General features: G+C 45.9%; 1 protein-coding gene and 3 long non-coding RNA genes across 12 annotated transcripts; 2 read left to right on the plus strand and 2 right to left on the minus strand.

The window, feature by feature from the left end:
• Positions 1-5,251: 5,251 nt before the first annotated feature.
• On the minus strand, positions 5,252-24,315 carry LOC123149449 (uncharacterized). Of its 6 annotated transcripts, XR_006474664.1 has the most exons (14): positions 24,140-24,315; positions 22,595-22,938; positions 22,003-22,511; positions 21,606-21,663; positions 20,115-20,280; positions 19,909-19,988; positions 19,366-19,468; positions 15,414-16,303; positions 7,923-9,132; positions 7,685-7,732; positions 6,960-7,539; positions 6,709-6,778; positions 6,480-6,593; positions 5,252-5,615 (listed from the first exon to the last, which is right to left on the minus strand). It is a non-coding gene; the product is annotated as an uncharacterized lncRNA (long non-coding RNA). The 6 variants fall into 6 exon arrangements; XR_006474663.1 differs by lacking the exons at positions 5,252-5,615; positions 6,480-6,593; positions 6,709-6,778; ... (2 more) ...; positions 7,923-9,132; positions 15,414-16,303 and adding exons at positions 18,979-19,248; positions 21,757-21,899 and having other exon boundaries at positions 24,140-24,292; XR_006474666.1 differs by lacking the exons at positions 5,252-5,615; positions 6,480-6,593; positions 6,709-6,778; ... (2 more) ...; positions 7,923-9,132; positions 15,414-16,303 and adding exons at positions 18,979-19,248; positions 21,830-21,899 and having other exon boundaries at positions 24,140-24,291.
• Positions 24,316-24,862: 547 nt separating this feature from the next.
• On the minus strand, positions 24,863-31,573 carry LOC123149450 (uncharacterized). 4 transcript variants are annotated; one of them, XR_006474671.1, is made up of 11 exons: positions 31,434-31,573; positions 30,535-30,639; positions 30,287-30,360; positions 29,009-29,247; positions 28,770-28,918; positions 27,782-28,069; positions 27,542-27,676; positions 26,826-27,012; positions 25,836-25,906; positions 25,606-25,742; positions 24,863-25,232 (listed from the first exon to the last, which is right to left on the minus strand). It is a non-coding gene; the product is annotated as an uncharacterized lncRNA (long non-coding RNA). The 4 variants fall into 4 exon arrangements; XR_006474669.1 differs by having other exon boundaries at positions 24,863-25,002; positions 27,542-28,069; XR_006474668.1 differs by having other exon boundaries at positions 27,542-28,069.
• A 2,723-nt stretch (positions 31,574-34,296) lies between these two features.
• Positions 34,297-36,194, plus strand: LOC123154713 (uncharacterized). The gene is made up of 3 exons (XR_006477002.1): positions 34,297-35,041; positions 35,125-35,707; positions 35,796-36,194. It is a non-coding gene; the product is annotated as an uncharacterized lncRNA (long non-coding RNA).
• Positions 36,195-65,854: 29,660 nt separating this feature from the next.
• LOC123149996 (UDP-glycosyltransferase 83A1) lies at positions 65,855-67,935 on the plus strand. Its single transcript, XM_044569792.1, has 3 exons — positions 65,855-66,599; positions 66,777-67,312; positions 67,395-67,935. Exons 1-3 carry the CDS (start codon positions 66,128-66,130, stop codon positions 67,743-67,745), a joined length of 1,359 nt encoding a protein of 452 aa, XP_044425727.1. The 5' UTR covers positions 65,855-66,127; the 3' UTR covers positions 67,746-67,935.
• The last annotated feature ends 4,154 nt before the right edge of the window (positions 67,936-72,089 follow it).

A 72,089-nucleotide genomic window follows, 5' to 3' on the forward strand; every position in this document is an offset into this window, starting at 1 on the left:
GCATTAGAACAAAATTTACCTTTTTTGGGTGTGTGCTCGGGAACGCTAAGGAGCACACGTGTGCTCCCTAGTCGCGTCCTTATTTTATTTAGGCTGTTGTACTTGCAATATTAGTAGGCGAAGTATCAAGTGAAAACGCTTGATTAGTAAAAACTGAAAACTATCATCCTAGCCCATCGGATCTAAGACGTACAACAGAGATCGGAGGTGGGAATATGGCCATTTACTTAACAATTCTTTTGCACATAACCCCCCGTGCTTATGTTCTGTCTTGTGAAACATTTAGCGAACTAGAAAAAAAAAAGCAAAACGAATCTCGACCCAGGCGGCGGCGACTGGACTGCGACTTGGCGGCCGCCATGAAGCCTCGTCATGTGCAGAACGCCATGTGCCCTAGCTCTCCAATGGATCAGTCCTTGAGCCCTCTTCCTCATCCTCCATCAGCCATGTACAACTGTGCTAGTCCTCCGTCGGCACCGCCCAGCAGCGTGAGCGCTCCGCCGCCCGTGATCGTCAGCCCACTACCGGCCCTATCCAGTAGCGTGAGCGCTCCGGCGGCCATGATCCCCCGTCCTTCGTTGGCCCCGTCCAGCAGCACGAGCGCTACGGCGGCCATGATCCCCCGTCCTCCGTTGGCACTGTCCAGCAACGCGAGCGCTCCGGCTGCCATGATCCCCCGTCATCCGTTGGCCCCGTCCAGTAGCGCGATCACTCCATCGGCCGTGATTCCACACCCTCTAGCGGTGCCGTCCAGCAGCGCGAGTCCTGTGCCGGCCTTCGCGGTAAGCAATGATTTTTTGATGGTTTATTTTCTTCCTCCATTGATACGAACTGATCATGCTAATGCCATGGTTACTTTTGTTAGCTTGGTGGTGATTTGGTTTTTCAAAACCATAATTGCGATGAAGGAGTACGCCATGACATTGAAATACATCCTCCTCCCATCAATTTGGATAGCTTCCGGACACCCAAAAAAAGAGCCACGGACGTCCCAGTTTGTGTGAGTGTCATACAACTTAGTTCAAATGCCTCTAACAATTACTAACTTGTATGACTAATGGGTGTTGTAATTTTTAGAGTTCATCATGTACACCCCAAATGCGATGAGAACTTGAAGCCAGCTGTAGGAATGACATTTGATAGTATGGAAGCAATCGAGGAGTTTTACAAGGCTTATGCCCACAATGTTGGATTTTCAGTTCGAATTGGACAGAAGAAGACTATAGATAATGTGATAGTCTGGAGGCGTTTCCTTTGTTCAAAATCAGGATTCCGAACAGAGAAGGTGGATGAACCCAGGACGAATCTGAACGGAGAGAATAAAAGAACACATGCAAGAAAGATCACTAGATGTGGTTGTGAGGCCATGATAACTGTGAAGCATATAAAGGATGGCAAATACTCAGTATCAGATTTTCATGAAGAACACACCCATGATTTTGTCACACCTAGGAAGCAACATTTAATCAAGTCTAACAGAAAAGTCAGCGAGAAGGCCAAGGGCACACTATTCACATGTCACGCAGCTAGCATTGGTACATCTGGGGCGTTTCGGTTGCTTCGTGTTGGTGAGGGTGGATTTGAGTTCGTGGGGTGCACAAAAAGAGACCTGCTAAATTATCATCGTGACATGAGAAGTACTTTCAAGGATTCAGATGCTCAAATGTTCATTGACAACCTCAGGAAGAGGAAGAAAATCAACCCGGGGTTCTTCTTTGAGTATGTTCTTGATGATAAAAACTGTCTGGCACATGTTTTTTGGGCTGATGCTTTTTGTAGAAAGAATTATGCTTTGTTTGGAGAAATGGTGTCCTTTGACTCTACATATAGCACCAACCAGTACAACATGATTTTTTGCCCATTCACAGGAATAAACCACCACATGGGATCTGTTTTTTATGGTGCCGCTTTGATTGTAGATGAGAAGATAGAGTCATATGAATGGGTATTTGAAACGTTCTTGAAAGCAATGGATGGGGCAGCACCAAGGCTTATAGTAACCGATGAAGACCAAAGCATGAAGGCTGCAATTGAACATATAATGCCAAACAGTATCCATAGGTTATGCATGTGGCACATAATGAGAAAGCTTCCAGAAAAGTTTGTCCCTCCATTGAGAGAGGATGAACATTTCTATAGTACAATTAACTCATGTGTATGGGGCTCTGAAAACCCAGCTGAATTTGAGGCAAAATGGTCTTCATTGATTTTTGAATTTGGGCTTGAGGAAAACACATGGTTTGCCAGGAGATACGAACTTCGTGAATCATGGATACCAGCCTACTTCAGAGGTGTTTTTTGGGGTGAGACTCTAAGAACCACTTCAAGGTCAGAGAGTGCTAACTCATTCTTCAATTACTGTATTGGCTACAAACATGCTTTGGTGGAGTTTTGGATTAGGATTGGTACAGCCCTAGAAGAACAACGTCAGAATGAACTCAAGGCTGACCATGAGTGCCTCAATTCTATGCCTCCATTGATTACATCTTGGGAGATTGAGAAGCATGCTAGTCTGGTCTTCACCCATGAGGTTTTCAAATATTTTCAGAAGGAGGTGCGTGCAGCTAGAGATCATTGCTTGATTGAAAGCATATCACAGGAAGGTGATGCGAGAACCACGGTTATAGGTGGTGACCGCTCTTCGAAGTCTCGAGAAGTTCAATTCAACACAACATCCATGAGTGGTCATTGCTCTTGCATGTTATTTCAGACACGTGGAATTCCATGCCGACATATCATTGTTGTTTTGAGAGGTGCAAAGATGAATGAGCTACCTAGCCATTTTATTCTAAATAGGTGGAATAAAACGGTTAACAGGAGGGTACTATATGATAGCTACGGCAACTTGCTTGAAGAGAATGAAAGTAGTTCCTCTGATTTGGCAAAGCGAAAAATGGTTTCTGAGATACACCAAGCAGTGGATGATACAATTAGGTTGGCTGAACACTTTCCTGAAGAATTGGAAGCAATAAGAAACATTCTCATCGACATGAAAAGAAATGTTTCTGAAAGGGTTGTTGCCAATCATCCTAGTAGACAAGATGAGTTTGAGGCATATATTGGTTGTACTATGCCTAATCAAGTTGAAATTCATCCACCAACAGATGTCCATACAAAAGGGAGATGCAAAAGAATTAAGGGGCACTTAGACAAGGGTGGGCATCAAAATAAGGATGTAGAAGGGAAGCAAAATAAGGATGGAGAGAGGAAGAAAAATATTGGTGGACAAAAAAAGAAAGTGCCTAGAACGTGCAAGAAGTGTAAGCAAGTTGGCTTCCATGATAGCCGTAATTGCCCTAACAATAACTAAGAAAACTACTGGTACTTTTCATGACCATACAATTTGTTTTTCTTTCAAAAATGTATACACAGACACAAACTTATCTGTTTATGTCAAACTGCAGGTCTTGTTCCAACTCCATGATGCATTTCGAAACGACAACTTTGCATTGAAGCTCATGTGTTGGATGGATTTTACATGAACTTTCCGCTTATATTTCCTATGAGATTATTATTTTATTTCCAAATATTGTAGTTCTATTGAATATTTATGTCTAAATATTGTATTTTTGAATATTTATGTCTGAAGATTCATCAAAATGGCCAGAGAGGAATTTTGTTTCGCGATGCAAGAATAATTTTTCGCACGGCAAGTTGTTTGCTCCAGTTTACTGTGTACAAGTGATGTCGAAATCATCGCCTGCTTATGTCAAGTGTGGGAAAGGTTTGTAGATAACAGAGGGCATTGAGCTTACCAGGATTCCCCTGCCTACTCCTCCTGCTGCTATCTTTTGGCTGGCAACTATTCGCTTTTACTAAAAAGGGTTAGACTTAGACAGGATAATAAGGCACAAGAGGTTCATTGGTTAATGTTGCGTCCTGTTGGTTTTAGCACATGTGGCTTACGGAATTCTGAAATTAGCAAGACAAAAGAATATTTCTGCAACCAATTCACATTCATTCTGTAAATCTGCAAATTAAGTATGTACAGCAGTAGCAAAAGAGCAAATATTTCTTGTATATATACAAATTAATTCAAGTGTTTTTTGAAGTTGTTGTTTGTACATCCAAATATTTCAGTATGTAGTAACATGTTCATACTTGAATGTACATCCAAATCGACGTGGATAGCAAAACAACAGGAGTAGCAAGAGAAAATGTTTCTGTATGTACATCGACTCACGTGTTTTTTGAATACCCACTTTCACTTTCACTTCAGGTGAAGTAAAACAACAAAGATTTATCTTATCTGTACATCACTATTCAGTCAGCTACAGCAAGAACACCAACGATTTTAATCTACAGCAAAACAACAGCTCCAAGAGGGCAAGCAAGTTGCCGGGTCACTGTCGCATGAAGGCAGCGCCGCCGCCACTGGGTCTCCCTCGCCTGGGCTAGCGCCATGTCGCTGGGTCGTGGATGTCGCCTTGGCCAGGGTCATCTCAGTGGTCGTCTCGTCGCCGTTGGGTGGGGATACCGCCAGCGCACGCCAAATCGCCTGGGGGCATCGCGGTCGCGTCATTGCTCCACCGTGGCCTCCGAGTCGCCATCGCTAGGGGTGCGGCGCCGGCCTCCAAGTCACAGTCCAGTATCCGCCGCCAAGTCTCGCCCTGGCCTGGGTCAAGATTCGTTTTGCTTTTTTTTCTAGTTCGCTAAATCTTTCACAAGACAGAACGTAAGCACGGGGGGTTATGTGCAAAAGAATTGTTAAGTGAATGGCCATATTCCCACCTCCGATCTCTGCTGTACATCCTCGATCCGATGGGCTAGGATGATAGTTTTCAATTTTTACTTATCAAGTGTTTTCACTTGATACTTCGCCTAGTAGTATAACAACGTAAGCTTATATATCTCTTTCGGAATCGATAACTCCCGAACTGCCATGTTCTGGAGTCTCGTCCCGAACGCCCTTTCCACCATAGGATTTCAACACGAATCTTAAAGCACGCCAGAATTGCCACGTCATTTATTTTTTTTCGTTCGAGAAAATCAAGGGCCGCCGCGAACATTTTCCTCCACTCACACGCGTGCCCACTACTCTATCCACTAGTGGTTGGGGCACCACCCGGTAGCGCCGCCTGAGAAAAAGTTGGGCGGTGCCAGATAGGAGGCGCCCCTTTCACTTTCCTAGCATAAAATTAATAATGCACATTACAGAGGTGGTTTAGCAAGCTCTTCCCCTCAGAGCAGACCCAAAAGGGGAAAACAACAGCCCAAAACACCCTACAGGCCTTCACAGCGAGCAACAACAAGAACAAGTGCATTGTGCTGTCATTAGAGTTGATCTTCCCCAACAGGTCATGTATAAACAGAAGGGGGCTTATACATCAGTGGCCTGAATACTCTCTCTTTCATGATCTAGAGCATCAACAACTCCAAGGTTGACAAGGGCACCCTGCTTGATCGCCACGGCCTGCTCGTCATCGAGCCTGAAGATTTCTCGGAGCGCGACAATGTCTTGCAGCTTCAGCTACTCCTTCAACTGGTTGGCAAGAGCATCCAAGGCAGCCTCAGTGACGTCCTTGCCATTTTTTATGACGCCCAGGCCACGGCAAGCCAAATGTGCATTAATCTTGAATGGTTATTGTTCCTTGAGGTTGCTGGCTCTTACTCAGCTTTGACATATGTCCATGTAAAAATGATCATTCAGAACTCATAACGATTCATAAACATATATGTGATTTCAAATCTAACGCTCCTTGACATTGTAGGCACCATAGTGGACTAAGAAAGTAGGACTCTCTTACTTATGAACTAAAGCTAACTAAAGATCTGACTATATATCTCTCCAAGCTTGCGAAGCTATGCAAGTGCCGCACTTTATTCCCACGGTTTCTTTACTACATATGCACCTACTTTTTTCTATGCTTACCTATAGCTCGATTAATATATACAAATTACACATGTTGAAAAGAGAATGTTCAAATGTTTTATGAAAATTTAGTTATGTACTGAATATATTCTCCATGGTATATAATACTCAAAAAAGTAATTGCATGGATAAAAGTGAATTGCAGAACTGATTGCTTACCATCACATGCAATGCTCCAATTGCTCAACATTATGAAGATGTGTGAGCAGCCAAAAAGAAATAGCATACCAATGTTACTATGACTGAATTAATTAGGGGAGGACAACCTAAAGACACATTGTTCTACCCCGAAATTTTTGACATGAGTCACTAATCTTTGGTATTGAAATTAGGTACTTCTCATCATAATCAAGTAACGGTTGGCCACCTGAAATTGGAAGGAGGCCGAAGCACAAAAATAGACAAACCACTTTTTTGCACCACATGATTATAGTAGCATGCGTCAGTATACTGAGTACTGACCTACAAAGCATACAAGTGAAAAACCAAAACTAATCTGACTTTATAAAGCACAAATAAAGATCTCTTCGGGTAACACTAAATCAGATTTCATTTTTATTAACATCACCTCATGGTTAATAAAACGACCAAAGAAAGGGAGCCCCACCTCATGGTCGCAGCAACTGCTGCTCAGAGAGCATCTCCATCTTGCCTGTCGTCAGGTAGTTGGCCCACTCCAATGCCCAGACGCGCTGAACGACCAGCATGATTCGCAAGAACCCTACAAAATGAACAAGTTCAGGCACAGGGGCGTGCTAGTGTACAATCAGTGAATGTGAATACAAGATTTATAATTTGCAGAAGCATATAAATATATTCTGATTACAAAAACATACCTAAACCACAGGCTTCTTCAGACTTCCCAATATCCAAGGGCGACAGTGCAAGATCTAGTTGTACAGGGTTCTTAATCATAAGTGACATAGCAAGAAATACTTCAGATTCACAGCATAAGGAAAGATGAGATCTAAAACAGAATTAATTCCTTGCTCCAGCTCCAAAAACAGAGCAGATAATGCAAACTGTCTGTTGAAAGTGGATTGGAAAATGAACAGGATGAAGATGTACTTTCATTGAAACGACATACCTAATGAGAGCAGGACAATGGACAATTATGTTCGTTCTAATCAACAATCATGAGCAAATCCTAAGCAAACAACTTTGCAATTCCTCCCAGTGGGAGGCCAATTTCCAGAACTTTAATCGATACTTCACCTCCATCTCAGCAAGACAAGCGAGCTATAAAAATTAGATAAGAATAGACCTGGTAATGTAACCAGTATGGATTGAAATCTGGAAGGCATTACAGTGTGTAGGGTTCATGAAGACATGGGATCATAATGACAAAAGCCAATGATAATACACCGAGTAGTGGGATACAGTTTTGCTGAAAAATTATCAAGACGACAGTACCATCCTTGAAGATTTGATTATTGTAGCTGAACTTTGAACAGAGTTAGTGCTTGAATCTAATACTCGGAAAATTAGTATATAAACCGTCTGATTACAATGATCTAAGAGGTGTTCCGCGCCAAGGAACTAATTAATAAATTTCAACACTATAAGAGCACATTTAAACTGAAATACTTACTGTTCCATGTCATTCTCCTCTGTAAACTTGTCCAAATGATCCTGAAACACCAAAGATTGTAGAACATGTGACATCCCTGGAAAGCAGGACCAGGTTATGACTTTAGAAGGGTAGTAAGTGAAGAAGAAGAAAGCAAGAAGACCATATCTCATAATAGTACAAACTGAAGAAGAAAATAAAAATTCTCAGATGTAGCAGGAAAAATTGGTATGGGTGCTTACTGCATACAGAAGATTACCATTTGTCTTCTCGCATCCAGTTATGCCAGCCTGTTCATATGCAAATCTATAGTCAAAAGGGGCAAAACATTGTAGGGCCTGAAATAGATAAGTGGCGCTGATTACGTCAGGTAAACTAGTGCAATTTGCACCGCAGACGAATAGAAATCAAACCCTAGCAGCAGGGACAGCACTAATCAAAATGAAGACTACAAATGTAAGGATAGAAGGCGTTGTTTACCTTGGCTACGGCTGCGGCTAGGTTGGCGGTGACTTTGCTGTTGCAGATGTTAGTGATGAGGTGGTCGTGGATAAACTCATTATAACGCGATGCATATCAGAAAGAAATTGAAATCAATCAGATGGCTAGAAACAGAGACATGAAAGATGCTTATTGCACTGATAAGCACATATGAACACATAGGCAACAGGTTTATATTATAGATACTTTAGTTGATTCAGAAGCAATGACACTGTCCAATAGTATAGTCTCAGCGATGAAGGACATTTCTTCACCGGATCTCTGAAAACATCAATTTTTACAGAGAGGTAATTATATAAACAATATGGATGTATTTTTCGATAAAGAACAGGAACACAAACCAAATAAATAGTATACAGGTCAAAAAAATATCTGAGAAACAAAGGTGCATTGTTACAAGGTCGCTGACGTGTGTTTGGCTAGCTAGATGGTGATCCTGACTTTGTGCTCAGTTTGGTAGCTGGAGACGATATTGCTGGTCGTAGCGGTTAATGGAATAGAATGTACTCAATCTAAAAAACGCACATTTATACCCTGAGTCCCTGATGCAGGAGCATTGCTCACTGATGTTTATATTTCAGATTTACATGTTAATATTTTGATCTTATATAACCTTCACATATTTTTTAAGCTACTTTTCTTAATGGAAACAAGTAAACAGATACTTAGCTTGTAATTAAGTATAAGTAAAGTGATACGAAGTCAAAAGGGCATAATCTGGTGCACATGAATATATAATTAGCAACCATTACAAGTTACCTGCTTAACACAAACAAAAAGGAATAGCATGGCTTTAGGATAATTAGCAAGATACCTTAGAAAGAGGTAAACTAATCCACAGATGAATCAATCACTAGTTCACTACAGCACCGCATACTTGAAAAGCAGGATACCTCAAAAAGGGGCAAACCAATGATCGATCAGTAAATGCTACGAAATGGTGTAATCTAACCTTACATCATAACAACCTTGAATTGTACAGTTTAGAAATAAATAGTAGCTCACATCTCAGAAGACTACTATCAAGTACAACACGCGGGTGATTTACCTTAATAAGCTTATACTCTTTGCATGAATGATTTTTTGCGTCTTCTGTTGTTCTTATTGTTTCTTTCAGTTCTTCAACCTTCTGATACCTCGCCCTCTCCTGATCTATTCCTCTTGATGACACAGATTCAAGTTTCGTCACCTGGTTGTGCAAGGCAAATTAAGTCTGATGATAGGATTTGGATATGAAGCAAAGCATTAGTGTAATCAATAAATGCATTGTGAATAGAAGCTGGATCCTGCGAGACACATGCACATGGCCACCGATGGTGGAGAGGAATGGGGATTAGATCCGTGGTGGCGGCATCCTCCCATTGATCGAAACCACCACCGGCACCTTCTCCTCCCACCTGCTCCTCCGTCGGCTCCTTGCCACTGCTACTCAGGGTAAGACCGGAGGATCAGAACATAAATTTATACCCAAAAACAAACATGTCATCGTTCTTTTATTAGTCTCAACTACGTACAGACTACTGCACAAGATTTCCATTGCCCCGAACATTAGTACAACAGCCCGAAATGCAAACAAAGGACCTATATGGTCCAAAGGTACAACAGAAATCTGATTTGCTCATATTAGCATGTAAGAAATGTAAAGGATGCATGTTGGAGCTGGATCAGTGTCAAACTAAAAAAGCTCAAATCAAATGTATGTGTCTGAAACATCAAAATTGTCTCCAAATCATGCAAAAATTGAATTGTTTCATGTGAAATTCCTTAAGAAAAACTCATTACCCTACAATTAGTGTTGCACTTGAGTTCTTTTGAGTCAACCAGATACCTGGTTCCCTAGTACTACAAGGCTATCACAATCATTGGACGAGTGCAAGGAACAGAAGTGTAAGAATGTGTGAATCCACACGTTTATTTAATTTAGCACATCCCAAGTTGCAGATCTAACAACCTGGTGTCCTACACTCCTACTATGTAGTATGAGCTGCAAAGCGCTATTCATTGACCACATTTCGTAGAACATCTTGCAGGCACAGAAACAAAGACGACAAAATCTAGAGAGAGATGGTAGTCTGTATTGTAAAGCAGGAATGGGAGAGGTGTGGCATCTCGTCTTGCCATGGAATGTGGAATAAGTAGATGATGTGCCGCTACTATCTTTTTGGCTCATGAATTCAGATTTATATTAAGAGAGGCCAAAGAAATATTTGCGCACTATAGGGTGGACGCTGGCCGTCCTCCCATAGAGGCAATCCTCTTTGATCAAGAGGAAATAATGCGTTTTCAATCTCTAGACTATGTTGCTTTTAATGAGAACCTTAGGAAAAAGGTTCCTACCCATGTTCTAGTTGATAGAATTTCGGAACTTAATAATGACTTTGTTATCCTAAATAATGAGCTAGGATATTCTCTCAAGTACAGGCTCATGAAGTTTTGTCAAAAGAACGCTTATAATGATGAATTGGTTGTGCAATATGAAGGGCCAAAGGAGGAACCTATACCTCCCAAAATTGATCTTGGGGACTTCTGCTCATTAAATTTAGCCCTTTTGATTACTTTTTCTTGCCTCAAAGAAAACTTGCTGCCGAACATAGAGAATATGAGATGAGTTTCCGTGATCTATCCTATTATTATGGCAATACCTAGATCTACCTCCGCTTTTATGCCTAGCTAGGGGCGTTAAACGATAGCGCTTGTTGGGAGGCAACCCAATTTTATTTTTATTCCTTGCTTTTTGCTCCTGTTTAGTAATAAATGATTTATCTAGCCTCTGTGTTTGGTTGTGTTTTTTGAGTCTAATTAGTGTTTGTGCCAAGTAGAACCGTTGGGAAAACTTGGGGGAAGTCTTTTTGATCTTGCCGTAAAAAATAGAAACTTAAGCGCTCACGAGAATTGCTGCCATTTTTATTTGGAATGTGCTATTTAGGTAATTCTTTTTGAAGATGATTAATAGATAAATTCCTCATGTCCAGCAATTTATTTTAGAATTTTGGGGGTTCCAGAACTTGCGTTAGCTACAGATTACAACAGACTGTTCTGTTTTTGACAGATTCTGTTTTTCTTGTGTTGATTGCTTATTTTGATGAATCTATGGCTAGTAAAAGAGTTTATAAACCATAGAGAAGTTGGAATACAGTAGGTTTAACACAAATATAAATAAAGAATGAGTTCATTAAAGTACCTTGAAGTGGTGTTTTATTTTCTTTCGCTAACGGAGCTCACGAGATTTTCTATTTTGAGTTTTGTGTTGTGAAGTTTTCAAGTTTTGGGTAAAGATTTGATGGATTATGGAACAAGGAGTGGCAAGAGCCTAAGCTTGGGGATGACCATGGCACCCCAAGGTAAATTCAAGGACACCAAAAAGCCTAAGCTTGGGGATGCCTTCCGTCTTTCGTCTTCGTCTATCGGTAACTTTACTTGGAGCTATATTTTTATTCACCACATGATATGTGTTTTGCTTGGAGCGTCTTGTATGATTTGAGTCTTTGCCTTTTAGTTTACCACAATCATCCTTAATGTACACACCTTTTGAGAGAGACTCACATGATTGGGAATTTATTAGAATACTCTATGTGCTTCACTTATATCTTTTGAGCTATATAGTTTTTGCTCTAGTGCTTCACTTATATCTTTTAGAGCACGGCGGTGGTTTTATTTTATAAAAACTATTGTTCTCTCATGCTTCACTTATATTATTTTGAGAGTCCTTTAGAACAACATGGCAATAATAAAAACTTTCATACAAGTGCATTGAATACGATGAGAAGTTTGATACTTGATAATTGTTTTGAGATATGGAGACGGTGATATTAGAGTCATGCTAGTTGAGTAGTTGTGAATTTGAGAAATACTTGTGTTGAAGTTGGTGATTCCCGTAGCATGCACGCATGGTGAACCATTATGTGACGAAGTCGGAGTATGATTTATTTATTGATTGTCTTCCTTATGAGTGGCGGTCGGGGACGAGCGATGGTCTTTTCCTACCAATCTACCCCCCTAGGAGCATGCGTGTAATACTTTGTTTTGATAACTTGTAGAATTTTGTAATAAGTATGTGAGTTCTTTATGACTAATGTTGAGTCCATGGATTATACGCACTCTCACCCTTCCACCATTGCTAGCCTCTCTAATACCGCGCACTTTTCGCCGGTATCATAAACACACCATATACCTTCCTCAAAACAGCCACCATACCTACCTATTATGGCATTTTCATAGCCATTCCGAGATATATTGCCATGCAACTTTCCATTCTTCCGTTATTATGACACGCTTCATCATTGTCATATTGCTTGCATGATCATGTAGTTGACATCGTATTTGTGGCAAAGTCACCGTTCATAATTCTTCATACATGTCACTAATGCATCATTGCACATCCCGGTACACCGCCGGAGGCATTCACATAGAGTCATATCTTGTTCTAAGTATCGAGTTGTAATTCTTGAGTTGTAAGTAAATAAAGTGTGATGATCATCATTATTAGAGCATTGTCCCAGTGAGGAAAGGATGATGGAGACAATGATTCCCCCACAAGTCGGGATGAGACTCCGGACGGAAAAAAAAAGAGAAAGGCCATAAAAAAGGGGAAGGCCCAAAAAATGAGAGAAAAAGAGAGAAGTGACAATGTTACTATCCTTTTTCCACACTTGTGCTTCAAAGTAGCACCATGATCTTCATGATAGAGAGTCTCATATGATATCACTTTCATATACTAGTGGGAATTTTTCATTATATAACTTGGCTTGTATATTCCAATGATGGGCTTCCTCAAATTGCCCTAGGTCTTCGTGAGCAAGCAAGTTGGATGCACACCCACTTAGTTTTTTTTGTTGAGCTTTCATACACTTATAGCTTTAGTGCATCTGTTGCATGGCAATCCCTACTCACTCACATTGATATCTATTAATGGGCATCTCCATAGCCCGTTGATACACCTAATTGATGTGAGACTATCTTCTCCTTTTTTTGTCTTCTCCACAACCACCATTCTATTCCACCATAGTGCTATATCCATGTCTCACGCTCATATATTGCGTGAAGATTGAAAAAGTTTGAGAACACCAAAAGTATAAAACAATTGCTTGGCTTGTCATCGGGGTTGTGCAAGATTTAAATATATTTGTGTGGTGAAGATGGAGCATAGCCAGACTATATGATTTTGTAGGGATAACTTTCTTTGGCCATGTTATTTTGAGAAGACATAATTGCTTAGTTAGTATGCTTGAAGTATTATTATTTTTATGTCAATATTAAACTTTTATCTTGAATCTTATGGATCTGAACATTCATGCCACAATAAAGAAAAATTACATTGAGACATATGTTAGAAAGCATTCCACATCAAAAATTATTCTTTTTTATCATTTACCTACTTGAGGACGAGCAGGAATTAAGCTTGGGGATGCTGATACGTCTCCAACGTATCTATAATTTTTGATTACTCCATGCTATTATATTATCTATTTTGGATGTTAATGGGCTTTATTTTACACTTTTATATCATTTTTGGGACTAACCTACTAACCGGAGGCCCTACCCAAATTGTTGTTGTTTTTTTGCCTATTTTAGGGTTTCGAAGAAAAGGAATATCAAACGGAGTCCAAACGGAATGAAATCTTCGGGGACATGATTTTCTCAACAAACGCGATCCAGGAGACTTGGAGTGGCCGTCAAGAAACAACGGAGGAAGGCACGAGGCAGGGGAGCACGCCTACCCCCCTAGGCGCGCCCTCCACCCTCGTGGGCCCTCCGTTGCTCCACCGACGTACTTCTTCCTCCTACATATATCCACGTACCCCCAAACATTTAGGAGCACCACGAAAACCTAATTCCACCGCCGCAACCTTTTGTACTCGAGAGATCCCATCTCCGGGTCTTTTCCGGAGCTCCACCGGAGGGGGCATTGATCACGGAGGGCCTCTACATCAACTCCATGGCCTCTCCGGTGATGTGTGAGTAGTTTACTTCAGACCTTCGGGTCCATAGTTATTAGTTAGATGGCTTCTTCTCTCTCTTTGGATCTCAATACAAAGTTCTCCTAGATTCTCTTGGAGATGTATTCGATGTAATCTTCTTTTGCGGTGTGTTTGTCGAGATCCGATGAATTGTGGGTTTATGATCCAGATTATCTATGAACAATATTTGATTCTCCTCTGAATTCTTTCATGTATGATTGGTTTATCTTTGTGAGTCTTTTCGAATTATCAGTTTGGTTTGGCCTACTAGATTGATATTTCTTGTAATGGGAGAAGTGCTTAGCTTTGGGTTCAATCTTGCGGTGTTCGATCCCAGTGACAGAAAGGGAACCGATACGTATTGTATTGTTGCCATCGAGGATAAAAAGATGGGGTTTATATCATATTGCATGAGTTTATCCCTCTACATCATGTCATCTTCCTTAAAGCATTACTCTGTTCTCTTGAACTTAATACTCTAGATGCATGCTAGATAGCGGTCGATGTGTGAAGTAATAGTAGTAGATGCAGAATTGTTTCGGTCTACTTGTCTCGGACGTGATGCCTATATACATGATCATACCTAGATATTCTCATAAATATGCTCAATTCTATCAATTGCTCGACAGTAATTCGTTTACCCACCGTAATACTTATGCTCTTGAGAGAAGCCACTAGTGAAATCTATGGCCCTCGGGTCTATCTTCCATCATATTAATCTTATAATACTTAGTTATTTCTATTACCTTTTATTTCACTTTGCATCTTTTATTTCTCTTTATCATAAAAATACCAAAAATATTATCTTATCATATCTATCTGATCTCACTCTCGTAAGTGACCATGAAGGGATTGACAACCCCTTTTTCGCGTTGATTGCGAGGTTCTTATTTTTTTGTGTAGGTGCGTGGGACTTGAGCGTGATCTCCTACTGGATTGATACCTTGGTTCTCAAAAACTGAGGGAAATACTTACGCTACTTTACTGAATCACCCTTTCGTCTTCAAGGGAAAACCAACACAGTGCTCAAGAGGTAGCAGCAAGCAAGATGAAACAAACGGTCCATAGGATAACACTCTTCATGCATTAGTATCTCCTGAATATCATGGTTTAACCCTCCCCAAAATCTATCCATAAAATCATCTTCAGTTTCCTTTAAAAATGAGTGCAACAAGGTAGTTTGTAAATCATCATAATATTTTGTTACGGTGTCACTATCTTGTTCTAAATGTTATAGTTTTTTAATCATGCCACGACTATAATATACATCAACAAATCTATCTCTCATGACAAGTTTTAAATCATCCCAAGTATTAGGTACATAATCAGGGTATAACCGACAATGTTTACTCCACCAAACAGTAGCAAAACCAGTGAATGTACCAACCGCGAGCTTAACTTTTTAACATTCAGGAAAATTATGGGAATCAAATATAGCATTTATTTCGAACTCTCATTCAATATATAAATCAGGCTTAAAACGACCATTAAAAGGTGGCATGGAAACAAGAACCTGTTTGTGCGTATTCTGACGTCTTTGTACCTCTTGTGATGGTGGCTGTATTGTCTGAGGTGATGGCACGTCTCCCACAATCGATGAAGCCCAATCGATTCCGGAACCTGCCATGATTAGTAGAAACAGGAAACAAAATCCGTTCCTATGAACTACTGGGATGTGGTGATAAAACGCTCACAGTAGAGAAAAAATCAAAGTCTGGCAAATTCTTACCATGCAGCAGGAGGTGATCGGCAACCAGCGGTGTCAAATAACTCCAAAAGTTGGGTAAAGCGATCGCCAGGTGAACGTATATATGCACGGTGTAGAAATATGTGGAGCTAGGTTGGATTTATATGTGTGAAAAAATGCTACAACCACGTTAATTAATGCAAGCTGAATATTGCGAATATGCATGAAGTATTGATAAAAGTGGGGTTTCATAAGCGGTCTTGGTCTGGTCATTGGACACAAACGAAGTACACGAAGTTGCAGCGATGGATAACTTTTAACTAAATAAAACCCAAGTCTAAACGATGCCTTAAGGGCTATATTTATAGGGGAAAAGAGGGGATTTCGTCCACCCTTGGCAAGGTGGGACTAAAATACCTCCCGGTTCGTTTCCCCTATAATATGGACTCTAAAAACAGCCTATGAAGTAGTATTTGAAAATTACATGGACATGGCCCAAAAAATAAGGTGGCGCAATACAAATAATAAGCTATGGACGAAATTTATAAAATGCCATGTTGTATATTTCATCCATCTTCTTATATGACATCATGGTGGCTTCAAAGTGCGGAAATCTCCACTACAAACTCTGTTCTTGTTCTCTTCGCGTGCACCTTCATCTTCATGCTTGATAATACTACAATGTTGTTCCTTCTTGTCCAAGCTAGGCTCTTCAACTATAAGCAACAAAAATGTATCGAAGTTAGGCAGCATCATATTCTCATGAACTTCAGAAACATTATCAAGAAACGAAAGTACCTGATAATATAACTGGCATGCGCAATCTATACTAATCGATCCAATAGGTATAGTAGTAGGGGCTATGGGTGTAACTATGGCCTCCATGTCCTCATCAAGCGAGCCTCATAAACTTGGAATCGAAGATCGCCCACGCTGGCGTTCCCCTGGGATAATGAGTGACATCTCTCCGGAGAATCAGACCACGCGCCAGCGTCGTCACCCAGGTTTCATGGCCTGTCCTCATTCGGACCCCTAGTCCATCCCTCCCGAGAGAAACACGAATGCCACCAAGTTTTGCCCAGCAATCAAACATGATCCGATCACTCGGAAAAACCTTTAGTCCAGAATTCGCAGTGGTTTCGCCCAGGTCACGATAGGTAACCACTTGGCAACGGATCCCGGGTGCTCCCGAAGCACTCAGACCAAGCCAATGATTCAACCCATTCGTCCTACCAAACCTCAGCCGATTCGGGGGCTAATGATGGGGTCACCTACTACTGGTAGGGTCAAGGACCTGGCATCTAAGGCCCGCCTAGGGTCTCACACCATCATTGGAAGGTCCTTGGACCACAAGCGCATTCGGATGCGCATCCCTAGAAATCCACTCAGATATTCCATCAGCACTCAAACGTCTTCCCACCAGCCGGCCTCGCCAGCATCACTCGGATAGCGGAGGCGTGGAGGCGATGTGGGAACCGCTAAGGTCAGGTGCCTTAATCCCAGACTTCAAGTATAGTTATAGCTGTCGTTACCAGTAACTGTTGTAGTTATGCTCATTTAACCCCTTGTAACATGACATTAATGGGTTGAGGCGCACTCTATATAAGCCTCCCCTCAACTCCATGGTAAGGGTTCAACACCCATTGTAGTCATACACCCCAAGAGAAAACACAAGCCTCCGAGTACGAGACGTAGGGCTGTTATTTCTCCGAGAGGGGCTCGGACTCGCTAAATCTGAGTGAGACACTTGCGCCGTAGGTAGGTTCCGCCCTTAGTTCGTACTCCTAGTACTCATTATCAGGTTCTTTACCTCGACAATAGCCGCAACCATCCTTCTCCGATCCCTTTCTCCTCTCTGCGGCACGCCATGGCCTCCTCGCACTCCAAAGTCCTCTGGGTCACCCTCTCCTCGGAGCAGAAGAAGGAGATGGCCGCCATTACTGCCGGCTAGCAGGTCGGCCAACAAACAAAGGCCGACGACGCCCCAATGGAGGATGAGGCGGCGCCACCCTCCTCGCTGGTGCGTGCGGGCCTCACCGATGGTGAGGCCCGTGTGCACTACACAGACATGCCGCAGGAGGAGGAGGAGGATGCCAAGTTTCGGCAGGCGCTGGTCGACCAGGCCTACAACCTCCGCCTCCTCGAGGAGCACCACGAGGCGGAGGAGTTGCTCGTCGCCAGCACATCCATCGTGTTGTACATGGAGGTGCCTGAGTAAGAGGTGTTGCTCGAGTCCTACCACTCCGCCCGCGAGATCGGCGACGACCGTTGGTGGTTCCGCCAACACCAGGCAGAGTTAGAAGCCGCCTACAAGGAGTCTGACGAGGCGACGGATGAGGTGTAGGGCAAGAGCAACGAGAAGGAGGATATCACCAGCTCCGCCCCGGCCGCGCCCCGCCACCACGGCCACGAAGCCGAGACGTTCACCGGCGCCGCCGGTAGCGAGGAAGAGTAGTGCATGGTAGGACACGACCGCTTGGGTACCAAGAAGGCCACTGCTCCTCCCCTCCCATTGAAGGCAAGCTTGTGGGCTGAACATCGTCGGTCGATTAGCTGCTTGTTGGTGGCGTGGAGGTGGATAGTTTCACTTCCGGGGGCTCCGGAGGCAAAGCTGGAGAGCATCGAGATGAAATTGGAGAAGGCGAAGCTTCAATTCTCGGGGCTCATGGCCGGACATGGGGAACAGGCGCCGACAATCATTTAGTTTAGGTTTAGAGTAGGGTTTACTATGGTTTATATGAAAAATATAATGAATTCGTCCCGTTTATATGAAAAATGTTCAAAATGTAATGAATACCGTCCGATTTATATGAAATCCACCGTGTTTGCACGAATTTCATCATGTTAGTTCAAACAGTGATGGAAATGTATGCGGGCAACGTTGGATAGCCGCCTTCAGCATCAGCGTCCGTGGCCTGGTCCCTCCTCAGTGGACGGATGTCGGAGCAAATCTATGGGGAGAGCGTTGGAGATGCCCTTAGTTGGATTTGGGGTCGGCGCTGCAAAGCAACGGCGCGACGCTATTCCTGGTGCTCCCCAGTCCACCAAGGTTCAAGTCCTGATGCTCGCATTATTCCTGAATTTATTTCAGGATTTCTGATGATGCATTTTCAGTGGGAGGAGACTATCCCGTCGATGACGAGGCGCCTACGGTGACTTCGTAAAACTGAAGATGATATGCCGTCCCAGTCTCTCGAAGGTGCTCATAGGGGTAGGATGTGCATGTGTACATTCATAGAGGTGAGTGTATGTGTATATGTACTAGAGGCTGGGGCGCCATCTGGTGGTGCCTCCTGAGGCGGGCATGTCCGCACTCATCTTGTCTTCGCACATTAAATTCCCATACTCGGTCCTCGCTCTCACTCATATACATCAATATAGACGTATGCTATAGCATTTAAGATCTCTTCCTGTTGTGGATGTAACCATATAAAATATATTCATTACAACAATTCCTTGATGGGTTTGCCAACTGAAGAGGGGAGCGGGAAAATAGCTTAATTTAATATTAACTATTTGTTGGTTTGAAGCCAAACTTTAACCATACAAATGAAGAGAAAAGATGAGAAACATAAGACATTCCAGATTTTATTAGTGAGCATTTTCTGGACATAAAAGCTCAGTCGCTCACATTGATAGCCATCATCTTATCTAGAACAGTCTACAAAAGCATATATTAAGATGCAGTTAGAAGAAAACAATCATAAGTATGTCCAAACCCAGAAAATCAATGGAATATCTTTTAGCGAAACTATATCAAGACTATGCCCAATCTCACCTTTTATGGCATTTTATCTAGATTCTTATGGAGGCACTTGGTGTGTAGTACAACCTAATCAACTTTGCCTAACATAAGCCTTGTTTCTTTCTACAACTTGTCGCTGGCCACCAGGTTCATAAAGGAAAATAATAGAAGAAAAGAAATCAGCAGTCAAGTCAACACAGCTTATGAACTGCAACTAATAGGTGTAATCGCAACAAGAATTAAAATGTGATTTATAGTTTTATCAATGTTTTGTGACCGAAAATAACTTTGAGCATTGATTTTACCAACAAAATGTGAGTTATACGCCACAAAGAGTATGCCATTGGATGCATATTTCAATGAACTTTCCAATGATATATTTTTGATGACGTATAACTCATATATTGTTGACCAATAAGTCAAAGTTTCACACAAAAGACACATCAATACAATGTATGCAATCTTCTCAAAATGTACAGACCAGGAAAGACAGAATGGAGTAACAGATATCCACCGCCCGTTCTTCAACTGGAAAGAAAAAATTATGAGACTGAAACCACCAACGAGTGCACGCACCTGAGTCCATTGACACAACCTCGCTCTTCTTGGTGGCGGCCTCCTTATAGAATGAGGTGTCTATAATTCTGAAGACAACACTAAAATACATAGAATGAGGTGTCAATAATCGGCGAACTGACACACACACCTCCAAAATGGTATAATCGTCTAAAAGTATGAACTTTCAACTTGTAGAGTTCGTAAAATGTTTCAGCTAGATTTACCTGAATGGGTGAAACATGATTCTTAAACAGGGGCGAAGGGAGATCAATCAGGAGGATACAGGGTTTGAACTGTATCTTGCTGAGTAGTAGTGTCCACTGTATTCGTCCTCCTGATCCTCTTCTTGGTCCAGATCCCGTTGGCAGCGTGAAAGATGCTTTTCATTCTCTACAATGAAAAGGGGAGCAAGGAAATAATAAACTTAAAATAAGCTAGCAGAAGAAGTTTCTGACTTGCATCTAAATGCCTCCCATCCTCCATTCACATGTCTTGTTAAATGTGAATTACTAAAAATCAGAGAATTTTGCCTTGGAACTAAAAGAATAAACAAAATAGGTCTCAATGGAAACAAAAGGACATAGTAATATATATGTGAGTAATGAGGATTCTCGTTTTTATTATTGCGGTATCTCTATGCCAATATCCCTACTAAAGAATAACATATAGGACATTTAGTAGCAGTGCAAAAGTCTGCAACACCAACAATGCATGAAGTGCCTAAACCATAGTTCAAAAAAGCGCTAGGCGTTAATTGTGCGTTTTGCAACCTATGCGCAGTTATGCACAGATTAAGCGTAGTTATGCGCAATGCGTTTTGTCAACGCCTAGAGCCTAGGCGCGCTTAAGCGCTCGCTTAGGCGCGCCTTTTTTAACTATGGACTAAACCATCCCCCGCCCCAACAAAAAAAGTTTATCAAGTATTTATGCTTTATCTCTCCACTTCCATTTGCTAATTATAATATAGCCAACAGAAAGTCCAGGATCAGTTTAGCAGCAAGCACAACCCCACGAATTTGAACCCTAACTTGGGTTTCAACACTTTTGGCATGCTTGTCTAAATAAATTGGAATTACATAGGACCAGAAGTATGCACATTCTTCAGAACTAAAACTGATCCACATTTCCATGTCTAGGAATGCAACAATTCAGTTTAGACATCCAATCGCAGTTAGGTTCAGGTTCATGCTATTTTACATGGCCAGCAACAGCAAATGGAAGGCCTTCGCCTTAGGGAACTACTTGTACGTATGTATGTCCTCTGACTAAACTGAATAAAATCACCACGTCGCTATAATATGGTGTCCCATTCTCATCCTTGTATGACCTTTCTCCTCCCAAAATTAAATATTTCTGAACCAAAACAGAAAGAAATTCGTTTCATTTACTTTTAGCAACATGTAACAAAAATAAATTGATAACATAAAGCCTACTAAATCTTCCTTTGGTGGAATCTGCACTTTCATCTACCCAAAAGGGAACAATTTTGCACAATAAAGCACACATGCGGCAAGGACTAATACACATGAAGTGAGATCTCCCCCCCTCAAAAAAAGTGAAATTAACCTATCATACATATCTGTCCCTTAGTAGAAGTATCTACTAATGCCGAACAGTACAGTTCTTGGAAAAATGAAGGGAAAAGGGAACAAATTTAGAACTGAAGCATATTTGAAACATATTGATAAGAAATAATTTTTGAATTTTTTTATGACCTGATGCATGGTCATGGACTTGTTGGTGGATGGATGACGGCGCAAGGGAAGCTGCTCGCTGTATAAAACACACAATAAGCAAAATCAACCTACACATACTTATACAATAGCAGGGGTAAATCAAAAGGCACAAATTTAAAGGAAAGCTCACAGTGATGTTAAATAATCAGTCAAAATTCTATTTTTCTACTATGACATTGTGTACTTGGCTACTTGCACATTACTCTGTTATGATAGTGTGCATTTTCAGGCCTACAGGAATTTGCAATAAAATTCCTTTGACAAATCATCAACCTGTCAATTGATATATAAAACTACGAATATCAGATACTGTGATGACTATTGGTTAGCAAACATTTTTAATATTGACGGGATACTGGAAGAAGAAAATGCTGACCTGTATAACATTAACAAGTTTGTAGCTGCTCCATGCCTTGTGTGAGTATTTTCTCTGTTCCTAATACCCCTATGGTGAACAACGCCTTGTCCTTGTTGAGCCCAACTGCCAATGACTCAATGTTGTACTACCCCGGCAATCCGATTGATCATCCCACTCTCATCCACAACAAAGGCTGATATCCTGTGGCGCTTGACTACCCTATACGTACACGTTATTAAAGGGGAAAAGGAATCACAATAGATCAATGGTGAAGTGCATCCCATTTGTTCCAATCTTCACCCTGTTCAGCTGATTGCCTGATTTTGAACACCCACAGCTCTTGATCGGCCGAGACAGACACCAAAAACTTCTAGCTAGAATCAACATCCATCGACCATATCTTGATGTGATGGACACCTTACAATTTGAAGGCAGTGTTGTGTGTTGAGGTCCCAAACCCAGATAACCTTGTCCTTGGAGCAGGTCACTAGCTTCTTACCCGAATCCAGGAACACAAAATCAATTACCTGCAGCAAGCAATCCCCAAATTAGAGTTATTGGGCCACGACGATGAATGGGGTCATAAAGAGGCATGAAACCATATCCAAACCTGATCACGGTGGCCACGGGGTCGGAAGAGGCCAGCATGTGCAATGACGTCCAAGAGGTCCTTTTTGTCGGAGCTGAGGATGGCACCGGAGGGAGTGAAGTGTAGGGCGGAAGCAGCAGAGCGGTGGCGGTGGAGTGTCACCTCGCAGGACACGAGGCAGACCCTTGGTTTCGCCGAGATGGACACGGACAAACGAGGCGGGCTGGTGGTGATGGCGGGATCCAGTCCGGACAGCCGCCTAGCCGCCATGCCAACTTCGCTCTGCTCTGCCCGTGACAGCTGCCGTGTCTGCTCCCATGACACGCCGATCTGCCGTTGGCCGCCGCTGCTCCTCCACTGCCGGTCTAACAGATAAATTAGTGAGTTTATAATAGAACATATTGGTAGAAGTTTATACAAAAATTTAATCAACAACCATGTACACGGCAGACCCTATCACCATATCAACAAGTTCAATTCTGTGTAAATCAATAACAAAGTTGACCTAACCAACCTTTATACGCATGCTCTGTTTACTCTCTGCAATGTATTTCAACTACTCCCTCCGTCCCAAAATAAGTGTCGTGGCTTTAGTTTAAATTTTAATAAATTTGAACTAAAGACACGACACTTATTTTAGGACGGAGGGAGCATTACTTAAGGTAACCAGTACCCAAGCAAGATCTAAATCAACATAGCAGAAGCCATGCTAGTTGCCACATTACCAATTTTAGAAAAATAAAACAATCACATCCTCTCTGCTTTCCTAATAGAAGTAGGCACATCACACACTAACTTCGATGGCGTATGGGTATTCGACCTTTGAAACAGAACATAAGATGACACACACGAGCAATCTTGATCAAGTTGATGGTTATATAATCTTAGCTAAGGTAAAATCAGGGCTGTAGAAAAATCATATGATCTTTCTTTGATGGGTGATTGACAAATAGTAGACATTGACATCCACACACCCGAAAGTGCAAGGCATTATAAGAAGGCACGACTACACTTAATTGCATGCATAACACGAGACACAAAATGATACTACAAATAGGGGATATGCAAATGTCAATGATCTGAACATAAGCTCTAAGTAAATAAAGGAACATTAATTCTTGTTTTGCCTCCAGCTCCTTAGACCAATACTCAGTTTTATGTGAGTACAATTTGTTAACACGTGAGAATCATTTGACCAAAATGTTGACTACATAAATAAAATTAAACAAGAGCAGTGAGTTTTCCATGATGGCATCAGTAGTGCACACTCGATGTTCTCATTTTCTTTAAATTCTGGTTGTTGGCGAACTGGAGGTGAGCATGCTTGGATGTTGCTGAACTTTCATCAAACACCTTCTAGGCATAGACAAAAAAGAATTTGTGCAAATAAATAGAGGAGCTGAAGAGAGAGGGTAGGAGGCAAGGGGGGAGAGATTAGACTGTACGACAGGTAGGGTGCGGCACCGCACCTTGGGGTCCGCAGCTGCCCTCTGAGAGAGAGAGAGAGAGAGAGAGAGAGAGAGAGAGAGAGAGAGAGAGAGATCATGGATTGGATCGGGGACTCACCGACGACGGCGCCGGCGCGGTGGACCATCGTTGCGGCTTGAGCTCCTCCCGGGGTCGCTGCTGCACGCGTGGAGATGCGCCGTGGAATAAGCCACCACTCCCTTTGCTGCTAGGGCTCGGTGGTGGTGGCTAGCACCACATCGGCGGAGGCTCACGTTTTCCTTTCTTTTTACTAGAGGACCAGTTGCGCCAATGGCGCAAAGGCCAAAAGCAAGCCATGTATTGAGAGAGTGTACATTAATATTTTTTAGACACATTTTGAAGTGATAAATATTAGACAAAGTCATCGCTGCATGTTTGACCATGGCGCAAAAAGCGAAAGCGAGCCAAGCATACAAAGCATATGTATGAGATTGATTTAGAATCAACTTAAAGATACTTATATTCCATTATATGAAAGTTCATGTTTAAAAGAAAATATTCAGATCACTTGGTAATAGCATACATTGGTTTTAAAAAACAGGCTATATTAGCATAGATGGATGGTGTATATAGTGCTTGTCCATTAACCATTGATTGAGTCTTGTATCTGCCGTCGGCAGGAAGAAAAGAACCTACGACCTAGGTGGACGAACAACCTAGCCACACACTGCAGACAGGATCAGAGGCCTATAGAGGAACAAAAAGAATCAAGCAACTGTGTATAAAACAATAATCAGATGGTACACTTTTCTAGCTATGTATAAAATACTTGATGTGTAAAATTTTGCTAACGAACCAAAGAAAATCTGATTCATCTCTTTATTTATTACTGTAAAACAAAGCAACACAATAGTAGGACGATACAAATTCACACACATGCATGATGGAATGCGTCGTTTGTCTCTGCTCTGCCTTCCTCCTCTCAAACCATCCACCGTGACCTGAACTTGAGAGTATAGTCAGCGGTGAAAAAGGTCTAAACTTGAAACAACAAATGTCAGCAAGACCCCAAGGCTTGAAGTTTTGCATGTAATAAAAAACCAATTCCCAACTATTTTTGCCCAATCATCCCAAACAATCACCATGTATTTTAAAGAGAAATTCAGTCCAAGCAGCTTCATCAATCCTTCAGGTGCATAATCAATCACTGTAGTGTTCTAGCCTTAAGAAACTGAAAAAGAAACAATCAAAAACAAAAGTAAAAGTAAAATCATGTGTAGCAGCAGGAAAAGCAAAACTAATCACATTCTGTCATTCTGACCTATCATCTTTTAAATCAAACTACACAAGAATAAAATTATCTAACAGAACATGAACACCATGTGTCCTATTCAGAGCGGTACCAAAAAGGAGAGACATCTTCACTGCATATATATGCTAGATAATCAAAAATCTGAAAGCATCTTAGAGGAAGCCCTCACTAAGAACCTTGGCAGACGTTCATGAAGCTGCGCCTACATTAGCTACATGACCGACAATTACTCAAATTTGTCGTAGTACACAAATAACACAGTTGAACAACAGATAAATAGGAAGAGACATACACGAATTGCAGTCAGATTTACATGCCTGCTGCTCCTCGACACTGCAACCCTTCCTCAAGGGCCGTCATGATTTGGTCTGCTTGTTTTGTTTACTCCGGCTATTCATTGTTGGTGCTGGATTTTTATTGTCTGCATTGCTGCATAAGATGAATATTTGCAACCGTAAATATTTCAAGGGAAAAATTGATTTGTGAGATTATTTTCTATAGGATGTGAGAAGCAATACTTACTCTTGCTTTTGTCTTTTGGGAGGAGTACAGTCCTATTCCTTTTTTTGCGGGAAACGTTCCTATTCCTGGAGCTGCATTCAAAAATATTGTACATACGTACTGCTACTGCATGAGTGGATATAGAAGAATAGATAAAAAATCAACAAAAACAATACAGAGAACTAACAAAAATTGCAGGAAAACTAATTATGCCTGCCTTCTTTTAGATAATATAAGATAGTTTAGGGGCTAAACCAACTAATCAATAAAAAGGAGAGCATGTATATAGTTCATCTAGTTATTATGAAACATGTGCTTTATAAGCATATGAGTGTTGTGATATCTGTCAGATTTTTCAGATTAGAAGGCAGTGTTGCATAGCAATGAAGCAAAATTTTGCAACAAAACATTGTTGAATACGTGTTGCTTTATAAGGGGTATCTTTGTAGTGCCGCTTAAAAACTGCAACATGTATTAAAAACCGCAACAAGGTTCTTTTAAATGCTTAACCAGTTCTACTTTCAGTTCAGCATACAAAAGGAACGAATAGGAAGTGGAGTAAACTAAAACAAATTTTGATAAAAAATGATGCTAGTGGTTGCTTTGGTAGTTCAACTGCTTCACAGAACTGATTAAATCTGAGAAAGTTATTGGTTGCAACGGAAATGTGACATTATCCTACACACCTATATTAAACATCAAGTTAGCATGGCATATATTTACACAGAAACAACACAACATCCTAATTGATAATTTCTTTCTTCCTTATAGTTCTAATTTTGAACATGGCACAATGGTTTATTCCCCATTTTAATTTTATACTCGAATTCAAATTCAATCTGTGACACGCATGTTTATACGCCCAATCTAAAATCTGAGAAGAGCGGAAAAAGTGAGGAAGTTCCCTCAGTTATCCCAAGTTTCTAGCTAAATGGAAGGTACATGAAAAAAATGCATTGCTGGAGTCAGAAGCATGAAATTTAGCACAATCCCAGAATACAAAGTTCATACCATGGTCGTCTTGTTTAGTACTCGCCATTGTAACCCCAGAATGCAAAAATGCATTACTATCTTGCAAGGGCTTGATCGACCATAGTGTTGCCTGCTCATAAACAGCCAAACAGGCTCAACCCCAGAAAAACCTCTGCTCTGACAAATGGTAAAAATCATTTCATAGGTGACTCAAGTTTTACCCCGCCTGCAAGAACTGAACCTCCTCAGCAACATCACAAATGTAGGACAAGGCATGTAAGTGACATTATTTTGAGGATGAAAAAAATGTATATATATATATATATATATACATCAGTTGAGAACTGATTATATGCCTTTAGATTCAATAACTCAATAATCCTATAAAGATATTAAGCCTAGGAGCCCTTTGTAGCAGAAGAAAGCTTCACATACATGATAGCCTATTTGTAAATCAATATAGCAAATGCAACGAGTAGTACACGTGTGAGGTCAGTGTTGCTTGCTGGCAAGAAAATGGAAGCGGAAACATGTGAATAAACATTAACTGTATACATGTGGCATTACTAATATTTTTTGCCTTGGGCAAACCTGTGATATGGAATTTAATCGTTGGAACCATATATGAACTGAACAATGTGCATTGTCTAAAGCTAGCACAACATCTCTTCCTATGATATGGTTCATATGTATTCAACCAATTCAAGCACTCGAGAAATTAACTAAGCACTGGACCCTGATCATAGAGATCTTACTTGCGTATGTCATCGATGAGACCAATAACTCCCTCAAACTGAGATCATCATCCAAATGCATCCAGGCATGCTTAATGACCTATACTTGGAGATGCAGTTGCTTCTGATACTCAATGGCCCATCAAGAATTGATGCCTAACCCCGCAGACCAACGCAAACATGAACCCATTAATTTCATCACAAACATAAACGCAGCAGCACCAAATTCAGGGACAAAGAAAGAAGGAAAAATGGAGTGACCTTGTTGGAATTGGGTAGCAGGCTCTGCAACACCTTCAGTCTTCCAGCCGATCGACCCAGGCAACGATCAACCCCGACAAGCAATTAATAATTAGCACCTCAAGCAGGCAATAAGAGAATGGCAAGATGGGTCATCAACTTCTCGGAATGGTTGTGCACCTCAGCGGTGCTGACCCGCTTACTGTCGCAACCCCCATATAAATAACTACATTCAGATTTCCACAATGAAGTCTATGCAATTCTTGTTGGGTAGGCGGCGCTAGACTCGAGTTACATGTTCTGATGGCCCTGTAAATAATTAAGCATGGTAGTGAGAATGCAATATATAGAAAACAACACAAAATTAATCTAAAAATACTACAGGGCAACGACATTTTCTCTTCAGTTAGTCAGAGGTTTATGTACCGTGGGAAAAATGTAGCAAGGAAACGAAGCAGATCGTACAATCTTGCATATAAGGGGAGGGAGAGGTAGCAGGAGCAGAGGGAAACAAGGTCTGTAAGAAGCTCACATTGGCGTATTAGTATTAGCTGCACTCGCCACTGCCCGACACACGATGAGAAACATAGAAAACACAACAACCCCGACGAATCAGGCACTGAACTAATGGAAGACCAAATGGGCTAAAACTGCTTGCTGGGTTTAGCAGGAAAAACATGTGTCAAGCATAGCTAACAAGCATGATGTAGTAGCAAAAATAAGCACTATTATTATAATAGTATAGCATGACCAAAAGAAGCATTTCCATGCCTAAAAGAAAAGGCATCAAATAGGTAAAATTAATGGTTCAACAGTGCGGGAAAAAGATAAAACATCTCTCTATAACAATTGGTCACATCAGGCGAGACTATGGAGCATTAATGCATTATGAGTACAGGAACACATCCTACTCATTACATTTGATTTTATTTTCCAGTTGAAGTATGCCCTTTTGTTGAGCCCTACAGAATTCACAAATTAATCTACAACTATGCGAAGAGGTGGCTACCTGGTGGCGTCGACTGGCCGTGATGGTGGTTCTGGTGGGTCCCCGATCTGGCTCGGACGGACGGCTGCTCCACGGGTGGTGAACGGTCAACACGGAGAGCACAACATACCACATACACCACCCGATCAATCTAGAGCCTGAAAGAGCATCTGAGAACGCGAAAGAAAAATTGCAAGTGAGGAGAGGAGACCATCAAATTGCAAGTGAGGAAAGGAGGAACAAAGTTGGTAGATGCTCACCAATGCCGGCGCTCCTCCACAAATTTGCAGCTTTCCTCGAGCTCTCGTCTGTGGGTAAGTCGCTCAACTGCATCGTCATTGCCCGCATCAGTCGAGCCGGCAAAAGCTGAAAATGAGGAACTAAGCACCTCCCACATTGTCACCGGCAACGTCCTCCTTGCTCTTCTTGTTCCTCTTCTTCCTCTTTCATTTCTTCTCACCCTTCTCACCCTCCTCTTTGATCTCAGGTACCAAAGTGCCTGCACAATCACTACCATCAATAAAACTGTACTACAACCACCCATAAACAAGCGAGTATGAATTAGAACTAAAAAGAGGAAGGTATATTTACCCTATTAAACCCCAACCACTTCACGTAAGTACCAAAATCTGTTAGCCTAATTAACCTAATAGCCTAACATTAAGCCCTCAACTTGGCAAATAGTTGAACATTTACCGCAACCATGTAGATCTAATAGCAGCAGTCCTAACCAATGCCAATAAATAAACTACCACTATTTTCTCCCGTAAATAAACCACAAACAATTAACATAAGCATGAAATCCGTCACCCTAATTAACCAAATAGCCTAACACCTGATGTTTACCACGGCGATAAAAAGTACGATGCCAACAGCCAGCGAGGCGAATCGAGCGTGCAGGATCATTTTGAAGCCGCGAGGGCGCTGGATGGGCGGGTACTCTAGCGGCTTTTATATGTTAGATCTATTATCATCTGATGCATGCAAAATATTCTTTGATTACACAAGCAATACCTGTATTTTTCCTCAACAATTGTTTGAGATATCCATTGACCATAAACTCAGCAACAGTTGCTAAGCTTCCATCAGGATCACCACAAACAACGCCATAAAATGGAACTACATTTGGATGGTGAAATGAGTCGAGGATCTGAGCGTCTTCCCAGAAATCCGCTATTTGCAAATAGATCACAACTAAAATCCAAACTCTTTTCACTGCTTCTTAAATAAAAAACTAAAAATGAAGCTCATCTCATTTGCTCCTCTCACAAAGAGTACTCAGTTTCACAAATAACCGAATAAGGAAGCAACCAGCAGCAGGTAGTAGCACATGGCAGCAGCACAAGCAACAGCAGCAGCCAGTAGCACATCACGGCAGCACAAGCAGCAGCAGAACCAGAACAAAAGAGCACTGAAGACTGAGCACATATATAACAAGCAGCACACACATCTAGGCATCTAGCAGCATAAGTAGTAGTCGTAGCCCACAAAGCGACAACACAAGCACACGACATTAAGCGAACAAGGGAAAAACTCACCCTCTTCTTTTCAAAGAAGTCGCAATCCAAATAAGCGAACAACCATGGGGTCTCCTTATTAGTTATTTTACAGCCTGCAGAATCAAATTGAAACGACGAGCGTTGCATTAAAGGAAAAAATCAACAACGGTTCATGGGTTAATGAGTCACCTCCATGGTAGGCTATTTAAAAGCAAAATCAATCATTTACTGTTATCAACGAAGGGAGAACAACTACAGATCTGGATCGTTATAGATTTGAGAAATACCTGCTCAGGTAGATTGTTAGTAGCAGATGTTGGAGCTGGGGAAAGTTGGTCATATAGTTCTTCATTATCCATTGACCCGAGCAGCACCCTTGGAAATCATAGAAACTGCGAAACAAAAAAGAAAGAAACCGGTTAGAGCTAAAAAAATAGCCTATCCCAACTTCACTGGATATGTAGATTCCAAAGGGAAAATACAGCTGGATAGCAAGATCCTCATGAGAGATTTGTAAACTAAAACACTAAAACAAAATAATAGTCTATTAAAAAACAACTGCAGACAACTCAACATCAAGATGATCAAGACAAACAAACTACTAACCAGACCATGTATGATTGCGCAGCTAATTAGACATCTATATAAAACAGATCAATGCAGACAATTTCTATTTCATACATCTCAAGTTCTACTTATTATGCTATTTCTTTGAAGCTGTAAGTATGTTTTGTTTTAGCTCTTTACTTATGTATTCTCACTATATCACTCTCTTCTCTGCATCATTTCATGTTCTTGTACTTCTGCTTGTCTGTACAAGGCTACAACGTATGGTTTATCATGTCTAGAACTGATTGTGTCTTGCTTTCTCTCTATCTACTCTCAGCTAGAAAGTGTAGGATTCATACTCTTTTAACTCTGCAAATCTTCTCTCTATTCTAATTTCTTAGTTACTCTCTCATTCTTTTTACTCTTAAAACTATGAATTGTTGTTCTATTCTATTCTTCGCTGCTGCTCTCTCTTCTAAACAAGTTTAATCTCTCTTATTACTTCGTATTTCAATAGTCAAATAAGGAGCGTGTCCTGAGATCCTCTCTTCCTCCTGCAGGTCTACTTCCTCATCCTAACACAGAGCAAATCATGGCACAAGCAATCATGGCAGGAGGGGGTTAAACGGGATCTGACCTAGATCGGGGAGAGAGAAAGAGGAACTCATCGCGGTGGCCGGCCTCCCTCGCACCATTCGCCGCTGGGCCGTCGTTGCCGGGGAGTACCCCAAGTGCCAGTCCACCCCTGGTGGGGATCTGCTGCATCTTCGAGCTCCGCGATGCCCATGAGCGCCGCCGCCATTGCCGGGAAGCTCATCTCCGCACCCGGGGCGGACGAGATGCGAGGGGAGGGGCAGAGGAGGAGGGGACGGGGTGGGAGGAGGAGGGGGCGGCGATGGGAGGAGAAGGAGGGGGCGACGAGGAGGGGGAGGCGAGTGGGACGGGAGGCGGCAACGAGGGTTTCTCAGCGTGGTCGGCTGTGATTTATACCCCTGCATGTAAAAAGACTAAAATGCCCCTGGCGGGGCACGGAATTTACAGGCGGTGGCACGAGTACTGTTCATGGCGATTTAAAGGCGACGTGGCCACCTTCGCTGTGACTACCTACCCCTTCATCCTTTATAAGTTAGATTATTCACCTCCAAGGTTATAATTCATTCACCTTACCAATGTTTTGTTAGTATCTGTTCGAAAAACGAGTGATAAGCATTTCTTTGCCTCTAATTTATGAGCTCATATATTAGTTGATCTTTGACCGAATATCTATGAAATATCCAGATGGATTTCCCTGAATTATGAATCATTGCTCCTATGATATAAGCACGAGCACCTGACGGGCGCTAACTCATGCACACAATAAAACCAACCAAACGAACAAGAACAAGAAACCACAACCATAGATGTTCACATCAGGAGACATACCTTAACGCGATTGTAACGTCATGCCTCAACAAAAGAAGATGACCAAAAAGAACCTATCCAGCAATGATGAACAACTGTGTGATCACTTCACACCCACCTGCAAGAACGGGTCACATTATGTCAGAAGGAAGAGGAACAACAAGAAGGTCGCTCAGTAGAAAGAATTTCATTGCAGCGACAATTACCTCCATTGGCACCATGAAACCGAGAGCAGACAATCACCTCCATTGGCGGTGAAAGCTCGGCGGTGCCAGGTAGGTAAGCGCCCCTTTCACTTTCTTGTCTGTACTACATGATGTTAGTTCGTCAGATTCAGAGTACAACAATATGAAGCATTGGTACGTGCAAGTTCATAGTACATTAGTACTGTTGTGGTTTAATAAGAAGGAATGAGGTAAAACTGAAAAATACTTAGTATCTTGTATGAACTGCACGAAACACAGGATTCACTACTGATGCAAATAAAAGAAGCTCCAGCACTATAAATGCAACTAAGCTCAATACAAATAAAAAGGAGTATATATATTTGTACACGGCAGGACAAAGATTTGCACCCAGAAAAACTGATACACACTGCTAACTACCACAGAAGCTGCAATTTTATTTTCAACTTTAGATGGTTAAAGTTTCCAAAGTCTACAGGATACTATTTATATAAGATACAACATCCTGCTTAGGTGCATTAATCACCGAATAATGGAGAGAGAGAGAGAGAGAGGATGGGTTGGATTGAACTCACCAGCGAGCTGAACTCGGCCGATCACCGTCGGCGATGTAGCCACACGACAAGGAGTTGTTGATTGATCTGTACGTGCCCACCTTGCTTCACTTCCCATTGCACGGCTGGAGCTTGCCGCCGCTAGAACCAAGCCGGTCGGACCCGAGGGGAGGGCGACTCGATGGGTCGATGAGGGATGCAGAGCACGCCGTCGACGGTGGTGGTGATTGAGGGTACCGTCCCCATCCACATGGTGGCGAAGAGGAGATGAAAGGAGAGGGCGGCAGTGGAGCTCGAAGCGTGGGGTAATGAAGGACCACGAGGGAGGCCGGCGTCATGAAGACATGGGCGGCCAATCTGGCTAGAGCTAATGTCTCTTCTTCCCAATCCCTGCCCTGCACGGCCTCACCCAGATGGCCGGCTTTGTGGGCCTGGGCACAGCACTCAGGCGCGGGGTCCTTCACAACTGGCCGTAGAGCTCGAGGTCGCGTGGTGTATGGGAGAGGTCAGAGGCGAAAGAAAAGAGAAGAGGTCGCGTGCGTGGAGGAGAAACAGAGTAGGAAAGTTTTACCAGCGCAGGTACTATCTCGGGACGGTAGATACCCTTTCTCTTGCTTCTTCCTTTTCTTTTTAATCTTGCCACAGTAAGAATCGCCAGGTGGAGAGAGAGAGGATGGGTTGGATTGAACTCACCAGCGAGCTGAACTCGGCCGACCACCGCCGGCGATGTAGCCACACGACATGGAGTTGCTGATTGATCTGTACGTGCCCACCTTGCTTCACTTCCCATTGCACGGCTGGAGCTTGCGCCGCCGCTAGAACCAAGCCGGTCGGACCCGAGGGGAGGGTGACTCGATGGGTCGATGAGGGATGCAGAGCACGCCGTCGACGGTGGTGGTGATTGAGGGTTCCGTCCCCATCCACGTGGTGGCGAAGAGGAGATGAAAGGAGAGGGCGGCAGTGGAGCTCGAAGCGTGGGGTAATGAAGGACCACGAGGGAGGTCGGCGTCATGAATACATGGGCGGCCGATCTGGCTAGAGCTAATGTCTCTCCTTCCCAATCCCTGCCCTGCACGGCCTCACCCAGATGGACGGCTTTGTGGGCCTGGGCGCAGCACTCTGGCGCGAGGTCCTTCACAGCTGGCCATAAAGCTCGAGGTCGCGTGGTGTATGGGAGAGGTCAGAGGTGAAAGAAAGAGAAGAGGTCACGTGCGTGGAGGAGAAACAAAGTAGAAAAGTTTTACCAGGGCAGGTACTATCTCGGTAGATACCCTTTCTCTTGCTTCTTTTTTTTCTTTTTAATCTTGCCACAATAAGAATCGCCAGGTGGATAGACTCAAATAGCTCCCTTGATGCACATCTTATTGTTTTGGATTTCCCTCTCCCTCCACCGCCCCCACCCACTCTCCTCGCTGCAGGATAGAAGAGAGAAGCGACCAAGCGCCGGCGACGAGGCGGGCATGCGTCAGCGACGAGGCGGGCTCCTCTGTCCTGCCGGAATCATGGCGCGACGGAGATGAGGTGGCTGGCAGCGGGGAGGAGCTCCTCCGCGACCCAGCATCGGGACGTGGCGCGCCGGCGACGAGCCGGGCTGATCTGTCTTGGCCAGAATCGCGGCGCGACGGAGATGAGGCAGGCGGCGACGGGGGGAAGTTTCACCGGTGGTGCAGGGGCCGGATCTGGCCGAAGGCGGGGAAGAGGCAGATGCTCGCCGGACGAGCTCGGTGTCAGCACCAGCACGCTCGTCGGGGAGTGCGGCGAGCAGCAGCCGGCTCGATGGAGAAGGGCGGTGTGCAGAGGAGAGGCGGAGGCTCACCACCAGCACGCTCGCCGGAGAGTTCGGCGAGCAGCAACCCACCACCAGCAGGCTCGCTCGGTGGCGCTGCGGATCCTGGGTTGGCGCGGCGAGGCCTCCTCCCCCTCGTCCCAGCCGTAGGAGGACACACAGTTCAAGTCTTCATGGCAAGTTTTTGCTGCACTGCACTGTGAGGCTGTTTGCTGCATCTGCTATTTTTTTTCAAGTCTAATCTCATTGCTGTTATAAAGGAAGATGCCTACTACGACCGTGTTCGTAGTCTCGTTGATCAGCTCCGGCCATGGCTCCGGTGAGATAACGTGCTCTGCTAATTCTGCATTTTTTAACTAAGAAGCATATACTGTGTGTGACTCAGATTTTGTGCGGTTGTAGATTCTCAGTGAGGAAGCCAGCAGGAAGTATATCACTCTGCATTTGTGAATGCACTGAGCCGTTGTGCCATTTCCTGCCCGCCGAGCCTTCAGATTCGGCGCTTCGACGGAAGAACGGGGGGACTCGCCCATCTACTTCGCCAACTCCGGTAACATGGGCGAGAGGATCACCACGAACGGACCAGTGCCAAGGGCAAGACCGGCGTGTATATTTGGCCATGGGCTGGGCCGGGCCGGGCTTGGGCCGGGCCTAAAAAAGACCATGGCAGAAAACTGAGGCCTAGGCCCTCCCAGGCCCTACCATCGGGCCTACTTTTCAAGCCCAAGCCCGACCCATCTCGTAAAAAGCCCTGAAAAGCCTTTAGGGCCGTGGGCCGGGCCTCTTCCTTAAAATGCCAATATGCCAAGCCCAAGCCCGTCCAGGCCCTACTGATGGGCTCAAAACTCAGACCCAAGCCCGGCCCATGGATAAGCCCATCGGGCCTAGGCCCTGGATTTTAGGGTCGGGCCTGGGTGGGCCGACAGGGCCGGGCCTGAGATGGCCAGGACTACCGGCGTGTAGTACATCGTCGTTGACATGGGTGGTAAGTTACAACAACTTGGTGTGAATTTTTTCCCACACGTGAGTATCTCAAGCACAACATGTCTGAAACTTTTTCTATCTGGACGCAGCAGCCATCAGCAGCATCGTCAGGAGGGGCATGCTGGACGAGCTCAAGAAGACCCTGGATAGGAGGGGAATTCAGGTAAGAACAGAGGAACACAAACTGCCATGTTTCTGAAGAAAATAGAGCATGCTTTTTGTGATATGAACCATGGCTGATTCACCATTTTGTAAACCTAAACTTTTCCAGCAAACGTGGGAGAAATTTATATTCAGTTAACACATGGAATTTATATTCAGATGATATGGCTACTTCATATTAGGGAGAAATTTTAGAGTGGAGAGCATATTAAGTTACCATCAGTTCTTTTGACATACCAAATTGATGCTGGAACCATATGCACTGGTAATGTTAATTGCCATGGCAAAAATACTTTTTAATAAAGTTGCCATCAGTTTTTTATTCAGTAAATGATGGGCGTGGCAACTATGCATTATTCTGTAGGAAGTTCATCGAATTCATTCATAACTTGGCAAATTTATATATAGTTTGTATGGCAAATTCACTTACACATTATGTTTCCACAACATGGCAAATTTGTATATTTCAATCTTCGTAATATCCACATGGCGATGGGCAGGTGTATGGGCTGCACCGATTCAGACGACCGTGCGAGGGAGGCAAATTTAGTTTATTGACCATGACAAGTTTTATTAATTGACCATGGCAAGTTTTATTAATTGACCATGGAAATTTTTTAATTTCTTTTTCGACCATGGCAAATTTGGTTTACTGACCATGGCAAGTTTTATTAATCGGCCATGGCAAATTTTAAGTCCAACCATGGAAAGTTTAGTAATTGACCATGGCAAGTTTTATTAATTGACCATGGCAAATTTTAAGTCCTTTTTCGACCATGGCAAATGTAGTAATTGACCATGGCAAATTATTTTTTCGTAGATCATGGCAAATTTAGTAATTGTTAAGAACATCCACATCTTCTGTTATGCCCTTTTTGGCAAATTTTACTCCATTTTTGCCATGGCAAAAATACTTCTATTCACATGGCAAACTTTAGTGTAAGTTGCCATGGAAATTTTTATTTTAGTTGCCATGGCAACCTTATTCTAAAGAGCATGGCAAGTTTTTTGTTTTAAATATGATGGCAAATTTACATTTTCTAGAACATGGCAATTTTAACTATGTAGCACGGTAAATATATTTGTATAGCCATGGCATTTTTATTTATTTCCATGGCAAAAGTACTCCATTTTTTCCATGGAAATAATTAATCCATATTTGCCATGGCAAATTTGTACTCCATTTTTGCCATGGCAAATATAACTCCATTTTTGCCATGTCAAAAATACTTTTTATTTTTCACATGGGAAATTTTTAGTTTAAGTTGCCATTGCAAATTTTATGTTTAGTTTCCATGGAAAAAATTTTGTTAGGTGCATGGCAATTTTAATTCAAATATTATGGCAAATTTACATTTTATACAACATGGCAAATTTTACTATGTAGCATCTTAAATATATTTGTGTAGACATGGCATTTTTTAATTTATTTCCATCGCAAAAGTACTACATTTTTGCCGTGGCAACAATTAAACCATTCTTGCCATGGCAATTTTTACTTTTAATGGCACGACAATTTTTACTTTCTTTGCCATGGCAATTTTTACTCTATTTTTGCAATGGCATTTTTTACTTCTAATATAAGCTGATGCATGAAATAAATCTCTAGATGAACTTCTGCTAGCTGCCATGGGACATGGCATATTTTGTAGAGAAATGTTGAAAGATGGTAAATTTGATTATAACATAACATACATCTTTTGTGCAGAACATGGCGAATTGTTGAACAACTTTTTAGTAGATTTCCCATATTATTTTTAGTGTACTTACATTCTGGACTCATGAGCATGTCAACTTTTTTCATAGCATGGCAAAAGATCATGGCATTTTTTGTCATGCAAATGAACAATGTCTATTTTGTCACAACAAAAATAGGGCTTTTTTTTGTTCTTGTGGGCTTTTTTTTGTATAGAAAAAGGCCTGTAGGGGCGATGGGAAGGAGCGTTCGGGCTGGGAGGCCTCTCCCCCCGAACGATTTCGTTCGTAAGGGGCTGCCTGTCGCACCGAACTCCTTGTTCGGTCTGGGAGGCCCCTAGACCGAACGTTCGGTCCTTATCGACGTCCATCTTAAGTAAAGGACGCCGATAACATACAAGCATATGTCAACAACATAAGGGTTCACATGGCAAGAACTTTGTCATGTACATGGCAATAATTGAGGATGGCAGCTTCTCTTCACTTCTAACCTTTTTTTGGATTTTGTTTTCATAAACACATGGGAACATCACTTTAACATGACAACTAAATATATACCTTTGCTACACTAGCCCCCTCATGGTCTACAAATGGGAAACATACATGCATTTGTCATCAGTAGCAGTTTTTAGATGGCAAGAACAATGTCACATACATGGCAACAATAGGGGTTGGCAGCTTCCCCCCATTTCGACACTTACGGATCCTGTTTCATAGACTCATGGCAATATACCTTTAACAAGGTTGGCAATTTTCTCAAGCCCCACACATCATCTACATAAATCCTTTTGCTACACTAGCTTCCATCTCTTCAAAAGTTTCAAAAAACAGATCTGGAAGCATCGTCAGTAGCAACAATTAGATGGTAAGAACTATCATATAGATGGCAAATAATAGGGGATGGCAAGAATGCATAATTCATCAAACTACCACACATTTTTTTGTTCCCTTTTTTCACAAACCGATCTGGGCATGTCAAGATCAACACAAAACACATGGCAAGAACAGAAACACAAAATTCATGGCAAGAACAGGTTCTCTTTTCATGCGGCTAAGTTGCCATGTGTGTTAGTTTTCTGTGTTCTTTGCCATCTATGTGATACTGTTCATAGCTTCTTCTAGGCACAAACAGCACCACTCAGATGGCAACAATGGCTAGGTTACAGAGGGGGAAAGGGTAGGAGGGTTGGGGAGGCAGCGTGGGGCATGCAAAAATTCACTTGATTTCACTTGAATTAGGTTCGCTTCTGTAGGGTTCCTCAGATCTTGCCATGGCAACTCCCATGGATTTCAATGGAGGGGATGGAGGGGAAGGGGAACTAGGGAGGGGATCGGGGGTGGAGGAGGGAGGAGGGAGGCACATGGCCTTTCTTGATCGGATCTCGCTGGATGTTTGACGAAGCTGTCGAGCGGAGAAGTCGCATGGACCGAGAGAGTGGGCTTGGCCACGTGGTCGCCTGTTCGGGGGTTAAGGGATCATGTCCGAACTATTTTGTTCGGCTCGAGGGAGTCCCACTCCGAACGGGTCGTTCGGACTGGCCTCCTGTACTACCGAACGTGCGTGCGTTATCGGGGTCCATCTCCTTTTGTAGAACCATAAGCTTATATCTTTTGGTACGTGACACGTGACATGTTAGACTGTTTGTACGTATGTAACATTATATCATTTATATCTTAACCGTTAATTTCTAATATTGACGGTCAAGATAATTTAATATATGTGGACGAGTGTGATGCTCACTTGTCTCTTGTCTTGAGTTTTTTTCTTCATATTATTGTGCCATTGCATTACCTTTTTTTATTTGAGATTACTCACCACGCCTACTAATGTGCATGTCTCTTTTTTCGTGATATATTATTTACCGAAGCCTGAGTTTGAGCAGGTTCATATTTTGGTAGTAAAAATTACTCAAATATTAAACACTGGAAATAAGGACCATCTCCAGCTTGCTAATCTAGAGCAAAGCATTTTTTTTGCTGATTTCATCGTATGAAATACTATGATAGGCAGCCGACGGTTCCCATCAGGCCGTTTTGAAATTTGATGCTAGACAATCCCATGGTGCAGAGTTTGTATCGGGTGCACATCGGGCACAACATGTCGTGGGCACATCAATTTCGACTCAGACTGCCCCTTGTACACGTACGGATCATAGTGCTTTAGATTGGCTTAGTATTATATTTATTAATACCAGCTGAAGCTCCATCCTTAGCCTACACTATACTATATTAGTTTGATACCAGTTGACAACGTATTGTTTATTCATATATGGATGGATGTGTGCCTACGTGGCCAGCACTTATGTATGTGCATCCAATGATTGTCCGACCTGCCCTCTTTCCTTTTTCTCAGCATAAGAGGCGGACAGCAAATTATGTGTGTACGTGGACATGACTCTTTTTGACCAGTTAAAATTCTCTCTATATCCGGATTACAACATACCTTTTTCTCTGAGTTCAATACTATGGCATGGCCTTTTTTTTTAATATCAACGTGTCAACCATAGTCTTGTTTGTACATCGTTTATGTTGTGCATAATTTTTCCATATTTTAATCTCAATCGTTATTATTTAGATCAATGAAGCGTATTTTTTAAGCTTATGTGGATTAACATGATGGCTCGTTTGTCTTCTCTATTATGTATATAATAGATAGATGCCCACTTTTAGTCCCTAAAAGTTTCTCCTGTTTGGTTTAGATGGGACTGACGCGGAGTTTTTTTAGTCCCTCCACCAAAATGTCCCTGTAAACAAACACCCTCTAATAATGCCGTTTGGAAATTGATGCAATGCCACAGTTAAAAGCAAATTACATGTTTAACGAATTTTATTGTTAATATAATCTCTCTGTTAATATTAATCAATGCCACCATTTGAGAAATGCTACTGTCTTACTTTCTCTCCCATTTAGATAAGGTAGATGCTTCTTTTTGTTGTCTTCTGTGTCATCCACCGTTATTGACCACTAGTTATTTCCTTTGCACCTCTATGTAAATATGATTATCTACTTCATCTCGTTGCCATTGTGACCTTTTGTTGCACTGCATAAAACACTTTTGTTTTAAGAGTGTTTTGTGCAGTTCAACCAAAATGTCACACCGACAACGTTGCTTGATTGCTTGATTTTAGTGGAACTGCACAAGAGGAGATCTTACTTCCTATCCGTGTTGGCAAATTTGGTTCAGATCTTTTTTTTGTGAGTTGTTTGAATTCCGCGTCATGAGAGGTCAGTACTAGCCTCATTTCACATGATTCTGCAGTGTACTTTCATATGTTGTGCTACTTGTACGGTAATGTTTCTTGATTTTAGTGAACTGCACAAATGGAGACAAGACTTTCAATCTGTATGTGCACCATAATATCCCATTAAGATAAGATGAGGATATTTCACAACTTTCATCAGAAAATTAATGTCATTGTTTAGTGCTATACTTGTGCAACCTAATTGACATGCCAAATCTTACATTGAAGGCGAAGCTTGTCTGCTATTGAACCAAGTGATGAAGGGGAAGAACAAGCGGAAGAAAAACAAAAATCAACTCCTGGTGCTGTAATGAAGCACTGGAATTGTGATGGCACAAGTAATGATATAGTTTTGCATCTTAATTTATTGCTATGGCTGGAATGAGCAATTGTTTTGCCACTGATTTGATGCCACTCTTAATGTAATACGTAATTATCTCTACTTGTGCAAATAGGGATCTTCTTTGAAGATACCATATTTTAGTGGAACTACACAAGAAGATGTTGGAAATATTAAACTAATCGAGGAGTATATAGTAAGTATGGCCACCACAGTAGATAGCAACAGATGGTTCCGGAGAAGTGCTTCATCTGTATGCTCTACACAATAAGCTTCCTGACAAAGGTTGGTACTCGCCCACTGATTTCATCTATATGATTGAGCTTTTTCATCTCTATTGGTGTTGTGCTACTATTTAGCACTGTCATGAAAAAATGGTATTGTCCTTGAGAAGTGCTTCATCTGTGCTGTTATAAATATTTCCTTTCCTTTTTTCGAGCAAACAGGGATGCTAGCATTTAGTTGCCCTCTTGTCTTTGCATAACAGGATCCTCCTCTGAAGAAGAATATGGAGTACGTGAAGTGACTAGTTTCGATTATGCCAGGAGGAAGAAGCCCTGTCTATCTTCTCATCAAAAGGAGCAGTTGAAGGATGGTTACATTACCCCCCACAAGACCAAACTAACTTCAGCTCAGAAGGACCGACAAAACTCCATTTTCTTGCTGTGATGCGCGAGTACAATGTTGTTTTAGGATTCTTTCCGGTGAGTTCTATTTTTCTAAAAGTGTGCTCTACATGGACCATGTAGGTGCCTGTTTAAACTGTCAATTCATAGTACAGTTTGCTTTATACTAATCACTTTTTTTGTATTTGTGCAAATAAGGGTGCTCAGCTTGATTTCAATGGGAACTGCACAAAATATTCATGAATACATCGAATCATTCATTTCCACCACAAGAAAGAAGGTGTCGATAAGTTCAGGCGTTGCAACATATAAGGGCAAAATCATACAAGCTATGCGCGGATTTGGTTGATTTTGGTGGAACTGCACAAAAAGAACATCTGGTTTATTTAGCACGAGGTGCCATGTTAATGTCCGAACTGATGGAAAACCCTGCCCATTTCACAATCCTGGGCATTTGATATTTTGGAATGAGACAACCTTGTCAAAATTTTCTCATTGATTTTAGCAAGAAGACATGCGTTTGATATTTTCGAATGGGACGCCCTTTGCTGTCAGCAGCGTCGATCCATTTTTTCTTTATTCTTTAGTTGTGAAGTAAATATTGGCTCTGACATGTGAATCGCTGAGATGCATAATCATCGATTGTTTTGAATGTTTTCTATGAATTGTCAGGCCTATGTGTTTGATTGCAATGTACAGGACTGCTAAAAAGCTGCTCAAACTCTTTGTACTCCTTCTGTTCCTTTTTACTTCGCACATTGTGAAAGTGCATACTTTTTTCTATAAGATTGTTCAAAGTAGAGATACTTTGACTGCAGACAAAACTTGTATGCAGACTAGAAAGGATCGGAGGGAGTACATGTGAAACTGCTGCAAACGAGGTAATCACCTTGGGAATAATGCTAGTACGTATTATTTTGCATGTTCATCCAATGCCAGTGATACAAGAATTTGAACTAATCGAAATAAACTCATTCATACATGGTCGGATTTCATATAAACATGTCGGATTTCATTACATTTCATACATTCTTCAACTAAAAAGGGGTGCGCTGGAGGTATAATTAATTAACCGAAGCTACCCACCTGTGTCCGGCTGAGCCGAACAGAAGCTTCAATGACTTAACTGCAGGTGCAGTTGCGTAACTGAGATGTGGCCCAGATGCCTGTTGGGCCCACGTGTCAGTTAGCCAACTGCACCAGCAGTTAAGTAGAAGCAGCGTCCTTCTCCAACATAGCTCTCCGACTCCACGTCACCGCCAAGAAGCTAACAGGCCGTCAGTGGTCAACCCGCCTAGCTTGGCTTCAAGCGGTGGGTAGCAGCGGTGGCCTTACTTGGACCCGAGCGGCGGCGACCTACCGTGTTCTACTCTTCCTCGTTTTCTGTGTGGCGCGACCTCATTAGCAGCAGGGTGGGGCCTCGGCGGAGCCAGCGATGTCCACTGTCTCCTTGCCGGCGGGCGGCGCCTCGTCAGAGCGGGGGAAATCCTCCCCCTCGTTGCCGGCAGGGTGGGGCCTCGGTGGAGCCGGCGGTGTCCTCTGCCTCGTTGTTGGCGCCGCGGGGTCTCAGCGGAGTAGGGCCTCGTCGACGCCAGCGGAGCGGGGACTTGTCGGAGCCGGCATTGTCCTCTGCCTCATCCTCGGTCTCGCCAAACAGCGCCTCGCCCGCTTCATCGCCCTCTTTGTAGGTGGCCGCAACCTCCGCCACCCGCATGCGGTACCGCTAGCGCTCGAGGCGGCCCTCGCGGACGAAGCGATACGAGTCGAGCAGCGCCTCCTGCCCCCCCCCCCCCCCCGCTCCGCGGCGATCTGCTCCTCCGCCTGCATGTGCTCCTGGAGGAGATGGTGGTTGTAGGCGGCATCGGCTTGCGCCTCCCGGAACTGCTCCTCATGCTTCTGCCTCACCGTGTCCATATATTGAGCATGGGCCTCGCCGATGGTCATGGTGCAATGCATCGGCGAGGATGGCGCGGAGGAGGGGGTTGGCGCCGGATCGTCGACTACCATGTTCTCCATTGGGACGTCGTCATCCTCCGGCTGCCTGCCGGCCAGCCAGTCGGCAGCAATGGCTGCCATCTCCTTATGGTCCGTCATCCGCCCGTCCCGAAGAGCGCTGGAGCGCGAGGAAGCCATGGTGGGCAGTAGTGGTGTGGACAGGAGAAATGGAACATATGCGAATGACTGTGGCTATGGCCGGCGCAACAGTTTATATAGCAATGGTGGGCGGCGGAGGGACGGACATGTGGCGCCGGAGTAGCCGCCTCGACAATCGCATATCATTAATGTGGGCAGTAGAAGGACGGACGGACGGCACTTGTGTCGTTTGAAGGCGGAGCAATCGCCTGCACTGGGAAGTGGGGCGGGCGGCGCTGACCGTCTCGGGCGAAAAGCGCGCGCGGGCGAGGGAGGCGGTTTGGGTGGGCCAGGGCAGTCAGACTCGTGCTTCGCAGCGGGTCGGTCCAGCAGCCGGACATGCTGGCTCGCCAGCTAACTCGCCGAGCTGAGCGACGACAATCAGACAATGGACGTAGCTTCCGACCAGGAGCCGGCACCACTGTCCAAGCCGGTTCATATCATGTTCACCATAGAGCAGGTGCGGCCGCACTTCAACGCCCTAATGGCGGAAGAGCTACCAGCGTAGGAGGACCTGTGCTACAATCTCCGTCTCCTCAATGAGCACCGGTGAACAAGCGAACGACAATGCCGTCATGGACATGTGGCCCTATGATCCTGGCTTCCCGAATGAGCAGCAGGCGATGTATCAGACCATCCATAGGGCCTGCGAGGCCCTCTCCATCATCCTCCGAGTTGTTGCGCTCGCCGTGGCGCCGTCGTCTTAAGTTGTCAACATGGTCAACGGACATGAGGATGAGGAGATGACTTTACTTGGAGAGGATGACAGTGGGGACCCACCAGGGCCATAGCCGCACGTACGCAAGTGCCTCCTTATTAGTATATAAAACTATTTTTTGCTTCCTCCTGATTTCCTGACATCACGGTCTCACACCATTGTCAACCTATGTAGTCAATAAATGAGAGAATTTCATAAGAAGCGGTCGACAGCTGGGACCAAGCAGCTCGAGCAGTATTTGTGTTTTTGAGGTGTGAGCACTACAGAGTTTTTCTTAAGCGATGTTTAGCCCAGATATTAATTTTTCTCCTCTGAACAACAACGAAAACATCGCTTCAGGTATTAACTGGGCGGGCTGTGGCCCGTCTAGCCCAGGCCAGATATCCAACCCAGATATTAATTTTTTTCAAGCTGAAAATGGCTAGCCCAGCTATACTTTTTTTAGGAATACCTAGACAAGGTCAAGTTGTTATTCTCCTCCCCGCTGGGCTGCAAATCTTTCCTAGGAGGGATGCATTAGGCTTAACAAAAAATGGGCTTTAAGAAATAATAAATGGGATGTAATTATAAAAACTGGCCAGTAACTATAAAAAATGCACCACACACGTAATTACTTTATAAAATATTATTTTTGGATATTGAAAATTTTAATTTCATTAATTTTTGCGAGCGCAATATTTTGTTGGATTTTTACGTAATATAAATTTATATTGAAATTGTATTTAATCTGACTAGAAATTTCGGGATAAAAATATTTTGGATCCCATCAAAATGTGGGAAATTTTATTGAATTCTGTTTTGAACGGTTGGTTGAAATGGGCTGTACTTTTAACAAACCGTAAATGGGCTGTAGTAAATTCCATTAGAATTCAAAAATTGGCTGCACATTCTTACAAATCTCAAATGGGCTATAAGTTCTCTGCCACACACTTATGGCCTTACTAAGTTGATGCGTCCCCTAAAAAAAGAGAGTTGACGCGTATGAAAGGCTTTGTCAACTTATAGTTAACACACGGTTCTAGCAGTAGTGGCCATTGGATGTCCATCCCACGAATGTCGTGCTTCTTCTTCAATCTCGGATATTCTAGCTTCACCCGCCCAAAAAATGATTCCTCCCCCTAACATCTAGGGAGCACCGTTCGGAAGCTGACCTGTGGGCCTACTAAGTTGACGCATACCAAGGGCTTTGCCAACTTAGTTAATATAAACGATTCTAGCTGCAGTGACCGTACGATGTCCATCCAACGGCCGTCGTGCTTCTTCAACCTCTGGTCTTCTTGCTCCAGCCGCCCAAACCAGCGCCGGTTGTGCCTCGTGCTCCTGCCTCCCATGGCCGGCTGTGCTGCCGCGGAGGCCTCACCGTCCCCTACTACTCCCACCGCTGGCCAGGCCATCCCTCTACTCACCTACACCCCCTGTGTGACGCCCCGATTCAATCGTACACTAATCATGCACGCAAATGTGTACGATCAAGATCAGGGACTCACGGGAAGATATCACAACACAACTCTAAAACATAAATAAGTCATACAAGCATCATAATACAAGCCAGGGGCCTCGAGGGCTCGAATACAAGTGCTCGATCATAGACGAGTCGGCGGAAGCAACAATATCTGAGTACAGACATAAGTTAAACAAGTTTGCCTTAAGAAGGCTAGCACAAACTGGGATACAGATCGAAAGAGGCGCAGGCCTCCTGCCTGGGATCCTCCTAACTACTCCTGGTCGTCGTCAGCGGGCTGCACGTAGTAGTAGGCACCTCCGGTGTAGTAGGGGTCGTCGTCGACGTGGCGTCTGGCTCCAGGGCTCCAGCATCTGGTTGCGACAACCAGGTAGAAGGGAAAGGGGAAAAGAGGGAGAAAAGCAACCGTGAGTACTCATCCAAAGTACTCGCAAGCAAGGAGCTACACTACATATGCATGGGTATATGTGTAAAGGCCATATCGGTGGACTGAACTGCAGAATGCCAGAATAAGAGGGGGATAGCTAGTCCTATCGAAGACTACGCTTCTGGCAGCCTCCGTCTTGCAGCATGTAGAAGAGAGTAGATTGAAGTCCTCCAAGTAGCATCTCCAAGTAGCATCTCCAAGTAGCATCGCATAGCATAATCCTACCCGGCGATCCTCTCCTCGTCGCCCTGTAGAAAAGCGATCACCGGGTTGTCTGTGGAACTTGGAAGGGTGTGTTTTATTAAGTATCCGGTTCTAGTTGTCATAAGGTCAAGGTACAACTCCAAGTCGTCCTGTTACCGAAGATCACGGCTATTCGAATAGATTAACTTCCCTGCAGGGGTGCACCAACTTACCCAGCACGCTTGATCCCATTTGGCCGGACACACTTTCCTGGGTCATGCCCGGCCGCGGAAGATCAACACGTCGCAGCCCCACCTAGGCACAACAGAGAGGCCAGCACGCCGGTCTAAACCTAAGCGCGCAGGGGTCTGGGCCCATCGCCCTGAGCACACCTGCACGTTGCGTGGGCGGCCGAAAGCAGACCTAGCTTAGTGGCGTTCGAGTCCAATTCGGCGCGCGCCGCTCCGTCGCTGACGTCTGAAGTGCTTCGGCTGATACCACGACGCCGGGATACCCATAACTACTCCCACGTAGATGGTTAGTGCGTATAGGCTCGTAGCCGACTCAGATCAAATACCAAGATCTCGTTAAGCGTGTTAAGTATCCGCGAACGCCGAACAGGGCCAGGCCCACCTCTCTCCTAGGTGGTCTCAACCTGCCCTGTCGCTCCGCCACAAGTAACAGTCGGGGGCCGTCGGGAACCCAGGCCCACCTCTACCGGGATGGAGCCACCTGTCCCTTTCAGCCCCCCATCTCCGAACAGTATCACAGGTAATGTAACAGTGTAAAGTATATAGTATATGCCGTGATCACCTCCCGAAGTGATCACAGCCCAGTATTATAGCATGGCAGACGGACAAGAATGTAGGGCCACTGATGGAACACTAGCATCCTATACTAAGCAGTAGGATAGCAGATAAAGGTAACAACAGTAGTAGCAAGGACAGGCCATGCAGCAGCATAGGATTAACTGAAAACAGTAACATGCTACACTACTCTAATGCAAGCAGTATAGAGTAGAATAGGCGATATCTGGTGATCAAGGGGGGGGGGGCTTGCCTGGTTGCTCTGGCAAGAGAGAGGGGTCGTCAACTCTGTAGTCGAACTGGGCAGCAGCAGCGTCGGTCTCGTAGTCTGCCGGAGAGAAGAGGGGGAAGAAACAATAAATATAATGCAAACATAAGGATGACGGTGCATGACAAGACAAGTAACGGTGCTAGGGGTGCCCTAACGCGGTATGAGGTGGTACCGGTTAAGGGGGGAAACATCCGGGAAAAGATCCCCGGTGTTTCGTGTTTTCGGACAGAGGAGCTGGAGGGGGAAAGTTGCGAGTTCGATAGGTTAGGGGTGTGTGACGGACAAACGGACTGCGTATCTGGATTCGTCTCGTCGTTCTGAGCAACTTTCATGTAGAAAGTTTTTCCATCTGAGCTACGATTTATTTTATATTAATTTTTAAAGTTTTTGAATCATTTTTAGGATTAATTTAAATATTTTAATTCAACATTATCCAGAATAGTGCACGCTGATGTCATCATGACGTCAGCAGTCAACAGGGAGTTGACTGGGTCAATCTGACGTGTGGGTCCCGCATGTCATTGACTGATTAGTCTAATTAGGGTTTAATAAAACTAACTACTTAATTAGATTAATTAAACATGATTAATTAACTTAATTAATCCATTAATTATTCTAATCATTAATTAAGTAATTATTAATTAATTTCTTATTTATATATTTATTTTTATTATAATAATATTTTTTAATTCTCTTTTCTCTTTTTTTAAGCGTTCTGGGTCGGCCCCCACGTGCCATAGGCACAGGGGCCATAGCGGGCAGGCGGGCGAGCGGGCGAGCGGGCGTCGGGCACAGCCCGTATGGGCGCTGCGGGCGCGACCGGCAAGGGCAACCCAACTGGGGCGCCGGCGACCACGGCAGAGCGCCGGAGAAGAGGGGGGGCGGTGGCCTGGGACGACCTGGGTGGGCGCGGGTCGGCAGTGAGGGGAGCCGCAGCGAGGGGGGCGCGGCACACCGGGGCACGGGGAAGGGCAGCCGCAGCTGCGGTCGGCGCGAGCGAGCGGGAGGAGGGGGGAGGCGGTGCGGTGGCCGTGGTGCCGTTCGGCGATCCAAACGGCGCGACGGGACGGTGCCGGGAGGGAGAAGAGGAGGCCGGGGCCTCACCGAGGGAGTGTAGGGGACGGGGCCATGGGCTCGATGAAGGTCGGGGTCGGCGGCGACGTTGGGGAGGCGGTCCGGCGAGGCGGCGTTGTCGAGGCGGCGGAGCGGTCCTTGGGTGGCGGCGGTGTCTTGCGGCGTCGGGCGGCGGCATGGGCGACGTGGCGACGACGACGACGCAGGGGAGGACGACGGCGCTGGCGGACCAGCGAGGTGGCCTCCGGTGACGGGGTCGGGGCGGCCACGGATGGGGCGCGCGCGGAGCTCGGGGGAGACGACCCGGTGCATGAAGGAGAGGGAGGAGGCCGGGAAGTGCGGCGCCGGTGAGGCGCCGGGGTGGCGCGGGGGCGCTGGCGTTCGGCAAGGACGAGCGGTGGGGGGGCGAGGGGATCGGGATGGAGAAGAGAGCGAGGTGGAGTGGGGGGGGATCGCCTCGATCCGGATTGGATCGGGAGGGGGGAGAGGGAGTGGCGTCGTGGGGGGGGAGTGGGGCGAATGGGTGGACCGGCTAGGGTTTCTCCCCTGGTGGGGGGCTATGGAGGGGAGGGGGTGGGCCGGCTGGGCCTGGGGGTTGGCCCAGTTGGGCCACGGCCCAGAGGGGGGGGCTTCTACTTTGTTTTAGTTTAGTTACAGTTTTCTATTTTCGTATTTTCTTTTATTTATTTATTCTCTTGTTTCTGTTTTCTTTTACTTATGTAATATTTTATAGTTTTACAAAAAGTGAAACCCACACCTAAAATAGAGTTACAATTATAACTACTGCCACAAAAGGTTTTAACCCTGAACAAAATAGTATAGTATTTTATAAAATCCAAAATGCATATATTTAATTGTTTTACCTACCACTTTAATTACTTAAGTGCATTTAAACCTTTTATAAAAATGTGGTTTCTCCACCATAATTACCTATGCATTATTTGACACAACCCAAACAATTTAGTTTTAATATTTCAAAACTTTTGTCGTTTGCCTTTATTTTAAATTTTAATTTGACGCGGTTTGAACTAACGGACGTTTAGCATCGGTAATCGGGATGACGTGGCTTGATTAGCGTGGGATTATTTTAGCAAGATTATCCGGGCGTCACAATTCTCCTCCACTACAAGAAATCTCGTCCCGAGATTTAAGAGGGGTGTAAGGGGGAAAGTTTTGGTTACGAAATTCTAACGGTTCTTCTCGTCTTAGGTTGCTCTTCTCGAAGAGGTCGATCCGTTACATTGACGTTTTTATTTCTCTGCTTCAGGTCATCATGGCGAAGTCGTCATCCTTTCTTCGGGATCTCCATCGTACTAAAGATAGAATAAGGCGGGGTTATTCCGAGAGAACGGACGTCGGCAAGGTTGACTATCGGGTCGACAACATCGAGGAAGGTGGCGGAAAGTAACTCTCGAATCGAATCTTAAGAAATTATCGAGATCAAAGTAAGGAGGTAACCTGGAAAGTTTCGAGCGGGCAGGCAATCGTTCGATGCCTGTAATAGGGCGTGAAAGGGTGAAAACAACGGGAATAAGTATTGTGTCCGATATCAGACCTGAAGGTGGCTCGTGAATTACATACGAGGTCACGCGCGAGGAACAACCTTGGGAACAGGGGGTGTAGGAGAGTCAGGTTTCGATCCTGTGGAACTGTGGGTTATGGGCCCACCATGTGGGCTAAAAGTAGAAAGAGGGGTGACGTCTTGCACGATCATGTAAGCAAGGCATGTCAGAGAATAACCGGTCAGTTATGTTGGCAACAACGTTGGTACCAAGGGTGAGGGACGAAGAGAACCATTTTCCCGCTCGTTGAACGAGGCGGGCCAATAGGCAAGGTTCTCGTCCATCGGTGGCTACCGGAATGTCATCAACAATAGTAACAGGGTCTTACTGACAGAGCGGTACCACGAGGTGTTTACATAAGCAGGAGAATATTACTGCTTAGGTCATATAGATCACAAGAAAGGTTAAACCAAACAATGGTAAGGAAAATATGATTATCAGATTAAACAGAACAATGGACAGGAAAATGTGTTAAAACACATATTTCAGGGGTATTTCCTGCCCAAGGACAAACAGAGCATGATATCCAAGACAGGATAGAAAGTAGAAAACCATTTAGGTAAGGGGGGAGGAATCTCATGATATTACCCATACAACGGTGTTAGGATAAATGATAAACAAAATTTAGCATCGTGCTTCAAATGTTCCTGTTGAAAATCGGAGTACCATTGACATGCTTCGAGATAGCATCGACATGGTCTTCATGTGAAGATCAGACTCTGGAAACACGAAGGATCCATCAGGAATAACTTGTAGAATAAGTCTTACAATTTCCTCATGGGTGAATGGATAACCTTGCTGAAAAGGAATCTATAATGATAGGTCCTCCAGCGGGGGGGGGGGGTGTTAGGCATGACATCATGTTACCGGGTCACCAAAGGATCAACATCATAACTCTTGGAAAGTTGTCCCAACCATCATATCTGACCAAGATCCATATCCAATTGGTGTCATGATACCTCAGACTCAGGGGGTCCGAGAGGAAAAGGTGCAACACAAATCGGCGAAATGACATTGCAAGATTCTCGAGAAATGAACTATGGGAGCGGGTTTCTGAAGCAATAGTTCATCATTAAACCAAGGGCGGGATGAGAAGGTGGCTAATGGGCTCAGCGACAATTCATCGAGAATTCCAAACGGAGGGATTTCCACGATAATGTGAACAAGAAGATGACATTTGTTAGATCAAATGATATAATGGGATATGCTCGAGGAAAACATACATAATTAAACATTGGTTGAACGGTGCACCCGAAATATGGGTTGGGTTGCACGGCCAATGTTAGAATGGTGATTCAATTATCGAAAGACTTAGAATGAACTATCGCCCATTCACTTCAAAGCAATAGGGTTGCTAGAAGTTTTGAATTCACACGTCATAGCTCAATTGTCGGTATTCCGGTTGAAAACAATACGGGGACCAAGGAATGAACGAAGATGGCAAGAAGTATTATGATATCAAGAATTCTTAAGAGGTGGTGAAATTCTCACCACATTCTTGACAAAAAGAGATGGTAATACTTCCGAGGTAAGGAAGATCAACTGCCGGGTAGCAGGGATCTCAAGGTTTACACAAAACACGAACAAGTTGTGTTGAACGGAAGGCAATAAAGTGGTCGATGAGAACAGGAATCATCGAGGGGCAAGGATGGTATTACCCATCATGAATTCAATTGAATTCCTGGAAGAGCTCATAAGGTTGATGATGATCACGACACATTTGTCGAGAGATTTCATGCAGATGTAATCAATCAGCGACGACATCAAGTCAGAGGAATGATGAAGCAAGAGGTTATTGGAACCACAGTTACGACACAAACTCGAACTCAAGCTTGTTGTTTAAGGTGAAAGGGTATGACGAGGAAAATCGACGTAAGCTTAGCTCGCCGTCGAAATTTGTGCTCCGAGAAGAAGGACCGGGTAGCACAGTTAAAATCATCGCGACAAAGATATAGCCAAACAGGCTAGGAATGACATGATCGGGTACAAACTCGTACTTACAGAAGATTACTAAGAGTTGTTGAACCGTAGTGCGGACTCGGTTCAGTTATCGGCGTCTTTGAGTGTTTAATAATTCAGAGCCCGCGAAAAATTGGAATCAGTGGGAAGGTAGCACTTGATGAAGAACTCATAAAAAGTTATGCAGTTCCATGATAATCTCGAGATACCAGGGGGGTAATACTCGACACAAGATCAAAGTAAAGGTTGGACTGGTGTATTGATCCACAGAAGACAAGTGCTTACACTTGCATCGAAAATGGTATTTAAAGGAGAACATGGTCGAAACCACGATTGTAAAAGGCCATACCCCAGATATAAGATGAACTTATATCAAGGGAATAATTAATTTTAAAAGAAGCTTCGATGAGAAGATGTATATCGGGTCCATGGGCATGAACACAAAGTTCAAGGTCGACTCCCACTTCTCCAATGCATAACCTTTCATCCACTTCTCACGTTCGATGAAGTTGCAGTGTTGAAATTTTATCTGGTGAAGCACCAGAAGAGTATGACTCGTGAAAACTTTCGGGTTCACACGGTTTAGAGAAGGCATATGTTCAACCCATAGGGGCTTCTTAGAAACATATACCACAAGTTTCAAGAGTAAATAACACAAGCCCGAAAGCAGAGCATGGTTGGCCAAGCAGAGGATACAACTTAACAAAGGCATTATGTATCAGGGGAAGAACTCACAAAGTGATCAAATGTGTAGGACACTGTCGGATAACAATCCAATCAAAGGACTTGATGGTCCACAAAGGATCTGATACGAGTATCAGTACTCAACTAGAGGAGGAAGAATGCAAGGAGATCAGATTATAGAAACAACTGACTAACTCAATTGTCAAATGCAAAGGAATTATGATTTCCAAATCAAGGGATCAGAAGCAATGCTCTGATTAGGGATGGATAAGTTGAATAGCCTTAGGGTACGATCAACGACAATTGGATTGGTCGAGAACCAATTCCAGTTAAAAGAATGGAAGCTCAGCCGGAAAGGTAATTTATAAGGAGCAATGATCATTGCGTGTATTCGCAACATATTGAGTCAACAGACTCAAAATGATAATGACAAGGAATGTCAATAAGATTTCTATACTTATGGGATTAATCATAATGAAAGCAAACAAGAAATTCCAGAGCAATAGGTTGCTGAGGATTTTCGGAATATTGGGTGGTATTTCGAAGACTTTTGTGTAACACATGAACAACTTGGGGGATGAGCGGATACTCGATAAGTGCGAGAATTAACCGTAGGGGTATTCAAGTGACAAAGAACAGCAAGGCAGTAAGCTCAAGGGATTATCGAAACAACGACGAGTTTTTCAGGGTATCTTGTAATAGACCACTGGGGATGAATGTAAGAATAACAAATGCAAGTAGTTATCCATAAGGGTTTGCGGTGGAAGGTGAATTGCAAACGCGATGTACACAAGTTCTCGGGTTAACAGCGGAGAGTATCTTCAGGGGTCTTCTGGTGCAGCAGACGATCATTAGTAATAAGGGGCTCTCCTGGGTGAAAGTGATAACGAGATCCTAATGTTAGATTTAGTAAACTTCATTTAACCCGAATAGAAGAGAGTTCAGGATCCCAGAGTAAAGGTCGAGGAGTAAAAGATCCTACTACCACCCAATGGCGACGTGTGCCCGTAAGACACACAGCCATGTTAGTAAAAGTTTTTGCAACGTCTAGACTCGACTTCGGCCAAGGAGTGTGGAAGGGGGATTCCTACAGGCAGTTGGCTCTGATACCAACTTGTGACGCCCCGATTCAATCGTACACTAATCATGCACGCAAATGTGTACGATCAAGATCAGGGACTCATGGGAAGATATCACAACACAGCTCTAAAACATAAATAAGTCATACAAGCATCATAATACAAGCCAGGGGCCTCGAGGGCTCGAATACAAGTGCTCGATCATAGACGAGTCAGCGGAAGCAACAATATCTGAGTACAGACATAAGTTAAACAAGTTTGCCTTAAGAAGGCTAGCACAAACTGGGATACAGATCGAAAGAGGCGCAGGCCTCCTGCCTGGGATCCTCCTAACTACTCCTGGTCGTCGTCAGCGGGCTGCACGTAGTAGTAGGCACCTCCGGTGTAGTAGGGGTCGTCGTCGACGTGGCGTCTGGCTCCAGGGCTCCAGCATCTGGTTGCGACAACCAGGTAGAAGGGAAAGGGGAAAAGAGGGGAGAAAAGCAACCGTGAGTACTCATCCAAAGTACTCGCAAGCAAGGAACTACACTACATATGCATGGGTATATGTGTAAAGGGCCATATCGGTGGACTGAACTGCAGAATGCCAGAATAAGAGGGGGATAGCTAGTCCTATCGAAGACTACGCTTCTGGCAGCCTCCGTCTTGCAGCATGTAGAAGAGAGTAGATTGAAGTCCTCCAAGTAGCATCTCCAAGTAGCATCTCCAAGTAGCATCGCATAGCATAATCCTACCCGGCGATCCTCTCCTCGTCGCCCTGTAGAAAAGCGATCACCGGGTTGTCTGTGGAACTTGGAAGGGTGTGTTTTATTAAGTATCCGGTTCTAGTTGTCATAAGGTCAAGGTACAACTCCAAGTCGTCCTGTTACCGAAGATCACGGCTATTCGAATAGATTAACTTCCCTGCAGGGGTGCACCAACTTACCCAGCACGCTTGATCCCATTTGGCCGGACACACTTTCCTGGGTCATGCCCGGCCGCGGAAGATCAACACGTCGCAGCCCCACCTAGGCACAACAGAGAGGCCAGCACGCCGGTCTAAACCTAAGCGCGCAGGGGTCTGGGCCCATCGCCCTGAGCACACCTGCACGTTGCGTGGGCGGCCGAAAGCAGACCTAGCCTAGTGGCGTTCCAGTCCAATTCCGGCGCGCGCCGCTCCGTCGCTGACGTCTGAAGTGCTTCGGCTGATACCACGACGCCGGGATACCCATAACTACTCCCACGTAGATGGTTAGTGCGTATAGGCTCGTAGCCGACTCAGATCAAATACCAAGATCTCGTTAAGCGTGTTAAGTATCCGCGAACGCCGAACAGGGCCAGGCCCACCTGTCTCCTAGGTGGTCTCAACCTGCCCTGTCGCTCCGCCACAAGTAACAGTCGGGGGCCGTCGGGAACCCAGGCCCACCTCTACCGGGATGGAGCCACCTGCCCCTTCAGCCCCCATCTCCGAACAGTATCACAGGTAATGTAACAGTGTAAAGTATATAGTATATGCCCGTGATCACCTCCCGAAGTGATCACAGCCCAGTAGTATAGCATGGCAGACGGACAAGAGTGTAGGGCCACTGATGGAACACTAGCATCCTATACTAAGCAGTAGGATAGCAGGTAAAGGTAACAACAGTAGTAGCAAGGACAGGCTATGCAGCAGTATAGGATTAACTGAAAGCAGTAACATGCTACACTACTCTAATGCAAGCATTATAGAGTAGAATAGGCGATATCTGGTGATCAAGGGGGGGGGCTTGCCTGGTTGCTCTGGCAAGAAGAGGGGTCGTCAACTCTGTAGTCGAACTGGGCAGCAGCAGCGTCGGTCTCGTAGTCTACCGGAGAGAAGAGGGGGGAAGAAACAATAAATACCATGCAAACATATGCATGACGGTGCATGACAATACAAGTAACGGTGCTAGGGGTGCCCTAACGCGGTATGAGGTGGTACCGGTTAAGGGGGGAAACATCCGGGAAAAGATCCCCGGTGTTTCGTGTTTTCGGACAGAGGAGCCGGAGGGGGAAAGTTGCGAGTTCGATAGGTTAGGGGTGTGTGGCGGACAAACGGACTGCGTATCCGGATTCGTCTCGTCGTTCTGAGCAACTTTCATGTAGAAAGTATTTTCATCTGAGCTACGGTTTATTTTATATTAATTTTTAAAAGTTTTGAATCATTTTCAGGATTATTTAAATATTTTTAATGCAACATTATCCAGAATAGTGCATGCTGACGTCATCATGACGTCAGGCAGTCAACAGGGAGTTGACTGGGTCAATCTGACGTGTGGGTCCCGCATGTCATTGACTGATTAGTCTAATTAGGGTTTAATAAAACTAACTACTTAATTAGATTAATTAAACATGATTAATTAACTTAATTAATCCATTAATTATTCTAATCATTAATTAATTAATTATTAATTAATTTCTTATTTATATATTTATTTTTATTATAATAATATTTTTTTAATTCTCTTTTCTCTTTTTTTAAGCGTTCTGGGTCGGGCCCCACGTGCCATAGGCACAGGGGCCATAGCGGGCAGGCGGGCGAGCGGGCGTCGGGCACAGGCGCAGCCCGTATGGGCGCTGCGGGCGCGACCGGCAAGGGCAACCCAACTGGGGCGCCGGCGACCACGGCAGAGCGCCGGAGAAGAGGGGGGGCGGTGGCCTGGGACGACCTGGGTGGGCGCGGGTCGGCAGTGAGGGGAGCCGCAGCGAGGGGGGCGCGGCACACCGGGGCACGGGGAAGGGCAGCCGCAGCTGCGGTCGGCGCGAGCGAGCGGGAGGAGGGGGGGAGGCGGTGCGGTGGCCGTGGTGCCGTTCGGCGATCCAAACGGCGCGACGGGACGGTGCCGGGAGGGAGAAGAGGAGGCCGGGGCCTCACCGAGGGAGTGTAGGGGACGGGGCCATGGGCTCGATGAAGGTCGGGGTCGGCGGCGACGTTGGGGAGGCGGTCCGGCGAGGCGGCGTTGTCGAGGCGGCGGAGCGGTCCTTGGGTGGCGGCGGTGTCTTGCGGCGTCGGGCGGCGGCATGGGCGACGTGGCGACGACGACGACGCAGGGGAGGACGACGGCGCTGGCGGACCAGCGAGGTGGCCTCCGGTGACGGGGTCGGGGCGGCCACGGATGGGGCGCGCGCGGAGCTCGGGGGAGACGACCCGGTGCATGAAGGAGAGGGAGGAGGCCGGGAAGTGCGGCGCCGGTGAGGCGCCGGGGTGGCGCGGGGGCGCTGGCGTTCGGCGGCGACGAGCGGTGGGGGGGCGAGGGGATCGGGATGGAGAAGAGAGCGAGGTGGAGTGGGGGGGGGATCGCCTCGATCCAGATTGGATCGGGAGGGGGGGAGAGGGAGTGGCGTCGTGGGGGGGGGGAGTGGGGCGAATGGGTGGACCGGCTAGGGTTTCTCCCCTGGTGGGGGGCTATGGAGGGGAGGGGGTGGGCCGGCTGGGCCTGGGGGTTGGCCCAGTTGGGCCACGACCCAGAGGGGGGGGCTTCTACTTTGTTTTAGTTTAGTTACAGTTTTCTATTTTCGTATTTTCTTTTATTTATTTATTCTCTTATTTCTATTTTCTTTTACTTATGTAATATTTTATAGTTTTACAAAAAGTGAAACCCACACCTAAAATAGAGTTACAATTATAACTACTGCCACAAAAGGTTTTAACCCTGAACAAAATAGTATAGTATTTTATAAAATCCAAATGCATATATTTAATTGTTTTACCTACCACTTTAATTTGTTAAGTGCATTTAAACCTTTTATAAAAATGTGGTTTCTCCACCATAATTACCTATGCATTATTTGAAACAACCCAAACAATTTAGTTTTAATATTTCAAAACTTTTGTCGTTTGCCTTTATTTTAAATTTTAATTTGACGCGGTTTGAACTAACGGACGTTTAGCATCGGTAATCGGGATGACGTGGCTTGATTAGCGTGGGATTATTTTAGCAAGATTATCCGGGCGTCACACCCTGTTATTCTGCGGCGACGGCAGCCTCACACCATAGCGAACCAGTCAACCCTCATACCCCTCTACGTGTGGGCATCCACTGCCGCGTCTTCCCTGGCTCCGTGTCGTCCCCTTCCTAGGCCTCGCCGTCGTCCACCGCCCTGGTGCTCTCGGCGTGGCGTGGTCAACATGGTCAAGAAGGGCTTCCATCGAACGTGGACTGTACGTGGAGAGGCTGATAGCTGGGTCCACAACCGCAGCAATGAAGTGCCTCCTTATTACGCGGAAAATAATGATTCCTCCACCTGATAGCAGGAACCCACCGGACAGGCAACCGTATATCACGAAAAAACGTTTTCCCCCTGACTGCTGGGACCTACCAGCTACATCTTCGCACGCAAGGAAGTGTGTCCGGGCAAAAAAACGATTCGCCCCCTGCCTGCTGGGACCCACCAGCTACATCTTCGCACGCAAGGAAGTGCGTCCGGGTAAGAAAAACGATTCGCCCCCCTGACTGCTGGGACCCACCAGCTATATCTTCGCATGCAAGGAAGTGCCTGACAGTCGGGACCCACCTGGTCGAAGCATACGTAGCGTTGTCATTATGGTCACGAACGTGTATGTACATACTGGTCGATGTAGAGCGCGCATGTGTCGTAGTAGAGGCGCGCATGTAGCATGTACACGTACATACAGCGGCCAATGTGCAAGAAAGAAAAATACGGCCACGTACGTACATACGGGCGGGGTCTCGAACGCCTACTCGCGCATACATACGACCACGGCTCGTGTACATGGCTGGGTCGGAACGGAGAAACAACGTCGTCGTCGTGTTCATGGGGAGCCAACCGACTGGTTCGGAACAGAATGTGTCGTCGTGTTCATCGGGAGGGCTTGGATGGAACAGCCGATGGAAACGAGGCCTGGCGTACTGCAGAATGGAGGAAACGGCCTTGTGTTCGACCGGCCATGTTCGAAACAGGATCCTGTTCATCGGGAGGGGTTTGGCGTACTGCAAAACGGAGGAAACGGACTTGTGTTGGACCTCCTACGGTCGAAACGGGGTCCTATTGATCGGGAGGGGTGTGGCGTACTGCAAAACGGAGGAAACAGACTTGTGTTGGAGTGCTACGATCGAAACGGGGGTCCTGTTCATCGGGAGGGGTGTGGCGTACCGCAAAACGGGACTCCACGGGATACTGTTCATCTCCACTGTCGACCCCCTCCAGCCTCCACGGGCTACTGTTCATCCACCGTCGACCTCCTCCAGCCTCCACCTACGACTGTTCATCCACAGGCTCCTGTTCATCCAGCCTCCACCACACGCTACTCCACCGGCTACTATTCAACCAACCCTCTTCACGGGCTCCTGTTCAACCACCCCTCCATGGGCTACTGTTCATCCAGCCCCAACCGGCTCGATCAATCGGGGGGCCTGTTCATCCAGAGGCAACACCATGGGGTCCTGTTCATTCACCCCCACCGGAAACTGTTCATCCAAACCCCCAGCAACGCTCACTGTTCATCCAGAGGCAACATCGATCGGCTTCAGTTAGCAGCAGTAGCGAAGGAATCGCTCGATCGGGTTCAGTTAACAGCCATCGATCGATCGCTCGGGTTCATTAACGCGTAGCCTGCAGTGCAATCGCTCGGGTTCAGTAGGCGAATGCCTCACTCGGGTTCAGTTAGAGCCCAACGCCTCGCACCCAAGAGCGTACGTGTACGAGAGAAACGCGCATCACTCGACCCCCGACCACCACCGTAACCGGGAACACCCCGATATTTTTCTCGCCCTCACTTCTACCATGGTTTTTTCCGTCATGGACGGCCCAAAGAATGTCATGCAGCCGCGTCTCCGGCCCGCCCAGGACGAAAAGCCCATTTTCTGTCATGATTTTTTGTCATAGAAGTAGGAGCCCACCACATCTATGATGATACTCGGTTTTGTCACAATTATCGTCATAGAAGTGTCATAAGTATGACATAATTTTTTTCGTTCGGCCCAAAATGTCATAGATGTGTCTTTTTTTTGTAGTGGATGCAGTTACCCGCTGCAAAACTGCCATGCGGACGCGCCGAGAATCCATGTCGCCGGGCCCCCTTTTATTCCTGTGGCCATTTACCTTCATCTCTCGTCTCACATGACACAATAAGCACACCCACGAGGACACATACAGAGAGGACATCCAGCGGTTCCAATGGCGCTCCCCGTGGCTCCAATGGCGCTCCCAGCGGCCGCCGACGACAACGGCGGGTAGTTCACCACGCAACACGTTGTAGACACCCACATGAGGGGGAAGGCTCTCTCGGTGGTGTACACGAACATTCTGGTCTTGGTGGAGAGCTCCATCCAAACTATGTAGCAGTTCCTTGCCGAGGACAAGTACCAAGTGGTCGGCTTCGACCTCGAGTACACCATGGGTCGTGCCAAGCACGATCAGAAGGTTGCCATTGCCTAGTTGTGCGTGCAAAATGACGTCCTCGTCTACCACTACCACCTGGCCACAACGCCTTGCGAGCATTTCTCCAGGTTTATCAACAGCCCCGACTACAGTTTCGCTGTGGTGGACACCACCAACAATCTAAAAGCGCTCAAGGTTTCAGGCTTGAAATGCCCGAATATTGTCAACATCCAGCGCCACTACAAGTTCTGGGGCAACGACAAAAACAAACTGAACTCCCTGGTTGACCTTGCCTCGGCCATCATAGACCCCTACTACATGAAGATGAAGAATGAGAGCAATAAGGACATGAACGCCTGGCACAGTGTGTGGCATGAGAGACTGGATGAACAACATGTCAAGTACGTGGCCATGGACGCGTAAACAAGCTACGAGATGTACAAGCGGATCGTTGACATGAGGAACTGTCTTCTTCTTGACCCAGACGAGGGATTGAGCCACGTAGCAGTGGCGGGAGCATCGCAAGAAGTAGATGACTAGACGATCGTTTCTCCTAATTTAGAATGCATGCAATTGTTTATTGAGGTGTGTGCGAATGATCTGTATAGTCACTTATGTAATTGGATGTTTATTTCAGTTATATATATATATATATGTTATTCTACTATAGACAGAGCAAATCACACGACTTATTAGCAGCAATCGTCTGTGTTATTATTGGTCTTCGCACACATTTCTGATCACGGACCTATTTGCCGTGTATCACACACATCTTGTTCAGTTGAACCGTTTCCATTGTGTTGCATAATCACACATAGTTCATCCTAGTGAACCGTATGTTGTATATCGCACACGCCTTTATCTGGCTGCCCGTTTCTTTTGTTCCTCCTCATCCTAAACAGTTAATTGTACTGAATCGTATGCCCGGCATCACACACGCAACTAACATCTTAACAGTGTTTGATGCATTCGTCATCGCAAACGTTTTGCACCCTTTTTGACGGTTTTTTACACCATCATTTGCAATTATGGCATCGCACACAGTTTCGTCGAAGGGTCTCTGATCGTAGTGTCGCGTTTGGACCATCCTCTAGTAGTGCGACCTGACCCACTACAAAAAAAGACACATATGTGACATTTTGGGCCGAACGAAATTTTTTTCTGTCATACATATGACACTTCTATGACGATAATTGTGACAAAACCCGGTATCATCATAGATGTGGTGGGCTCCTACTTCTATGACAAAAAATCATGACAGAAAATGGGCTTTTCATCCTGGGCGGGCCGGAGACGTAGCTGCATGACATTCTTTGGGCCGCCCATGACGGAAAAAACCGTGGTAGAAGCGAGGGTGAGGAAAATTTCGGGGAGTTCCCGGTTACGGTGGGAGGTCGGGGGCCGAGCGATGCGCGTTTCTCTCGTACACGTACGCACGTGTGTGCGAGGCGTTGGCTCTAACTGAACCCGAGCGAGGCGTTGGGCTCTAACTGAACCCGAGCGATTGCACTGCAGGCTACGCGTTACTGAACCCCAGCGATCGATCGATGGCTGTTAACTGAACCCGATCGAGTGATTCCTTCGCTACTGCTGCTAACTGAAGCCGATCGATGCTGCCTCTGGATGAACAGTGAGCGTTGCGGGGGGGGGGGGGGGTTGGATGAACAGTTCCCGGTTGGGGTGGATGAACAGGATCCCGTGGTGTTGTCTCTGGATGAACAGGACCCCGATCGATCGAGCTGGTTGGGGCTAGATGAACAGGACCGCATGGAGGGCTAGATGAACAAGACCACCCCGTGGAGGGCAGGATGAACAGTAGACAGTGGAGGGCAGGATGAACAGTAGCCCGTGAAGAGGGCTGGTTGAACAGTAGCCGGTGGAGTAGCGCGTGGTGGAGGCTGGATGAACAGGAGCCCGTGGATGAACAGTCGCAGGTGGAGGCTGGAGGAGGTCGACGGTGGATGAACAGTAGCTCGTGGAGGCTGGAGGGGGTCGACGGTGGAGATGAACAGTATCCCGTGGAGTCCCGTTTTGCGGTACGCCACACCCCTCCCGATGAACAGGACCCCCGTTTCAACCGTAGCGCTCCAACACAAATTCGTTTCGTCCGTTTTGCGGTACGCCACACCCCTCCCGATCAACAGGACCCCCGTTTCGACCGTAGGAGGTCCGTTTCCTCCGTTTTGTGGTACGTCAGACCCCTCCCGATCAACAGGATCCCGTTTCGTACGTGGCCGGTCGAACACAAGGCAGTTTCCTCCGTTCTGCGGTACGCCAGGCCTCGTTTCCATCGTCTGTTCCGTCCAAGCCCTCCCGATGAACACGACGCATTCCGTTGCCTCCCCATGAACACGACGCATTCCGTTGCCTCCCCATGAACACGGCACATTCCGTTGCCTCCGCATGAACTCGACGACGACGCTGTTTCTCCGTTCCGACCCATCCATGTACATGAGCCCTGGCCGTACGTATGCGCGAGTAGGCGTTCGAGACCCCGCCCGTATGTACACATACATGGCCGTATTTTCTTTCTTGCATCCTGGCCACTGTACGTACGTGTACATGCTACGTGCGCGCCTCTACTACGACACGTGCGCGCCTCTACATCGACCAGTATATATGTACGTACAAGTTCGCGACCAGAATGACAATGCTACGTATGCTTCGACCAGGTGGGTTCCGACTGTCAGGCACTTCCTGGCATGCAAAGATGTAGCTGGTGGGTCCCAGCAGTCAGGGGCAAACGTTTTTTCGCGAAATACCCATGGCCCGTCTGGTGGGTCCCCATTGTTAGGCGGAGGAATAATTATTTTGTGCGTAATAAGGAGGCACTTCCTTGCTGCGGCCATGGACCCAGCTGTCAGCGTCTCCCCGCACAGTACTCTTCCGATGGAAGTCGGTCGTTAACCACATTGACCACGCCGCACCGAGAGCACCATGGCGGTGGACGACAGCGAGGCCTAGGAAGGGGACGACGCGGAGCCGGGGAAGACGCGGCAACGGAAGCCCGTGCGGAGAGGGGTACGAGGGTTCACTGGTTCGGCTGTGGTGTGAGGCTGCCGTCGCCTCAGGGCCTGGCCAGCGGTGGGAATAGTAGGGGGCGGTGAGGCCTCCGCGACAGCACAGCCGGCCACGGGAGGCAGGAGCATGCGGCACGACCGGCGCTGCTTTGAGCGGCTGGAGCAAGAAGACCAGCGGTTGAAGAAGCACTACGGCCGTTGGATGGACATCGTACGGTCACTGGAGCTAGAATCGTTCATATTGACTAAGTTGACAAAGCCCTTCGTCCCCGTCAACTTAGTAGGCCCACAAGTCAGCCTCCCACCAAGGAGGGTCCCAGCTAGCCGGGGGAGTATTCATTTTTTGTGCGTAATAAGGAGGCACTTCCGGTGGGTCCGAGCTGACAGCGGGGGAACATTTTTTTTGCGAAATACAGTGGCCCGTCCGGTGGGTCCCAGCAGTCAGGGGGAAACGATTTTTTTCGTAAAATACTGGTGGCCCATCTGGTGGGTCCCCACTGTTAGGTGGAGGAATAATTATTTTGCGCGTAATAAGGAGGCACTTCCTTGGTGCGGCCATGGACCCAGCTGTCAGCGTCTCCACGCACAGTACTCTTCCAATGGAAGTCGGTCGTTGACCACATTGACCACGTCGCGTCGAGAGCACCACGGCGGTGGACGACGGCGAGGCCTAGGAAGGGGACGATGCGGAGCTGGGGAAGACGTGGTAGTGGACGCCCACGCGGAGAGGAGTACGATGGTTCACTGGTTCAGCTGCGGTGTGAGGCTGCCATCGCCGCAGGGCCTGGCCATCGGTGGGAATAGTAGGGGGCGGTGAGGCCTCCGCGGCAGCACAGCTGTCCACGGGAGGCAGGAGCATGCGACACGACCGGCGCTACTTTGGGCGGCTGGAGCAAGAAGACCAGAGGTTGAAGAAGCACTACGGCCGTTGGATGGACATCGTACGGTCACTGGAGCTAGAATCATTCATATTGACTAAGTTGACAAAGCCCTTCGTCCCCGTCAACTTAGTAGGCCCACAAGTCAGCCTCCCACCAAGGTGAGTCCCAGCTAGCCGGGGGAGTATTCATTTTTTGTGCGTAATAAGGAGGCACTTCAAGTGGGTCTAAGCTGACAGCGGGGGGAACGTTTTTTTCATGAAATACGGTGGCCCTACAGCGAAGTGAGTGGAATGTGGACTTTTTGAGCTTAGGCATCCGGGTCGGGTTATCCTAGCGGTCGGCTGAGCTTCATGTACCTGGAGATATGCGCGTGGTTGCATCATTTAGGACGGCCATTACTGTGCTACCCATGTCCTGTTCTGCTAGTTGCGTAGGACCTATGGGTAGGCTGGCCACGGGCTTAGACCCCTGTTCATATTTGTTCTATTCTGACGTCTCATGTGATGTGTGAGCAGTCTGCAATGTATTCGCAAATGTCCATCTTTCTGATCTCTTTTTCTATTATTTACTTTTATGGGTAGAAAAATTTAAAGTGAGGCATTTCATCGCAACATATGATGTGTGTGGCCCATCAAAACTGTCAGCGTGAGCCTACTCCTTGTATTCCATGGTGCCACGTATTCGTTCTTCTGTTCGTCCTCGCTATTTGGGTTGTTCATATTGACTCGTATAGTCCAAACGTTATATCCATATCTCCTTGTATTCAGGAAGGCGAGACGGCGGCGGCTCCCTAAAGATGAAATAAAAGTCTTCCCGCCTAGCCCTTGTTCCGGCGGTGCATCTAGCATCGTTGGTGGGCGTGTGAAGGTGTGTCTTCGACAGACCTATCTTTGGTGGATTTGTTCGGATCTCGTCGTTGTTCGTTTACGTTCGTGTCTTCGGTTTGGATCATGTGGATCTACGTTATTTTTCATCGATGGCGGTTGCTGTTCTGTGGTGCTGGTTCTATGGGGCCTTAGCACGACGACTTCCCGACTGTCTACTACAACAAGTTGTGCCCGGCTCTAGCGATGGAGGGGCGATGACGGCGGCGTGCCTTTGGCTCGCTTCTGTGCTTGTAGTTGTCGCTAGGTGGTCTACGAATTTGGATGTAATTTTTATTTCTTGTATCCGTTGTACTGCCATGATTGAAGATGAATAGATATGAAGTTTTTTCGAAAAAAAAGTGAAGAAAGAGAGAAAAATGAAAGGACAGAGAAAGCCCCGCCCGCTGAAACATATTACCTGTTTTTTGTTTTCTTTAAACAACATTACCCATGCAACCCCTTACACTCCTTACAAAAATGGTTAAAAAGCTATGAGACGTCTGCAGCCCGGATGCAACATCACACCCGGACGGGCCAGCTATTGTCCCCATGCGCTGGGTGCATGACTGCATGAGTTTCTGTCGAATTTGTCAAGACGCATATGTCTTTGAGCTGGGTGCGCAGCTAGTCTCCGGTACAGTAGCCTCCTGCAACGTAGGCTGATCACAGACCCGTGGGTGGCAATGCCTGTTTTAGTGGCTAAAGGACGACGCGGATCCCTGCGCGTACGGACGGTCGAGATAGCTGGACCGGGGTGCGTACGCTCTCTGAAATGTTTTCGGAAGTGAGTGAGTGACAGTTCCACTCTAAGCTCTACTAGGACTAGCTGCCACACTTATCCAAAACTAGATCGGCACACGGCCGATCTCGCAGTCTCAGCTTCGGTTCGGCATGGCCACGGCGGCGCCTCACGTCATGGTGCTGCCGCTCGCGGCGCAGGGCCACGTGACCCCGCTCATGGAGCTGTCGCACCGCCTCGTGGAGCACGGCGTCGAGGTCACCTTCGTCTGCACCGAGCCCACCCACGCGCTCGTCCTCGGCGCCCTGCGACTGCGACAGGCCACGGTGGACGGGATCCACCTGGTCTCCATGCCGGACGGCCTGGCCGACGGGGACGACCGCCGGGACCTCGGCAAGGTCCTGGACGCGCTCGCCCGGTGCATGCCGGGCTACGTGGAGGAGCTCATCAAGGAGAAGAAGGTGACGTGGCTCGTCGCCGACGCCAACCTGGGGTCCTTGTGCTTCGAGGTCGCCAAGAAGCTCGGCGTTCGGGTCGCCTCCTTCTTCCCGGCGTCCGCTGCATGCCTTGGGACCTTGTCCAGGATTCCCCAGCTCATAGAGGATGGCTTCTTCGACGACAAAGGTACGAGAATCTCCTGAATTTTTCAATGCTCAAACGAAAACGAAAATCAAGGCTGGGATTTACGATTTGTTGTCTATGCATCCAATGTCACACAGGTTAAGATCGCTTTTTTTTTTCCTTTGATGAGACAGCACGTCAGATCAGAGGATAATGTGATGTCTGAATATATAAATGCAGGCGTCCCGAAGCGACGAGAGGCGGTCGAGCTGGCCCCCGAGATGCCGCCGGTCTACACGTCGCACATGCTGTGGAGCGTCGACGGCGGGCCCGAGGTGCAGCACGTGGCCTTCCAGCTGGTGTGCCGGAACACCGAGGCGGCCTGCCTCGCCGACGTCGTCGTCTGCAACTCGTTCCTCGAAGCGGAGGCCACGGCGTTCGAGCTGTTCCCCGACATACTGCCCATCGGCCCGCTGCTCGCTGACCCCGGAAAGCCCGTGGGGCAGTTCCTGCCGGAGGACACGAGGTGCCTCGGCTGGCTCGACGCGCATCCCGACAGCTCCGTGGTGTACGTGGCGTTCGGCACCTCCACCGTCTTCGAGCCCCGCCAGTTCCGAGAGCTCGGCGAGGGGCTGGAGCTCACCGGCCGGCCCTTCCTGTGGGTGGTGCGCCCGGACTTCACGTCCGGCGCCGGCATCAGCAAGGCCTGGTTCGACGAGTTCGAAGGGCGCGTCGCCGGCAAGGGCATGATCGTCAGCTGGTGCTCCCAGCAGCAGGTGCGCGCAGTCGACATTGTCTTGACCACTGATTCCATTGCGACTTTCATTCCATGATCCATCGTGATGTTCGTATCGCAAGGTTCTGGCGCACCGGGCCGTGGCGTGCTTCGTGTCCCACTGCGGATGGAACTCGACGATGGAAGGGGTGAGGAACGGCGTGCCCTTCCTGTGCTGGTCCAGACTGAAGGTCGACCAGTACACCAACCGGAGTTACATCTGCGACATCTGGAGGACCGGCCTGGCCGTGTCGCCTGGGGAAGATGGGGTCGTGACCAAGGAGGAGGTGAACACCAAGCTGGAACAGGTCATGGGTGACCACGGGATCGCAGAGAGGGCACGGGTGCTCAGGGACGCAGCTCGCAGGAGTCTCGGCGTGGGCGGCTCGTCGTATGAGAATTTCAAGAGATTTATTAGCCTCCTAAAGGAGTGAACTTGTGCGTGGTTTAAATTAGCTTTGCCGGTCAGGATTATCGCTCCCAGTGATCATGATGTTCGGATTCCATTTTTGCTATCTCGAAGAGGAAGAAACGATGCCACGACGTGGGTCTTGGCGGGAGCCAAGCATGTCCGTTATGGCATCTTCACGGAGACCCTCAAAACTCTGATTTCTAACACAAAAACTGATTACTTTCATGCATACAAATCAGATTTAGGGGGGTTGTTTCTAGGGACTTTTTGGTGTAGGGACTAGAAAAAGTCCCTAGCAAACCAAACAGGGTGGGACTTTTTTTAGGACTTTTTGCTAAAAGTCCTTAGAAGCACCTCCTTGAGAGTCTTTTTCAAAAAGTCACAGAGACTAGAAAAAGTCCTAGTACTAGAAAACCAAACACCACCTTAAATCCAAACTAGTATGGTGTCTCATGGAATTGCGTGGGAAATGCCATTAGGGTCTATAAACACTTGTCTTAATGGAACAAACTACAACTTGCTTTCTAAAATGAGTCAATTACACCACAGGTGTCTGAACTTGGCGAGGAAAGTCAGTTTTGTGCTAAAACTTGTGGCATACATTGAATCGGTGATAGAACTTGGCTTGGGCATTCATCTACTGTGCTAATCGTGTTTGTATATGCATAGAGTGATGACGAGGCGCGCCAACATGGCGTGGGACCCAGCGTCGATGACTGGAAGGTACATGCAAGGGCGTGTGCCTCGGTTTTTGGTGAAACCCACCCTGAAATTTTATTTTACTCACAACATGACACTTAATAATTTTTTTTGAAAAAATGAATGAAACGTCACTATGGCACTTAGGCCCCACCAGTCAGGGAGGAAATTGGGACGCAAAATAATGCTACGCACAGGATCGAACACACGACCTGTTCCCATCTGGCCGTACAGGCTGTCCGCCACACCAAGTATCATTTTCGGTCAAAATACAATTTGTATCCTTAATGGACTGAATATAAACGAACACGCACATAAGGCTTAAGTGTGCAACTGTCACCGCAGCCTATTTGCGGATGTTAGTTTTTCTTCCTTTCCTAGAATTCTTTAAAAATATCTAAATTAATAATAATATTCATACAAATGTTCACCACAACCCATCTCGTTTATGGTGGATGTAGGGGTTGTTGTGCCCAGTTAAACTGATATATGGTGTCACCAGGTTTTCGTCCTGCAGTGGATAATCTCGATGGCGAGTGCTCACAGTGGATTTCCCGACGATGCTCGAATCCGCTCTCCCCTCTCCAGTCTCTTTCTCTGAAATGATGTATTTCCGTTATGTCACAGTAATGGAAAGGGGTTATGCCAGGTTTAAAAAAATGTGTGTAATTATAAAAACTGTTCTTATTTAAAAGAATGTTCATTTTATCCCAAAAATATTCACATATTATTTAAAACAAACATATAATTAAAACAATATTTATAAATTATAAAAATATTATTTCAAAATATATTCATTTATTTTTAGGCTATATTAATGCGTTCATCGAAAATATTTGTGTATTCTCTTTACCAGACATATTATTGTATATAATAATGTTTACATAATTTAAATAAAAATTAAATTTAAAATAATAAATGTGAATTTTATTAGTATTTATGAACTAACAGAATATCATGTGAAAATGGTCCGCGGCTGCTGCTGCCCATTTAAGCCCCATTTTCGTGCTCACATATTGGTAATTAAGTTTGTCTATCCCAGTGAGACATGAAGCCAGACTTGGAGGCGTGGCTAGCACGGAGCCCATGTTAAGTTGAGGTCGCAGGTTTGAGTCCCCGCTGTCACTTTTGCGTATTGGTTTCCTCTTTGTACTGTTTTCTGCAGGGTGGGCCCCAACTGTCATAGAACGTAGCTACATTTTAGTGATTTGTCTAAGAAAAAAACAAGTGGCTTTTCCGTGATGATAAAAATCCAGGGTGTTTTCCACAAAAATCGAACCACACGCCCTTGTCTCTAACTACCTGTCACTGAAACTGGGTCCCATGCCACATTGGCATGCCTCGTCAGCACCCTTTGCGTATATAAACGTGATTTGCACCGTAGATGCACATCGAAGCCAAGTTTTGTCATCGGTTCAATGTACGCCGCAAGTTTTAGCACCAAACTGATTTTTCTCGTCAACTTCAGACACCTGTGGCATAATTGACTCTTCTAAAATGAAGACGATAATAGATGATGTGCAATCTTGCCAGGGAAGGTTGTTTAAATAAGTTATGGAAAACTTTGATTCATTTTACGCCGGATTGTATTCACGATGTTGTGGCGGTCGAGATGGTCGTGACTTATTGCAGCTTTTCTCCCCATAAAAAATAAAGAGAAACCTTCGAGAATTCAAATATCCAAGAATCAGTAGGAGCATGTATTTTAAAGGTGCAGTTTCCAATGTGAAGTTGATCGTGCAGATGAAGGGAATGCACCTAGCCCGATCTCATTCCCAAGCCCACTACGGGTCGGAGAGCATGAATGAGTAAAGAACAGGGCACGGGACCAAGCGCCAACAGTTGCATTACACGTGCCCACGGCAGACGACTTCAAGCCACGCTTCATCAACACAATATACTTCCTCCATTTTTTTTAGTCTTCATATAAAATTTGGTCAAAGTCAAACTTTGTAAAATTTGACCAACTTTATTGAAAAAAATATCAACATCTATAATACTAAAGTTATATGGTATGAAAATTAACTTTATGATGCATCTAACAATATTACTTTCATATTGTGAATCTTGATATTTTTCTCTATAAACTTAGTAAAAGTTGACAAAGTTTGACTTTGACCAAATTTTATATGCAGACTAAAAAGAAACGGAGGGAGTATTTTTTTGAACACCGTACAATCCGCTAACATAAAATCGGCTAACACGCACAACTATACACTTTTACCCTCCACGCACATCTGGTAGGGGCGATGAGGGGGGCGGAAACGCGACCGCCTGAGGCAGCCGATCTCTTGTCGACGGCGTCCGTTCCCTCGACGGGGGGGGGGGGGGGGGGGGGGGGGGGAGGGGGTCACCGGCGCCGCCCATTTCCTCGGCGGGGAAGTCGCTAGGGGGATCGGCGCAGATCAGATCGCACGGCTCACGTGCCTCCGTGGCGGCGCCGTCGGGGGGCAAGGTGAGGGCGGCGGGATCGTCTGGTGGCTTCACTTCCCCGGTGCCGACAGAGATCGGACGGGGCCAGGGGCGATTCTCACAATGGCGGGTGCATTTCTCCGCCGGGAAGGATCCCGACATTTGGATCGAAGGCCGCATCCGATTCACTCCTCATTCACGCTGGCTGGCTCTCCTAGATTTGGAGAATGACTTCCTAGCCGGCGAATACTTACCGGACGGCGAATCGATCAAGGTAGGGCTTCATTTCAGGATTGATGAGTACGACGTGGTGGTTGGTGAATGCGTGCAGGTCGATCTTCGTTTGAAGGCACCGGAGATGGTTGATCTGATGGAGACGACGGTCCCTGGAAAACCGGGAGGACGATTTTGGGCACTTATTGAGAGCGACAACGAAGAACAGGTGGAGGATCGCGACTCGACAGGTACGATGATGCTTCCACAGTTTTCGATACCGATGGAGTTGTCGGCGCCTACGGTGATTCCCGATCGTCGTCGACCAAACATTCAAAAATTCAAGCCGGCAGTGAAACCCTGGATCGTCCCGGTTCCTAAGGTATTCCGCGAACCCGTTACTTTGTCAGATTTTATGCCGGAGTCTTGGACTCTGGTTACTCGAAAGAAGAAGAAAGGAAAGAAGGGTCGATCGCCACCGCCGTAGAGGCCGCTGGTGGCGAGGTTGGCGAGCGCGATTCGAACGGCCAGAAGGGCTCGGTTGAATTCACTGTTGGGTTCTGTGTGCGTGTCGGATCAGGCGACGGTCGTGGGCCTGCTTGACTCGGGTGAGGCCCAGTTAGGAGCCCAAGCCGCAACCGATCCAACATGTATGTGCGTGCATGTATCGCCGCCACTGCCTGACGTGATCGCTACTAGGGTTTTCGAGACCGTTTTTCCGACGCTGAGCGAGGGACGGGCGAAGAGGATCTCTTGCGCCGGCGTTATGGTGGGACACGGGCCACCACCCGGCAAGCGAGGGCTGCCGCCCGCCGTCGGTGCTGCTGCTGCCCCTGGCCGCGGGGCTCCGCCCGCCTCTGTTGCTGGGGGTGCTAGGAGGGTCGGCCGCGTCGTTCCGCTCACCGCTGTTGGTGGTGCCGGGCGCGAGGGCCCAACTCCGCAAGTGCCGTCGGCCGGCGTAGGCGCAGGCGTAGGAGCTGGTCATGGCGCTCGCCCGCGCGACAGGGCCCGCTGGCTGCTGGTGGTACTCAGGCGCCGGTGC

The sequence above is a fragment of the Triticum aestivum genome, chromosome 7A (genome assembly GCF_018294505.1).
Source record: "Triticum aestivum cultivar Chinese Spring chromosome 7A, IWGSC CS RefSeq v2.1, whole genome shotgun sequence".
NCBI lineage: Eukaryota > Viridiplantae > Streptophyta > Magnoliopsida > Poales > Poaceae > Triticum > Triticum aestivum.

Coding starts and splice junctions, on each gene's coding strand:
- LOC123149996 (XM_044569792.1), top strand. CDS start 66,128: ATGGCCACGGCGGCGCCTCACGTCATGGTGCTGCCGCTCGCGGCGCAG. Junction 66,600..66,776: donor TGGCTTCTTCGACGACAAAG/GTACGAGAATCT, acceptor ATATAAATGCAG/GCGTCCCGAAGCGACGAGAG. Junction 67,313..67,394: donor GCTGGTGCTCCCAGCAGCAG/GTGCGCGCAGTC, acceptor TCGTATCGCAAG/GTTCTGGCGCACCGGGCCGT.